This window comes from Chlorocebus sabaeus, chromosome 22, assembly GCF_047675955.1.
Source record: "Chlorocebus sabaeus isolate Y175 chromosome 22, mChlSab1.0.hap1, whole genome shotgun sequence".
NCBI classification, from domain to species: domain Eukaryota; kingdom Metazoa; phylum Chordata; class Mammalia; order Primates; family Cercopithecidae; genus Chlorocebus; species Chlorocebus sabaeus.
Genome location: NC_132925.1, coordinates 16,810,071 through 16,882,159, shown reverse-complemented (window position 1 = coordinate 16,882,159; position 72,089 = coordinate 16,810,071). Strand labels below are relative to the sequence as shown.

General features: G+C 36.6%; 2 pseudogenes; both read right to left on the bottom strand.

Moving 5' to 3' along the window:
• Positions 1-33,539: 33,539 nt before the first annotated feature.
• Positions 33,540-34,310, bottom strand: LOC119625672 (protein CDV3 homolog pseudogene; annotated as a pseudogene).
• Positions 34,311-57,089: 22,779 nt separating this feature from the next.
• Positions 57,090-67,817, bottom strand: LOC119625712 (protein RCC2 pseudogene; annotated as a pseudogene).
• Between the last annotated feature and the right edge of the window lie 4,272 nt (positions 67,818-72,089).

The window sequence follows — 72,089 nt, the reverse complement described above, 5'->3', positions numbered from 1 at the left end:
TCTTCACTCAGGGAAGAGTTAATGGTAAACTACTTTGCGTAACAATAATTTCTTTTATAAAGCTAACATTTTATTTAAAATATAGTCATGGTTATCTATGTAAGCTAGATGCAATTGCACTTAGAAATGTACTTCCTTTTTGATTTTCTAGCGGTGTTGATATATTTGCTGACATGTGACAGTTTCAAAATTATAAGCTACTCAATGAACCAGATGCAATATTCATGTAGATTTATCTGCACTTGTCTGAATCATACAAATACGCAGAAAAGCATTCATGTCTCATTTTTCAGAACTATATTGTTCAGAATTCTTTTGTATTCTCTCAGACTATTGTTCTTCATGATATATGTGGTCTGGATTCAGGTAAAAAATGATGAAATTTTTTATTAAATAAAGGATATATGACATTAAAAACTAGTGTGCTTATATTTATATAGAAAGAATAGTATTCATAGATATTATTTGCTTTATAAAATGATTAAAAGAGGAGAGACTTAACCTGCAATTACTTCCTTTGAGAAAGAAAGAAGGATTATAATGTTTAATACTCAGCATGTTTCAAGACTTGAGAAAGTCTTAAGTATATTATTCTGATAGAAGAGTAAATTAATCCATTCACAGCAGCAATTTGCATTCTCTAAGGTCAAGGTAGAAGAAACATAAATAAAAAGAATGTTGATCCTCAAATATGCCAAAATATCAGGTCTTAAAAGATTAGGTATGTACTTTGAAAAGAACAAATTGCATAAATCTTTTTGTTAATATAAAATGTAAAGACATACTGTAGGCAATAATACTATCATATTCCTACCATCAACTTTATAAGTTAGTTACAAGATTGTATTCTATGTGTTTCAGCATTGAAACAGCTAAAATAAAAATAAAATCCACAAAGTTAAATATAGTTAATTTGAGTCTCTTTGCTTTTAGCAATTATGAAATTAGGAGAAAACATACACATTGTTTACTTCAGAAATTTTGCTTTGGTGTTAGGAAGTAGAAAACACTTTTCTGAAAAAGAACATTCAAAGCAGTGAATTTTACTTTTTTCTTAGCCTATCATATCTTAAAAACCTTACAGAAAAAAAAATGCAACTTGAAGTTACATAAAATGTACTATAGTCGATTCTTCTGTGATAATTGAGTTTTTGTTCTTGCGTTACCTACAGCGAAAGAAGAATATATGCACATATGTCATATACATATCATATTACTTATGTGTGTGCGTGAAATTCAATAAAAACATTCTCTCTAGTACTTTTCTAATTCAGTAACCATTTGCCAAGCAAGATTTTCACATCCATTTGTTCTAAGCATCATAAAGAAAGTACAAAGATTACTTGGATTTAGATCTTACCTCTCAGAAGTTTATGTTATATTACAGTACAAAAACAAACAAATAAAAAAGCTATTCTAATTAAAGTCAATCTCTGTGTTCCTACAGTGGAGTTCCAAATTATTATAGTTATGTAAGAGGGGAAGAATCACACCATCACCACCTAAGGCACAGATTTCTTATAGTTACTACTTTTTCTTGAGTTAAATTCACTCTTAGTATGGATTGGTCTATCTTCTAAAGGATAGTACAGGAACTTTTATGAACATTTAAAACAATGTTGAAGTTTATGCACAATGATCTAATAATTTAACTAGATTCAAAACACTTGCAATGTAATGTAGTTGACTTAACAGTCTGTGTGGCATCAGGTATCCACAAAAGTAATTTTACTAAATTATGTAGAGACTTTTTAAACTTACAAATTTAAATTTATTTCAATTTTACAGTTGTCTATTAGTTTATCTTTCATTTCTCAAAATGACCAGCTGGGTCAAAACAACTGTTTTCATTGATTTATAATAAATACCATTAAAGAGCATGTTCTAAATATCAAGTAGGTAACAACTGATGATGGAAGTAAAACTGGCTCTAAAAAGCCCTATAAATATTGAAATATGTGTGATTATGTCCATCATAACAAATACCACAGGAATATTTCTATTAATTTTATTCAAATATTCAAAATAAAATCTAGTCCAAATATATTTTGTATTTTATCTTGAATTATTCCTTCATTATGACACTTTGTGTCCTGTTTCAGTAAAACAAGAAGACAGTTGGGCATGTCAAATACTTAAATGTTAAATTTACTAATATTATCCATATGAATAGCAATTATTCACTAAATATTTCCATTATTTTGATACCAACAATACAAAACATACTTTTTTTACTGCATTCAAACTGGGGTGAATTAAAAGTAGCAGGTGAAGATAAGTGATTCCTTAATGCATCTCTTAAGCTGGACTTTACGGGTGAAGTTTTTTCATGAAAGTGTTTTTTACATTATTTCAGTTGAGTTTGCAAACACGTACCACTTTAGCATTTTTGAACTTCCAGTTTTTGTGTTTTTAAGTTAAAAAAATTAAAGGACAAGTTTTGAGAGAATGACAACCCAATAAATACTTAATATGCCCAATGTTTACATTTTATGTAAGGAGTTCTATATCATTATACTCATAGTGTTTTGTGTTTTTTTTTTTTTTTTTGCTGTGCCTATTAAAATGTTTTCATGGAATATAAATATTTTTAATATCATCTTCTAATTTGATAATTATTAATAAATATATGAAACTCATACCAATCATTTGACAATAGCATATTGTTATTCATACACTTACCTAACTTTGATACACATATCTGATATTTTCGAGGACCCTGAAAAGTCTTCAAAGAATAGAGAATGTCTCCTTTACATCTCTACAAAAAGTATTTACTAAATAATTATGTATTTAATATTTATATTTAAATTTTTGGTCAAAATTTTCCATCTTCATTAATTTTTTTCATGAAGAATAATTTAATACCTAATCAACTGTGAAACATACCTAATTTCCCCTTTTGTTTAAGGTCATTAAATCTTTATATTGCTAATATTTGAGTCGATATAATTTTATAATTATATGTGAATCACATATATCATTACATGTATGTATGTTGCATGCATATTGAACCTATGCAGAGTTGTTATGAAGACGGTCTTTGGCTACATGGGAACTAAACCTGCTATAGAGTCCATGCGAAACTGTGGATATTTCAGTGTTAAATTCAATATATGCTCTATAGTGTTAGAAGTATACTGAAATTCATAGTACTTGGAATTGGATTGTGATATCTTTGCTATTTTTACGGGCTAAAAAAATTCTAAATTAATGAAAAAAGCAATAAAGCAAACACTAGGTTGACTTAGACTGGTATTAATTTATGATCAACCCTAGTGTACATTTAATTGCTCCTGAGTTATTTTGCATCATGACTTAAAATATGTAAGTAATGAGAAGTATACCCATGTTTATTTTTGAATTTTATCCAATGTGAAAAATAAGAAAGTTCCTTACTCATTGAAAAATATGTAGAATTTTAAAAAATGTTTCAAATTATTTATCTAAAATAAATGCTACTCATATATTAACTCTGTCTAATAGAACTTTTTGCAAGGTTAGACATAACCTGTATCTCTGCTGATATAGTAGCCACTAGCAGTATGTAACTTTTGAGGGTTTGAATGTTTCTAGCATAACTGAGAAACTGAATTTTGAGTGTGAGTTAATTTTAATAAATTTACATTTAAATAGCCACATTTGGCAGTGACTACTGCATTGGTGAGCACATATCACCACTTTTCTATACCTTCACATTGATAATATAGAAATTTTACGTTACACAGTCATGTTTAGCAGTCTTGTTTATCATCAACAAAAATGAAGCTCACCGTGGACAATAACTGTCTTACGACATGTGTTCACACTGTTTTCAAAACTAACCTGATTTGACATGCTTTTTGCATATTACCCTGAGCTTGTCAGAAGGCATTAAATAGGCATTGATAGAGAAACTCATATATCTTTAAGAATTAATTCAATTATCAATAGAATTATTTACCTAATGTGTCTAATTTTGGATGCTACTATTTAAAAAATGGTCTGGAGCCATTTGTCATCTTAGCTCTGCCCACTATGTCTGCTACACTGTCCTGGGTCTCACAAAATTATAGTGACATAAGGAGCTCAATAACAGTAGTGGAGGTTCCAAAATTAATACTGTTTCCTAGATACTCGACGAAGAGGCAGCAGGATTTTTCCATTTAGATGCCAGCATTTGCGTTTGTATTTTGTTCTGTTTCTTGTTTTGTTTCGTTTTTCCCCTTTTTGACTTTTTGATTTACATGTAAAAACATTGTCAGGAACCCTTTTTCATGTCCATAGATTTTTTTTTTTTTTTAATATAAGGATACACCTGAAAGCTAGAGAACCTATTCACCACTGTTCCGTTTATATTATCTTAAACTGTCACTTGATGGTATCCTTCTGTAGCTTTAGTTTATCACAGACACCAAAGTAAAAAACAAATCTAATAAATACATTATCTCCTACAGAAATGTTGAAATACGATTAAAGAAAAACTTAAATACGATTAAAGAAATACGATTAGAGAAAAACAATATTTATGCTACTTAGCAAACACTTACATGGTATTTACACCATCCCAAGTACAAATATTAACTTCAGCTAATAGTTACAAATACTAATTACAAATATGAATTCAATTAATCCTCAAAACAACACTCTAAAGTAGGTGCTATTATTATCCTCATTTTATAGATTAGAAAACTGAAGCACAGAACTTTCCTACCGTCTCCCAGCCAGTCAAGTGGTAAAATAGGGATGGATGGGAGCCCAGGCAGTCTGGCTCCAGAAGCTGTGCTTTTTATCACTATGCTGCTTCACTTGTATCCCTGAATGTTCACCCAAATATACACAAGCATGCACATTTATAGTTTGCATGTATCTGTGTATTCATTCATATAAATTTTATCTAATTCCTTAAAATTAAGCTCAAACACAAAATATTATCAGTGAATTTGCTTTCCAATTGTGATGAAGTTCCCAAATGACCACATTCTTTTTTTCTCATTGCCCAATATTTTGCACACTTCTGACTCTTGCAAGATCCTCTTTCTCTTTTCTTAAATATCTTTCTCTTAAATGACACCTGTCTCCAAAGCTACTGGCTCGTATTTATTCAGCTATTATGTTTTGTGCTCCATCTGGAGCGTCTTTGCAAGTCACTGAGTATAAAAGTGATAAATAAAACAGATAAAGGCTTGCTCACACAGGATCTACGTTCTAGGGTTAATATGCATTCAGTGCTTACCACGTGACTCACATTGTTCTATGTGCATTAAACGTCCTAGCACATTTAATGTTTACAGCCCTATAAGACAGATGCTGTTATTGTACCCATTTTATAAATAATGAAGCCAAAGTATATATAGTATATGCTAATTAGAGGAAAAGCAGTTATTCTTAGGTTTTAAAAAGTCTCTGTCTTCTCATTGTAATACAGGTAAATATAATCAGAGAGATTATCGGAATTTATTGGGATTCTGACTTTCTGTTCATCAGGGTAAAGACTGTTTCACAAATATACTATATGTGACAAAGAAGCTTTTAAGAAAAGAAAAACTCAAGGCTATAGCACCTATCCGTATTTTACTTCCTTGCCATTATGAAAATGATAACACGTTTATACCAAAAATCTAAAGAATGTTTTAGTAGGTTGATATCCTTTGTTGCAAATTGAGAATATATTTTTCTCTTTAAATTACTTGTTTACATTGTAAAAGTCATGTGACAATATGATAAACTATGTGGAAAATTGTAAAGAAAAATAACACCTTTTTATTGTACTACTCTAATACGATTACTCTTACTGTTTTAGTGTATTTTATTTCAGACATCATAATCTGTCCCTACCTAATATATAGTCAAGGTGGTTGAAACTATATCATGCATTCAAATATATATTGCATTTCTATTTCTCCACTAGCTACTTGATTTTAAAGCATTGTGGATTTATTTATATATAGATGCCCTTATGATATAAATTTGGTAAAGTGATATGAAAACAGCTAGTAAAGACAGGCATTGCTATGTGAGGATGATGATGCAAATTTGATAAATTAAGTAGGATTTTTATAATTCTTATAATTTTCAGAAAACTATTTGATACTATAAACATATATGATAGCATCAATTCAGAATTTCAAAGTGTTGAAATGAGTTTTGCTGTTGTTGCTATTTTTTTACAAAAAGTTTTTATAATATTATCTCGTGTGGGAAAAAGACAATGCAATGCTTTTCTTAAAGAAAGAGTCTTAACATGCAACTACAAGAATAAGAGGATGATTCCCTGAATTGTATATTCTATACAAAATTGCAAAATAATTTCAGCCAATGCCTTTCTTTTACTGTCTTTAAATATTTCCTTTGTGTACCATTCGTCCTTTTAGTTACACAATCTGATAATCCAATTTTATCTATGTTTTCCTTACCAAAAAAAGTAAAGGAATTATCGAATGATATATGAAATGAATGTAATTGAAGCCATGCCATTTTAGAGAGCACTGTTTCATCAATTGCTTACAATAGAATAACAATAGTAACAATATACATTTGAAAATGTGAAGCTTGAAGAATAAACTGCCGAAAATCAAATGGGCAGTAAATGTCTCAGCATTTGCTTATACTCTTTGCATTTAATCTGATTTTTAACTGACAACAAATACTTTCTAAGTAATTATATTTATCATTACCTATTCACATGGGTTTTTTTTTAAATTGCCTGTAATGTAGTGGCATAAAACCAGAATTTCATTATAATCAAGGTCTCTGTGGGGTAGAAATTCTGAGAGGGCACAGAAGAAAACAAAGCTTGTCTCTCATCTACAATATCTGCTTAGAAAACTCAAGGGCTGTGGAAAACTCAAGCATCTCCACTTAGGTGTTTGTAAATTGATACTGGCTATGACCTCAGCTAGGAATTCCAATCAGAATTTCCACACCAGATTTCTCCATGTCGTCTGGGTTTCCTTGGAGAACATATGACCCACATCTCAATGGGAGGAATATAAATATCATGTTGTAAGAAGAGTATATGTGATGGAAGCTCTTTTCACAGCAATTTTGGAAAATACAACCCATCATGTCGGAGAAAGCCTAAGTCTGTGAAATTAAGCTAGGTGTGTCTATAATGAAAGCAGCCAGAACCTCCATATGTTGGGCAAGAAATGAGGGAGACACATGAGAGAGAATATTCCATCAGGTCATCTTGAATTCAGTTTAACAGGGATACTCATGGGCTAAGGAATCCCAGCAATACAAAACAGGACAAAAACATCAGCCTGTAGGGAATGTGGAGCAAGTTATTAAGGTCCGATTGAAATGAAGATGTATCTTCTCAGCTCAAAGGAAATAACTGCATGAGAAAAACTGACGGTGATCAAAATCTCTGAAAAGTTACCATAAGAGTTTATGAGAAAGAAAAAGGTGATTGATAAACCCCAGAACCAGAAATAGAGAAACCAATATCCATGTAAAATTTTCTTTTCTTCAGGATTAACCATGAAAGTTGAGTTGGAGGAGGAAATAAAGTTTTAGGAACCCATACCTTTGAAATAATTAATGTTTAATTAATATTTGATGGGCATTCTTTATTCTAAATTGAGTCTGTGACTATTAGGTTAAGTGATTATCCATTGTCTAAAACAGTGTACTCATGTGATATGCACAATTTTTTTTTTTTTTTAAATTGAGTCTCGCTCTGTCACACAGTCTGGAGTGCAGTGATGCGATCTCGTCTCATTGCAATCTCCGCCTCCTGGATTCAAGTGATTCTCCTGCCTCAGCCTCCTGAGTAGCTGGGATTACAGGTGCACCACCATGCCTGGCTAATTTTTGTAGTTTTAGTAGAGATGGGGTTTCACCATGTTGGGTCAGGCTGGTCTCAAACTCCTGACCTCGTGATCTGCCTTCCTCGGGCTCCCAAAGTGCTGGGATTACAGGCATGAGTCGCTGTGCCCGGCAGGATATGTACAAATTTATACTTAGTGCTGGGGAAGATTTGCTTACTAAAGGGGTAGGAGGAAATCAAAATAGATTTTTTGTTTAGATGACGTTCCTTGAGTCATATGTTTAAGACACCAGTAATGTGTGGCTTAGTTTGTTCTGTTCTATAAATCCATCTTCCAGAAATCCATCCACATTCCTATCCAGCAAATGGCCTGACTCTGGTACTGCTGTTAAATTGCACACTTTTATGCTTTACTACTAGCAAGGAGAGAAAACAGGAATTTTCCATTGAATCTAAATCCCAGACAAAGGAAAATCTATAGTAAGTCTGGTATTGAATATTGAGCAACAGATTTGCCAACCATTTTTGTTTCAAGTTGTTATAATTTCTTTTTAAAAAATAAGATTTCTGTTGCCATCCTGCTGATTTTCTGTTGAAATTTTTCCTTGCCTATCTCCTTCCAAATAAGGTAATTTCTTTTACGACAAAAGTAACTCATTCTATGTGATAACTGGTTCACATGTATTTAAGACATCACTTCATACTAGAGTTGATTTAGGAAATATGGAATGAATTATGGGCTAAGGAACCCCAGCAATACAAAACAATAAGCTCTTGTCACTTCAACTGAGGCTATTTGACCTTTGCACTGCTGTTCAAATTACATGTTCACAGGTCTGACATTACCCTGAAGCACTGGAACAGTATTCATCAGGTAATAACTTGACAACAATAGAAGCATTAGAAGCATATACAAAGCAATCTAAAAGTTATCACTTTCTGGAGAGTCACTCAACTGGTTTGACAAATGAAACTTTCTAACTGCTGAAGTGAGCTGTTTAACATTGTGGGAATGCTTTGCATTTAATAGTAAAAAACAAAAACTCTATTAATATTATACCAACAAATTAATAAGATAAAATACTAACTTAATAATCCTATAAACAAGTTGTAATTGCAGTGCTAATTTGCATTTTAAGGGGAGATAAATTTGTTGATATTTAGCAAGAGAAATGATATTAGCATGAATAACAGAATATTTGTAGGTAAGGGACATAGTAAGCATGTTGAAAATATGCTTGAAAAGGAACTTTAATAGCATTGCTTATTTAAAAAAAATTTTCACATAGACTTTCACTATTCTTAATAATAACTGATAAGACCCTTGGACTGAAAGAATGTGAGCCATAAGTTATTGTGATTTTCTATCGGTGTTTGAAAGATAAAAACATTAATATGAACAGCAGATCTTCAAGATAACTAGGCAAAGGAAGTATTGATATGACTGAGGGTATTGCTGCATGCTGGGGCGCTGTATGAAATGTGATGGAGTTGTTCTTAAAATACTAATGGAACAAAAATTCTCTGAGATAAAGCAACATAAACTATTTTTCATGTTATTTTTAGCTTTCTACAAGAGAAAGCACTGCAATAAACTTATCAGAATATGGTGAATAAGAACCATATATGCAGAAAGGGATATTCAACTATGTTTTCAGTATCTATATGTATAGAATAAACGCTTAAAACATGTTTATTTAATGGAAATTTTATGTTAACTAATAATATCTTGATAATCTTGTTTTAATTGAAAGTAGTTGGTCAATGGTTAAAATAACAAGGTAGTTGAGAAAACCATGACAAAGAAAATCATAATGGGAATTGGGCCAAGATGGCCGATTAGAAACAGCTGCTGTCTGAGGCCCTCACAGAAATGAAAGGGGCGAGTGAATACACCACCTTCAACTGAAATATCCAGGCACTCGCACTGGGACTGATCAGGGAAACAACTGGACCCACAGAGAATGCAGAAAAGCACGGTGGGGTGGTGGCCCCCCTGGGAGAAACATGGAGCCAAGGGAACCCCCACTCCCAGCTAAGGGAAGCAGTGAGTGATTGTGTAACCCAGGGAAGCCACGCTTCTCCTTCTCCAATGGATCTTTGCAACCTGCAGATCGGGAAGTCCCCTCATGCCTCCACTTCCTAGAGCCTTGGGTGAAACACACAGAGCTGTGCATCATCTTGGCAGAGCAGCTGCTCAGGCAGGCACAGAGTCCCAGGAGTTTTACATACTCCGTCCCGGGATCCCCAGCAAGTGTGTCTGCAGCTTAGGCAAGGCAGGAGGTCTGTGCACACCCCCAGGAAGGGGACTGAATCCAGAGACCTGGGCAGCATCAATCTGTGGGGCTCACTTCCACCACACCTTACAAGATAAAGACCCACTTGCTTGGAATTTGGAGAGTCCAAATGGTTGGGACGAGGAAGGGGTTCCCCAGCACAGCACTGCTGCTTTGCCAGAATGTGACTAGACTGCTTCTTTAAGTGGGACTCCAATCCATTCCTGCTCACTGGGCAGGACCTCCCAGCCAAGGCCTCCAGCCACCCCTGCCCCTGTTGTACAGCCAGCAGAGTTCTAATTTCTCCCTGGAATGGAGTGTACACCTAGGAGGCGGGACAGGCTGCCCTCTTGGCTGTTCAGGTGTCTCAGCCAGCTCAATCTGAGCCTCGGAGAGCCCAAACCCTTAAAGGGCTGAAGAGATCTCCAAGAAGCACAGCTGCTCTGCCATAAAGCAGCCACAGTGCTTCTTAAAGCGGGTCCCTGGTCCCATTCTTCCCCAATGGGTGAGATCTGCAAATTGGTGTTTCCAACCACCTCCTACAGGTGCATTCAGGCCAGCAACAGGTCGGTATCCACCTAGAACGGAGCTTCCGGAGGATGGTCAAGGCTGCCATCTTTGCAGTTTTGCAGACTTCGCTGGTGATACCTCCAGGTATGGGAAAAACCAAGGCAACTAGGGTCTGGAGTGAACTCCCAGCAAAATGCAGTAGCCCTTCAGAAGAAAGGCCAGACTATTAAAAGAAAAAAAAAAAAAGAAAGAAAGAAAAAAAAAAAAAGAAAATAACAACAACAAAAGCCACAAGAAACACATCCAAATAGAAGCAACCTTAAACATTAAACGTAGATAAGCCCACAAAGATGAGAATGAATCAGTGCAAAAACGCTGAAAATTCAAAAAGCCAGGGTGCTCCTTTTCCTCCAAATGATTGCAACACCTCTCCAGCAAAGGAAATAATTCCCTATTTAATAAATGGTGCTGGGACAACTGACTAGGCATATGCAGAACAGTGAAACTGCACCACTTTCCTATACCATATACAAAAATCAACTCAATATGGATTAAAGATGTAAATGAAAACCCAAAACTATAAAAGCCCTAGAAGAAAACCTAGGCAATACCATTCAGGACATAGTCATGGGCAAAGATTTCATGATGAAGACATCAATAGAAATTGTACCAAAAGCAAAAATGGATAAATGGGATCCAATTAAACTAAAGAGCTTCTGCAAAGCAAAAGAAGCAATCAACAGAGTAAACAGACAACCTACAGAATGGTAGAAAAATTTTGCAATCTCTTCATCTCACAAAGGTCTAATATCCAGTATTTCTAAGGAACTTAAATAAGCTTCCAAAAATCAACAAACAATCCCATTAAAAAGTGGGGAAAGGACGTGAATGGATACTTCTCAAAAGAAAATATGCATGCAGTCAACAAGCGTATGATAAAATGCACTACATCATTGATTATTAGATAAATGCAAATTAAAACCACAAAGAGATACCATCTCACATCATTCAGAATAGCTATGACTAAAAAGTCAAAAAATAACAGATGTGGATGCGGTTGCAGAGAAAATAGAATGCTTAGACACTGCTGGTGGGAGTGAAAATTCATTCAACCATTGTGGAACATAGTGTGACAATTCCTCAAAGACTTATAAACAGAAATATCATTAGACCCAGCAATCCCATTACTGAGTATATGACTAAAGGAATATAAATCATTCTACTATAAAGACACCTGCACACATATGTTAATCGCAGCACTGTTCACAATGGTAAAAACTTGGAATCAACCTAAATGCCCATCAATGGAAGACTGGATAAAGAAAATATGCTACATATACACAGAATACTAGGCAGCCAAAAAACAGAGCCACATCAAGTCCTTTGCGGGGACATGGATGGAGCTGGAGGCCATTATCCTTAGGAAACTAATGCAGGAACAGAAAACCAAATACTACATTTTCTCATTTATAAGTGGGGAGTGAATGATGAGAACACAAAGACACATGGGGTAAAACAACACACACTGGGGCCTGTTGGAGGGTGGAAGGAGGAAGATCGTCAGGAAGAATAGCTACTGGGTGCTGGGCTGGGAGGTGGGATGATCTGTGCAGCAAACCACCGTGGCACATGTTTACCTGTGTAACAAACCTGCACATCCTGCATATGTACTCTTGAACTTAACATAAAAGTTGGAAATTTTTAAAAAATCATAATAATTGATTGATTTGTTTCAATTCTATAGTTAAATAAAAATAATATCAAGGTTCTTTAAAGTAAACAGATTGTAACAATTCATTTTCAAAATATAAAAGGTAAATGCATCGTTACTGTAGTCTATAGAAAGAAACTTATTAGTGGTGGTGAATCTAAGTTACAATTTTATTTGCAAACTTCAGCAGACCCAGAATTACTTATTTAAGAATGTGTTGGTTTGATGTGTCCCTCTTAGCCCATATCCATGAGTTGTGGGATTTGTTTTTATCTCTGTGAGAATATGGGTAGAACTTTTAGAACATAGTATCTACTAAGATATGCCATTAATTCCTCTTCCTGGAATACACATGCTTTTCCTCACATCACAAAGTGGAGTTTAATTCCTCATCCCCTTGAATCTAGACTGGCCTCAGCACTTGTTTGGACTATCAGAATTCTGTGGAAAGGATATTCCGGGACATCAAAACCTAAGGTGATAAGAAGTCTTTCAGGTTCTTCCTGGGTCTCTTGGACTGCTTAGGATTCTGCCTGTTGGAACATGGTCACCGTGCTATAAGAAGGTCAAGCCACATGGGGAGGCCATTGTAGGTATGCTGGTTGACAGCTCCAGGTGAGCTCCGAGCTGACAGCATCAACCAACAGCCATGTGAGTGAGCCATGTTAGTTGATCAGTCAGTTGATCTGATGCCAACCTCAGCCACATGAGAGGCCCTAGAACAAATTATCCAATAGAATCATAGGTAATAACAAACTGTTGTTTCAACAATTTGAAAGAATAATAAACTGTTGTTTAAAGTTTCTAATTTCTTAATGGTTTGCTGTGCAACATTAGAAAACTGCAACAATTCTCAATGAGCATAGTTGGGTATCCAACACATAGAATTTTTCCTCCAAACACTAACAGATATAACATTGAGATAGTCTATGTTGATCAAACAAATATGACATATGTAGTAGGTTTAACATTAGTTAATTTTAAGCTGATGATGCTGCTTCCCTAACTTTACAAATTATAGGCACAAAAATACAATAATATGTTTATAAGTTTATTCATATTTTAGGGAGGAATTAAAATTATATTTATTAATAAATTGTTTCTCCTCATAAATTAAGAACCTTCTGAGTTAGCTGTTAATAGGGCTACTAGTGTATAGGCCTCAGCTGTAAGGTTAGCATTTACATCTTCAAACATCAATCTAGTTTAGGAAATGATATGGTTTGGTTCTGTGTCCCCACCCAAATCTCACCTTGAATTGGAATCCCCATGATCCCCATGTGTCAAGGGTGGGACCAGGTGGAGACAACTGGATCAGGTGGGCAGCTTCCCACATGCTGTTCTTGTGGTAATGAGTGAGTCTCATGAGATCTGATGGTTTTATAAGCATCTGGCATTTCTCCTGCTTGCACTCATTCTCTCTCCTGCATCCCTGTGAGGAGGTGCCTTCTGCCGTGATGGTTAAGTTACCTGAAGCCTCTCCAGCCATGCAGCACTATAAGCCAAGTAAACCTCTTACCTTTATAGATTCCCCAATCTCAGGCAGTGTTTTATGACAGCATGAGAACAGACTATTACAGGAAACATAACAAAAGAGGCAAGAATTATTTTCATTATTTTTCAAGTGTCTGAACAAATAGACTTGTTCATGTTTACAACTTAAAACACAATTATTGCCAATGACCCTGAAGAAAGATGCATGTTCTGTTGCATTTAACATTTTATATGCATTTGGGGTTATGTTTATTTATTTCCCCAATTGCCAAGAGAATAGTATTTTCACTTTAAGGTGAGGATTTTACCATGGCATTCCTTAAAAATTTGTATCTAAGTTTTGGAAAAGTAAAATTTGGAACCTTTCCTAATTTTCTACCTTGTTTATTTCCCCTTCCTTTTGTTTCCTTTTTGCCTCCATTTCTTCATTTGTTTTTTTGATTTGTCACTCTTTCCATTTCATCTTTTAGTAAGGTGGGGTAAGTGAAGCACAGTATTGAGAGTCAGATGACTCGATTTCTAATCTAAATTCTGTAAGTAACTTGATCTTGGCCAGATCACTTACAATCTTGAGTCCTAAATTAATTCCTCTGAAACTTTAGAGGATTAAAGTAGATTATTTTTCTAGCACTTGCTGCTTTTAAATTATGCAATTTCAAAAACATGTGGAAAACAAGGCAGTTACAAGGTAAACACCAGAAACCAATTTGGAGGTGATATAACAATGGATCAGGCACTTATTATGAGCTACCCCAATGAACTAACATCAGAATGAAAAGACAAATTACTTTAGGCTACATAGTTCTTATAAAACAGTAAGAGAAAGCATAAAGTTTCTCTATGAAATAAATTTCTATTCAATGACTCCTAGGAGAAATAGACATAATTGCCATGTACTTATGAGGAATATCCGGTAACATAATTGAAAATGTTTTCAGTTATGGTATTAAAAGTAAACCTTCTTTGTACTTCCATAGTATCAGGGACAGACATTCCACAACTATGAATATACCAGAACATATATTTATATGTTTAAAAATGTATATGTCTCTTTATAGAGTATACTGAAGCTGTATAGGGGGAACTGACCTCGTCTTTTTCATTTTCTTATTCCTAGCACCTCTGCAGTGTATGGGCTATTCAACAGGCCCTCATCAACTGTTTCAGAATAAAGAGGCATAGCTGGCATGGTGGTTCACTCCTGTAATGCCAGCACTTTGGGAGGCCAAGGTGGGAGGATGGCTTGAGACCAGAAGTTATAGACAAGCTTAGGCAACACAGCGAGACTCTGTCTCTACAAGCAGTTGAAAAATTAGCCAGGCATAATGAGATGTGCCTGTAGTCTTAGTTATGCAGGAGGCGGAGGTAGAAGGATCAAGTTAGTCCAGGAGTTCAAGGCTGTAGCTAGCAGTTGTGATTGCATCACTGCACTCAAAGCCTGGATGACAGGGTGAGATCATGGTTGGAAAAAAAAAAAGCACAGAATCCATCTCCAAATGGGTATTTCTGATATAGTTACTTGAATGATAACAAAGACACAGAGTTACTTTATAATTTAGGAAAGATATGGCTGTCTAACTCCAATACAGTCAGCTAAGCAGCTTTGTGTTGCCTTGATTAAGTATACATATAAAAATTCTAACAAAATGCAAAAAAAAAGAAGAAAAAAAGACCCTTAAAGAACATTTTCCCAATAATAAATATCTCATTGGAGTGTATGACAAGTACCAGTTTTCAGTTTTCAGTAGATTCAATATTATAATTGACAGTAGTAACTGGAGTCCCATATTTTACATTGTTGACTATCACTATGATTTAAAATTAGATGGCAGAGTTAATATCTTCCATGGCAATTTGCAATTCTGACATATGTTATCTCTCAAGTGAAGGCTTGTCTTATTCTTTATCAGGGTGGATCAAAAGGATTCTTGAAGCAAGATTTTTTTCTCTCAGAAAATTGTTTAAAACTTTTCCAAGAATCATTCAAAGGGATGGGCTTCAACACGGCTGACTAGATGCATCTGTTATTTACCTCCTCCACTAAGAAGAACAAAAGTAATGAATAGATAAGTGCATCTTGAACAGCTCATCCAAGAGAGAACACTGGAATTTAAAAGAAAAGTGACAGCGAACATCTAAGGCAAGGAAGGACAGTGAAGTGAGGCAGCCTTTTGGATGGCAGCTGGGAGAAACTCCCAAGGGCATACAAAGAGTAAGGGAGAGATCCCCAGCCGTCCACATTCCGTCTGTGGACTCCTGAAATCCTAGTCATAGGAGAGCCCGTCAGCCCTCAGGGGCCCTGAGACTAACATCGGGAGTTACTAGGAAACCGTGTGATGGCACTGCTGGAAGGAAAGAGCTTGCATGTGGTCCAACACACTCCCTAAGACCTAAGCAGCTACAGAAAGGTACCATTTTAGAGCCCAGCCCCAAACAGATGCTCACCGTCATGGGGTCCAGCAGTGCCAGGGCTAAGACATCAGCAAAGTACGGGCTCATGCTGCTACATGGACTAAAGCACAAGTGAGGCACAGGCTACCCCTGCCGTGCTGAGGCACAAGTATGGCAAGCGTTCCCCACATGCTGGTCTATGCAGCCACCACTGAAGATGGGCCCACCCTCTCCTATGGCAGGGTTGTAGCAAGGTTGCTATAGCCCTTACCCAGACATTCCACTGCATGCCTGTGAATTGTCCTGCCCCTGCCTACCATGGCTGGCACCTGCGTGTTTTAGGGGATCCTGAGGACAAGCCTACCATCTCAGCTTTGTCCCTCACTGCTGTTGTGCCAGAGCATACAGTTTGGTGAACTGGGGACTGGCCAGTGCAGTCCATCACTGTTGACACCTAAGTACTTCTCTCAGAGGCCAGAGTTTGGGCCTACCCACTGCCACCACCACCATGGCTGGCGCCTACCTGCACATGCCACCTGCAAGCCTGGAAACTGGCCCACCCAGTCCATCACAGCCACTACCAATACCAGCACACACTTCTCAGGACACAGAGGGTTGTCCTGCTAATGCTATTGCCATTGCCTATACCATGTTGGCTGTACAGAGGATGGAGAACCTATCTACTTGCTAAGCCCAACTTTGCCACTACTGGCATTCAAGCAAGCTATGTAGAGGCCCAAGAATCAGCCTGCCAGGACCTGCTAACACTAGTGCTAGTGTATACCATGCTGGAGCCCAAGAATAGCCACACTCTACCCACTTCCACTGTCACTGAAGCCTTAAGACTGACTCATCCAGCATCCTAGTCCCCAGGAACACTTCACCACAGCATCCATTAATAACCAAACCCTAAGCCACCTAGGAAATCACAGACACCACGGACATTGTTTACAGCCAAAGAAATCACACAGACATTGTGCCATGTACTCAGATTCAAAGCCAAAGTGCCCTACCCAAACAATAACATAGATACATCTTCAGGAGAAAATCCTTCCTTATGAAAGCAAACTCAAAAAAAAAAAAAAAAAAGAAGAAGAAGTGACTATTACAGCAGATGTGCAGATATCAACATAAGTATAAGGGAAACATCAAAAAGCAAGAAAATATATGGCACCTACAAAGGAATGCATTAGTTCTCTAGCAACAGATCTCAATCAAAAACAAATTTGTAAGATCCCAGAAAAAGAATTCGAAATGCTCATTTTAAATAAACTCAGCAAAATACAAGAGAATACTGAAAAACAACACAAAGAAATCAGAAAAACAATTCAGCATATGAATGAGAAATTTGCCAAACAGCAATCACAACAAAGAACAAAACACACTTCAGGAAATTAATAATTTAAATGAAATTCAAAACACATTTGAAAGCTTCAACAATAGACTGGATCAAATAGAAGAATCTCTGTACTTGAAGACCTTTCTTTTGAAATAACTCAGTCAGACAAAAATAGAGAAAAATGAAAACAAAAAGTGACCAAAGTCTACATGATACATTGGATACCATAAAGTACCAAATATCAAATTGTCAGTATCCCAGAAGGCAAAGAGAAAATGAAACATTTAGAAAACCTATTCAACAAAATAATAAGTTAAAACTTCCCAAGTCTAGCAAGAGATTTAGAAATCTGTATACAGGAGCCTCAGTAATTCCCAAACAGATTCAATACAAAAAGGGCTCCCTATAGTACATTACACTTAAACTGCCAAAAGTAAGACACAAAAACATCAAGAGAAAAGCATGTAGTCACCTATGAAGGATCCCTCATCACACTAACAACAGACTTTTCAGCAGAAACCTTACAGGCCAGGAGAGAATAGAATAACACATTCAAAGTGATAAAAGATAAACAAAACCCTACTAACCAAGGGTACTATATCCAGCAAAATTATCATTCATAAATGAAAGAAAAATAAAGTCTTCCCTGGACAAGCAATAGCCAAGGGAAGTCATCATTCTAGATGAGCCATACTTAAGGGAGTGCCATACCTGAAAGTGAAAGAATGATATTTAGTACCATGAAAACAAAGGAAAATATAAAAACCACTGCTAGAGAAAACACACAACAAGAAAGAGTAAAGACACAAGAGTTACTATGACAGAAAACCACCAAACAATAATGATAAACAATAAGAGAGAAATGAAGGAACAAAGGACATATAAACTAATAAAAAATAACTTAATAAAATGACAGGAATAAACCTTCACATATCAATAATAACTTTGAATGTAAATGGATTAAACTTTGCACTTGAAAGATATATGCTGATTGAATGTATGAGAAAAATGACCCAACTATAGGATGCCTACAAGAATCTCATCTCACCTGTAAAGACACACATAGACTGAAAGTATAGGAATGGAACAAGAGAGTCCATGCAAAAAAAAAAACAAAACCCAAACGAGAGCTGAAGCAGCTATACTTATATCAGAAAACACTATGTAACTTCTATCAAAAACAGTTAAAAAAAAAAAGACAAAGAAGATCATTATGTGATGATAAAGGGATCAATTCAACAAGAGGATTTAACAATCCTAAACATATACGCATCCACCAACAGAGTACTGAGATATATAAAGCAAATGTTTTTAGATTTAAAGGGAGAGATAGGCTTCCATACAATAATAGCTGGGGACTTCAACACTCCAATCTCAGCACTAGATATATCATTGAGACCGAAAATTAACAAAGAGACATTGGATTCATATATTGAGACCAAAAGGACCTAACAGGCATTTATATAACGTTTCATCCAATAGCTACAGAATACACAATTTTTTCATTGGAACATGGGACATTCTCCAGGATAGACCATATGTCAGGACACATACATCTCAAAAAACTTTAAAAAATCAATATTATATCAAGTATCCTCTTGGGCCATGGTGAAATAAAACTAGAAATAAATAATAAGAGAAACTTTTAAAACTGTAGAAATACATGAAAATTGAACATGCTTCTAAGTGACCTTTGGGTCAAGGAAGATGCTAAGAAGGAAATCACAACATTTCTTGAAACAAATGAAAATCAAAACGTAACATACTGCTGTGAGCAGTGGCTCATGCCTGTAATCCCAGCACTTTGAGAGGCCAGCCAAGGTGGGCGGATCACATGAGGCCAGGAGTTTGAGACCAGCCTGGCCAACATGGCGAAACCCTGTCTCTACTAAAATTACAAAAATTAGCCAGGCATGGTGTTGCATGCCTGTAATCCCAACTACTAGGGTGGCAGAGGCACGAGAATCGCTTGAACCTGGGAGGCGGAGGTTGCAGTGAGCCGAGATCGCACCACTGCACTCTAGTCTGGGTGACAGAGTGAAATCCTGTCTTAAAAAAAAAAAAAAAAAAAAAAAAAAGACATAATGTACAAAATCTAACAATACATTAAGGGACTACACTATCAAGAAAAAAACAAACCAAAAATTAGCAGAAGGAAATGAATACTAAAGATCAGAGCAGAACTAAATGAAAGTGAGACTGAAAAAATACAAGAGAAAAGATAAAGATAAAAAAAAAGATAAAAAGTTGTATTTTTGGGAAAACAAACAAAACTGACAATCTTTGAGCTAGACTAAGAAAAAAATAGAAAAGAACCAAATAAATAAAATCAAAGACAAGAAATAAGACATTATAACTGATACCACAGATTTAAAAAAGATCACTAAAGACTATTGTGAGTAACTATGCATCAACTAATTGGAAAACCTAGAGGAAATAGATAAATTTCTGAACATTTATCTATTTCTATACAACCTACCTAGATTGAATCAGGAAGAAATAGAAAATCTGAAAAGACCAAGAACAAATAATGAGATGAAAGAAATTTTTAAACAGTTTCCTGACAGAGAAAAGAGGACTGGATGACTTTACTGCCAAATACTACCAAACTTTCAAAGAATAACTAGTATCAGTTTTCCTCAAATTTTTCTAAAAAAAAAATAGAGGCATTTCCTCAGATATTCTATGAGCCCAGTATTAGCCTAATATCAAAACCAGACTAGGATACAACACAAAAAGAAAACTACATACCTATATCTCTGATAAACCTAGACACATAAATTCACAAAAATTCTCAACAAAATAATAGCAAACCAAATCCAACAGCATATTTAAAAAATATACACCATGATTAAGTGGGATTAATCCCAGGGATACAAATACCGTTCAACATATGTAAATCAATAAACATGATATATCACGTGATGTATCACTGTGGTATATCACAGTACTAGGAGTCCTACCCAGAGCAATCAGGCAAGAGAAAGAAAGAAAAGGCATCCAAATTGGAAAACAGAAAGTCAAATTGTCTCTCTGCTGATTATACAATATTCTTTTAGAACCACCTAAGGACTCCACCAAAAAAAAAAAAAAAAAAAAAAAAAGTTAGATCTGATAAATTCAGTAGCATTTTTATATACCAACAATGAACTGATTGAGAAAGAAATCAAGAAGGCAATCACATTTACAACAGCCACCAAAAAAAAAAAAAAAAAAAAAAAAATGCCTAGGAATTAATTTAATCATGGACATAAAAGATTTCTGCAAAGAAAACTACGAATACTGTTGGAAGAAATTGAAGAGGACTGAAACAAATGGAAAGACATCCCATTCTGACATTCATTCTTTCAATCCATGAGCATGGGAAAGACATCTCATGCACATGAATCAAAATAATTAATATTGTTAAAATGACCATACTGCTCCAAGCAATATTCAGATTCAATTCAATCCCTATCAAAATACCAATGTCATTTTTCATGGAATTAGAAAAATAAATCCTCAAATTTAAATGGAACCAAAATGAGTCCAAATAGCCAAAGCAATTTTGAGCAAATAAAGTAAAACTGGAAATAACACACTATCTGACTCCAAAATATATTAAATGGCTATGGCAACCAAAAGAGCATGATATATATATATTTTTTTTTTCTTTTTTTTCTTTTTTGAGACAGAGTCTTGCTCTTGTCACTCAGTCTGAAGTGCAATGACATGATCTTGGCTCACTGCAACCTCCATCTCCCGAGTTCAAGTGATTCTCCTGTCTCAGCCTCCTGAGTAGCTGGAATTACAGTCACCCGCCACCACACCCGGCTAATTATTGTACTTTTAGTACAGATGGGGTTTCACCATGTTGGTCAAGCTGGTCTCGAACTCCTGACCTCGTGATTCACCTGCCTCGGACTCCCAAATTGCTGGGATTACAGGCGTGAGCCGTTGTGCCTGGCCAACAGCATGATATTAATATAAAAATAGATATATAGACCATTGAAAAAATATAGAGTCCAGAAATAAATTCATGTATTTACAGCAAACTGATTTTCACAAAGATGCCAAAAAAAATGCACTGCGGAAAAGACACAGTTTTAAATAAATCGTGCTGGAAAAATTAGATTCCCACATGCAGAAGAATGAAACGAGATCTCTGTCTCTCACCGTTTATAAACATCAATGTAAGATAGGTTAAAGACTTCAACATAAGACCTGTAAATATAAAACTACTGGAAGAAAACATAGGAAAAACAATCCAGGATATTGATTTGGACAAAGATTTCATGAATAAGACCTACATATGAGGCCTGCATCAAGCTAAAAAGGTTCTGCTTAGCAAAGGAAATAATCAACAGAGTGAAGAGATGACCTGTGAAATGGTAGTAAACATTTGCATACCATTCTTCCAACAAGGTACTAATATATATATAAAAAAACAACAAGAAACTTAATCAACTCAATGGTAAAAAAGTAAATAATCTCATTTAAAAGTAGGCGAAGGATATAAAAAGACATTTCTCCAAAAAAGTTGTATAAATGGGCAACAGCTATATGAAAAAATGCTCAATATTACTAATCATCAGAGAAACAAATCAAAATCATGAGGAAATATCATCTCACTGCAGTTAGAACGGCTATTATTAAAAAGACAAAAGGAACTGATGCTGGCGAGGGTGTGGAAAAAATGTCTCTCTTGTATTATGGGTGGGAACGTAAATTTGTCCAACCATTATGTAAACCACTATGGAGATTTCCCCAAAAATGTAAAATAGAGTTATCATACAGTCCAGCAATCCCACTACTGGAATTTGTCCAAAGGAAAATAAATCAGTGTATCAAAGGATAAATGCACTACCATGTTTATCATTGGTTTATCATTAGCAGCACTATTCACAATGGCAATGATGAAATCATGAATATGTCTATCAATGAATGAATGAATAAAGAAAATGTAGAATATATACACCATGGAATACTATTTGGCCATAACAAAGAATAAAATTATGTCATTTGTAGCAATATGGATAGAACTGGACATCATTACATTAAGTTAAACAAGCCAGACAAAAAAAGGCAAGAAAAATAAAATGCTGCATGTTCTCACTTTTAGTAGGAGATAAAGTACTTGATCTCGTGGAGATGGAGAATAGAATGATAGATATCAGAGGGTGGAAAGGTGGTGTGGATAAGAGGGGGATGAAGAGAGATTGTTTAATGAGTACAACATACAGTTAGATAGAAGAAATAAGTTCTAAAAATTGATGGCAGACTAGAGTGACTATAGTTGGTAACAATATATTGTATATTTCAAAGCAGGTAAAAGAGAAGACTTAAAATGTAACCAACATACTTAAATAATAAATATTCAGAGTGAGAGATACTCCAAATACCCTAACTTGATCATCACACATTCTATGCTTGTAACAAATACTCACACATAACCCATAAATATGTAAAATATTATGAATTAAAACAACAAAAACGTCTTCCAAAGCAGTCAAATAAATTACAGGTAAAGTTTGGATCAGAAGCAGAAAATTCAGGGTCGATGGCATCAATTGGCCATAGCCTGATAAACTATGGCTTCTACAGAAAACCTGATTATGATAAGGCCTACAAAGCTGTAATCTGCAAAATTTATTCTCTGCCTCTCACAGCTCTAGTCTCTAAAAGAGCTGATACACACATTTAAAATTTGATATATTAAGTTTAAGAATGTTGGCAAAATTTAAATATGTTTAACTATGATACTGATGATTCTATGTGAATATTTCAGGTAGTGCTTAACCAATATTTTAAGCTGATTTTTAGGGGGAAACATTGTGCAGCAATATGATCTTCCAATTCTAGGTTTCCTAAGGATGAAGCATTGGCAGAATTCTGACATTTAAGTTTCTAAAAATTATTTTCAACTAATGGCTTCTTGGATTATGGATATAAAGTTTAGCAGCTGCCAAATTGGTTCTAGACATCTGCTGACTTTCTGTGCTCATTAGTGGAATAAACAACTCTCTTATAGATAATGGTATAGAATATATAACCAGGAAGATTTTTCAGCAAGCTTCTTAATGCTTGAGAAATATATATCTTCATTATTTAAGGCAAATATTTTAGATTTTGACTTTTAATAATAACTAAAATTAGTATAATTACCTTTATGTTTGACCCTAATTTCTGAAAGGTGGGATATAAATAATATATTAACTCTTATACATAGAAAAGTTATTATTATAGCGAATTAGTTTTATAGATAGAGCTTGTGAAAGCATTAATGGAATTTTAGAAGCTTGGGTGATTTTTTACTCTGGGTTTACCATTGTTCTGAGTTCTAGGAAAGGCGCTTGACTTTTGATAAGTTTAGTAAAAAATAAATCCCTCAGAATCATAAAATACAATAGTTTCTCTTGATTCCTTAGGTTGCGTGATCTAACAGTGATTTCTTCTTAATATTGCTGGGTAGAGCAAGCTTAACTTATAAAGATAATGATTGAGATTAGTTGTTCCTCTAATAGAGATTAAAAAATGGAGCCTTTATATTACACTTGAAAAATTGTGTACCACCAGACTGGATGCCACAGAGATGAAGAAACTGATGATGATTCGTAAATGGTGACATTAGAAGCAGGTGAGGTGAGAATTAACAACAGACTGCATTAGGAGGTATTGGGATGCATGAGGGAGGTGTTAAGATAAACCTCACTGAGAGGAAAGCAACTGCTGTCAATGTTAGTTCTTTAATTTTCATAGAGAAAAGTAAACATTCATCATTGGGTAATCAAGTAAAAGTTGAACAGAATAGTCCTGCAAATTGTGAAGTCTTGAAGGTTAAATTGTCAGTAAATTTCAAAATGCTTTGGACTAAAGTTAAAATCTATCAAGTCACTCGCTATTTCTTTTTTCAAAATTTGTCCAGGTTGATACCAGTGCTATGCTGTTTATCCTTACAAAGCTATACAATATAGTCTTAACTATCGTGCTCAACTATATTTCATACTGCAAGTATTCCTTTGTTAGGAGGTAGAAATGTAAAATAAGCAGAGTGATTTCCAAGAGATTCTAGAATTCTTATCAGGGTGTGGTTATTGTTAAAGGTGACAATGATATTTGCTATTCAAAGTCAGTAAATATATATCTTTCATTCCACAAACTTAGGTGCAGGAAATATAATATATTTTTTAAAACTCAATTTTGATTTCAGGTTTCTGTTTTGCCAGAAATATTATCTTCTTTTGAATTTCAGCCATGCCCCCACTCTTCTCCAGGGTTACGGCTCTGCTTGTAATAAGATTTTGTTGGTGGTGGTGATGGTGGAGGTGATGTTAGGGATATTTAATCTCAGTGCTGTGGTCGGGGAGATCTGGTCTCAATGCTGTCTGTTAACACTAGCTTCAGCGGAGACATATTTCATCTTGACTTAATTGTCTATTCACTCTCATTACAACCAATCCATCCTTTACTCCTTATAAAGGTATGATGACTCTCTAAGCTTTGTCCCTATTACTCCTGGTTGCATGGAACTCATTCGTCTACTCCAAGTCCGCTCTGGGACATGAAAAACTTTATGAATGTCTAAGAAAAAGTATCTGTTGCATCTGTTGGGTGCTTTCAATTTGGCTAGGTCTCCAGTCAGACTACAGGTGAGATAGCTTCATAGTTTTGTGTAGCTTTTGCGTTATTCAAAAATGCCCAGTCAAGAGAGTGGATGGATGCTGAAATTCATCCTGAGCAGTCTACTTGGCAAGCCTTTATGGCACATGGGAAGATGCCCCTTTTACTTTTTAGAAAGGCATTGTGTTTACCCTAAGATAGCTGTCTTCATATTCCTAGAGAAAGCAGTTTTCTCATTCACATGAAGAAGACATGTGGTAGCAGTGGCCCTGCATTCAGATTTCCTTTGCCCTTGCAACTCAAACCATCTGGGAGACTCGATACTTCCCATCCTTTAACCCTATTACTAAGCCTCGGGGGCTATACACAAAACTGGGCTCTTTTCAGGATCCTATTTGCTTTTAGAAGCTTATCGTTTTCCCCGTGTTATTTTTGCCACATTCTAAGAGACTATTTTTCTAGAAAAGTAAGAAAAATAATAGATATAACATTTTATACTCTTACTATTTATTATATATGGGTATAAATCTCTAGAATCTGAGGACATTTTCTCCGTGAGGTTTGAAACACAAAACCAAAACCAGGCTCATTTTTATTTTTATGTCATATTAATTTCCAAAGCAGTAAGCAGAGAGAGGAGTTTGAATGTATGAGGGATGGAATTGATATACAAATAGTCAACAAAGAATGAAACAAAGGCATCAACAGTTTATACAAGTATTCCAACATACTTTCTCACTGTAAAAGTAAATATACTGTTACCTGGTTATTTTGGAGACTCAACGGGCTCTCCCTGGGTTGCTTTTTCTGTGTAAATGTTTCATGTATATGTGTGTGTGTGTGTGTATATATGGGAAATATATATATAGGAAATATATATAGAAAAAATATATATAGGAAATATATATATAGTCTCATAAATATGTATATATACGCATTATTTATTTTCTTATTAGAGATAAGGTCTCACTCTGTCTCCCAAACTGGAGGGCTGGACTGCAATGATATGATCACAGCTCTCTGCAGCCTTGGCTTTTCAAGTTCAGGTGTTCCTCCCATGTCAATCTCCCTAGTAGCAGAACTACAGGCATAAACGACAACACATGGCTACTTTTTGCATTTTTTGTAGAGACGGGGGTTTTATTTATCCTGTTGCCTGGGCTGTTCTTGAATTCCTGGGCTCAAGCAGCCACCTGCCTTGGTCTCCCTAAGTGCTGAGATTACAGGTCTGAGCCACCATGTCTGGCCTTTCTTGTATTTTATTTCAAAATTCAGAATGTATATTTTATGGTCTGTATTTTTTCTCTTAATATAACATGGGCACATATTTAGGTCAGGAAATACTGGGAAATAGCATTTTTAATGATTTCACATTATTCTAAGACACAGATATAAACTCATTTAATTAACCCTTTGCCTTTTGAAGAACATTTGTATAAGTTCTTAATTTTTATTTACCAATAATCTTATGGCAAACATTCATAGAAATTAGATCTTAGCAAACTTAACCTTTCATAAGAAAAGAACTTGAGTTGTACACTTCCTAAGACCTTCCTTATTGAGAATGTATGTATGTTGTTGAACAAGAAGACCAACAGGCATATAAAAATGTTCCACATCATTAATCATCAAGGAAATGCAAATGAAAAACACATTAAGATATCATCTCATTACAATTAAAATGGCTATTATCAAAAAGACTGAAAATAACAAATGTTGGCAAAGATGCAGAGAAAGGGGAATGCTTGTATCCCAAATCGATTGGTGGGAATGAAAAATAGTAAAGCCATTATGGAAAAAAATACGGAGGGTCCTCAAAAAACTAAAAATAGAACTACCATATGATCCAGCAATCCCACTCCTGGGTATATATCCAAAAGAAAAGAAATTAGTATTTGTATATCTACATGTTTATTGCAGCACTATTCACTATAGTTGATTCATAAAATCAACCTAAGTATCCATTAATGAATGAGTGATTTTAAAATGTGGTATAGATACATAATAAAATATAATTCCTTCATAAAAGAATGAAATTTTATCATTTCCAGCAATGTGGAAGGAACAGGAAATCATTATGTTAAATGAAATAAGACAGGTACAGAAAGACAAATGTCACATATTCTCACTAATGTGTGGAAGCTAGAAATATGGAACTTATGGCAGTAGAAAGTAGAATTACCAAGGGCTGGGAAGGAAAGGGAGGAGAGGGGATGAAAAGAAGTCGGTAAATGGGTACAAAAATATAGTTAAAACGAGTAAGTTCTAGTATTCCAATGGTACAGTAGGAAAATTATAGTTAACAGTAGTTTATTGTATATTTCAAAATAGCTAGAAGAATTTTAACGTTCCCAACACTAATAATAGATCAATGTTTGAATCAACAGATATCCCAATTACACTGGTTTGATCATTATACACTGTATACATACATCGAAATGTCACATGTACCCCCAAAATATGTACAGGTATTTTATATAAATAAACAAAATTTAAGAAAATGTTTTAAAATTGATTGTGGTAATGGTTATAGAGCTCTGAGAATATATGGAAAACTACTGAATTGCATAATATAAGTGGATACATTGTATGATGTGTTTTATTTCAATAAAACTGTAATATAAAAATAAAAAATGTATATATGTAAAAAATTATATGATGATGAAACAAAAAAATGAGTTTGCATTGCATGAGAAGAATTTATTTAACATTGGTTACATTTATGCCATGAAAATACAATTTTTTATAATTTTTCACTTTTAAAATTGTACTATATACAGTCAGACACAGTGTCTCACACCTGTAATCCCAGCACTTTGGGTGGCGGATTACATTTTGGGAGCACTTTGAGTGGGTGGATCACCTGAGGTCAGGAGTTTGAGACTAACCTGGCCAACATGGCAGAAGCCCATCTCTACTGCAAATACAAAAATAAGGTGGGTGCAGTGGCGCATGCCTGTAATCCTAGCTGCTTGGGAGGCTGAGGCAGGAGAATTGCTTGAGCCCAGGAGACGGAGGTTGCAGTGAGCCGAGATTGCACCACTGCACTCCAGCCTAGGTGACAGAGTGAGACTCCATCTCTCTCTCTCTCTCCCCTCTCTCTCTCTCTCTCTTTCTATATATATATATGTACACACACACACATATACACACACACACATATATACACACACAAATATAGACGTCTTAATTGTGACTGAAATAGGATGTAAATTTTGTCATACTTGAAAAAGTAAAATAACTTTACAGATAAAAGAGAATGTAAGGTTGAAAAGGCAGAGATAAAATGTGAAAGAAAATGTCAAGGATCAAGATATATTTTCTAGTTGATGGAATTACAAATAGTAATCTTATATTATTTAAATATATCATAGAGAATTATGCATCAAAGGAAATAAAATATTAATCTGATTAAGTTTAAAATATGAAAAATGAAACATGGGTGGGAGAAGAGGGTAAGAAATGCATAGTTTAAATGAAAGAAGATATACCACCAAAAATCAGAAGTTCATGATAAAAAATAGCATTATAAGCATATGTTTCAGAGATGTGGAAATAAACAATAGAAGAACCAAGAAGAGAAACAGTTTAAAATGTCTGATAAAAGACAAAGGACAGGAAAAAGTGAAACATACTGCTTTTTTATTATAAGCTCCTAATATAGTATTTTAAATTCTGTAAGCAAGGGACATTTATTGCAAATGGAAAAAAAAAGATCACAAAGAAAATTCCTCCAGCTCATCACTTTCTTTAAAATAGTACTAAAGAACTAGCATTATTGAGTTCTAAAGGTGAAATTATATATATCATCAAGAATTTTGAGTTCAACTATATTATGTCTTTGTGGAAAACACTATCGTCTTCTTTTGAGGAGTACCTATTTAAGGCTTTTGCTCATTTGTGAATTTTTTTTTCCTTTTTTGCTACTGAGTTGTTTGACTTTCTTACGTATTCTGGTTATTGATTCTTTGTTGGATGAATACTTTGAAATATTTTCGCTCATTCTGCAGGTCATTTCCTCACTTTGTTGATCATTTCTTTGGCTTTACAGAAGCGTTTTAGCTTGATGTAATGCAGTTTTTCTAGTTTTGCTTTTATTGTCTGTGCTTTTGAGGTATCATTCAAAGTATATTTGCCCAGACCAATGTCGTCAAGCATTTCCTCAGTGTTTTCTTCTAGGATTTTCATAGTTTCTGGTCTTATATTTAAATCAGTAATCAATTTTGATTTCATTTTATTATATGGTGGGAGATAGGGGTAACTCCTATCTCCCACCATATAAAATGGATAAGGATATCGATTCTGCATATAGACATCCAGGTTTTCTTTATGGAAGAGACAGTCCTTTTCCCAATGTATGTTATTTGTACCTTTTTCAAAATGAGTTGAGTTGGCTATAAATGTGTGGATTTATGTCTGGCATTGGTATATCTGTTTTTTTGTTTTGTTTTGTTTTTACCAGTATCATGTTGTCTTGGTTACTACAGCTTTGTCACAAAATACTTTTATCTTGACTTCTTTTTCAGATGATTCACTGTTCATGTGTAGAAATACTACTGATATTTATATGTTAAATTTGTATTTTACAACGTACTGAATTCATTTATCAGTTCTAACAGTTTTTTTGTTAGTCTAGGTTTTTCTTAGAAAAAGATCATGATATCTGTAATTGAGGCTAATCTGACTTCTTCCTTTCTAATTTGGATGCCTTTTATTTCTTTCTCTTACTTAATTGCTCTGGCCAGGACTTACAGTGTTATGTTGGATAAAAATGGTGAAAGTGGGGCATCGTTGTCTTATTTCAGATATTAGAGGAAAAGCTTTCAAATTTTCCCTGTTCAGTATAGTGCTTTCTATGGGTTTGTCTTATATGGTCTTTATGATGTTGAGGTATGTTTCTTCTATGCCCAGTTTGCTGAGGCTTTTTCTCATAAGGCAATGTTGACTTTTATCAAATGCTTTTTCAGCATCTCTCAAAAGAATGTTGTTTTGTTTTGTTTTGTTTCTGAGACAGATTCTTGCCCACGCCAGAGTGCAGTGGCACGATCTTGGCTCATGGCAACTTCCGCCTCCTGGGTTCAAGCAACTCTCTTGCCTCAGCCTCCCAAGTAGCTGGGATTACAGGTGCCTGCCACCATGCCTAGCTAATTTTTGTATTTTCAGTAGAGGCGGGGTTTCACCATGTTGGGCAGGCTGGTCTTGAACTCCTGAACTCATGATCTGCCCACCTCGGCCTCCCAAAGTGCTAGGATTACAGGCATAAGCCACCGCATCCGGCCGATCATATGGTTTTTGTTCTTGGTTCTTGTATTAGTCCGTTTTCATGCTGCTAATAAAAATACACCTGAGACTGGGCAATTTACAGAAGAAAGAGATTTAATGGACTTACAGTTCGATGTGGCTGGGGAGGGTTTGCAATCACGGCGGAAGGTGAAAGGTGTGTCTCACATGATGACAGACAAGAGAAGAGATATTTTGCAGGGAAATCCCTGTTTTTAAAACCGTCAGATTTCATAAGACTTATTCACTGTCACTAGAACAGCACAGGAAAGACCCACCCCCATGATTCAATCACCTCTCACCAGGTTCTTCCCAGGACACATGGGAACTGTGGGAGTCAAAATTAAAAATGAGATTTGGATGGTGACACAGCCAAACCAATCTTTTTGCCCATGGCCCCTTCCAAATGTCATGTCCTCAGATTTCAAAACCAACCATGCCTTCCCAACAGTCCCCCAAAGTCTTAACTCATTTCAGCCTTAAGTCAAAAGTCCACAATCCAAAGTCTCATCTCAGACAAAGCAAGTCCCTTCCACCTATGAGCCTGTAAAATCAAAAACAAATTAGTTACTTCCAAGATGCAATGTGGCTACAGGCATTGGGTAAATACCATCCATTCTAAATGAGAGAAATTGGCCAAAACAAACGGGCTACAAGCCCCATGCAAGTCTGAAATCCAGTGGGGCAGTCTAATCTTAAAGCTTCAAAATGATCTCCATTGACTCCATGTCTCACATTTAGGTCACGTTGATGCAAGAGGTGGGTTCCCATGGTCTTGGGCCACTCTGCCCTGTGGCTTTGCAGCTGGCTGCTTTCAAGGGCTGTCATTGAGTGTTGCGACTTTTCCAGGCACGTGGTGCAAGCTGTCAGTGGATCTGCAGTTCGGGGGTTTGGAGGACAGTGGCTCTCTTCTCACAGTTCCACTAGGTGGCGCCCCAGTAGGGACTCCGTGTAGAGGCTCCAATCCCACATTTCCCTTCTGCACTGCCCTAGCAGAGGTTCTCCACCAGAGCCCCCCAACCCGCAGTAAACTTCTGGCTGGACATCCAGGTGTTTCCATACATCCTCTGAAATCTAGGTGGAGGTTCCCAAACCTCAATTCTTGATGTCTGTGCATACACAGGCTCAACACCATGTGGAAGCTGCCATGGCTCTGAAGTCACAGCCCAAACTCTATGTTGACCCCTTTCAGCCATGACTGGAGCAGCTGGGAAACAGGGCATCAAATCCCTAGGCGGCACAGAGCATGGAGACCTGGGCCCAGCCACCTTTTTCCCCTAGGCCTCCAGGCCTGCGATGGGAGGGGCTGCCATGAAGACCTCTGACATGCCCTGGAGACATTTTCCCCATTGTTTCAGGGATTAACATTCAACTCCTCATTAGTTATGCAAATTTATGCAGCTGGCTTGAATTTCTCCTCAGAAAATGGGATTTTCCTTTCTGTCACATTCTCAGGCTGCAAATGCTCTGAACTGTTATGCTCTGCTTCCCTTATAAAACTGAAAGCTTTTAACAGCATCCATGTCCCCTCTTGAATACTACTGCTTAGAAATTTCTGCCAGATACCTTCAATCATCTCTCTCAGGTTCAAAGTTCCACAAATGTCTAGGGCAGGGGCAAAATGCTGCCAGTCTCTTTGCTAAAACATAACAAGAGCCACCTTTGCTCCAGTTCCCAACAAATTTCTCATTTCCATCTGACACCACTTCAGACTGGACTTTGTTGTCCATATTGCTACCAGCATTTCGGGCAAAGCCATCAATAAGTCTCTAGGAAGTTCCAAACTTTCCAACATTTTCCTGTCTTCTTCTGAGGTCTCCAAACTGTTGCAACCCCTGCCTGTTACCCAGTTCCAAAGTCACTTCCACATTTTTGGGTATTTACAGCAGCATCCCATTCAGCGGGTACCAATTTACTGTATTAGTCCATTTTCATGCTGCTGATAAAGACAAACCTGTAACCTGGCAATTTGCAGAATAAAGACATTTAATGGACTTACAGTTTCACATGGCTGGGGAGGCCTCAAAATCATGGCGGAATGTGAAAGGCACGTCTTGCATGGTGGTAGACAAAAGAAGAGAGCTTGTGCAGGGGTCTCCATAAGACCATCAGATCTCATAAGACTTACTATCATAAGAATAGTACAGGAAAGACTTACCCCCAAGATTCAATCACCACCCACCAGGTTCCTCCCATGACCCACAGGAATTGTGGGAGTTACATTTCAAGATGAGATTTTGGTAACATGTTAAATTTCCACATGTTGTGGGAGGGACCCAGTGGGAGGCAATTGAATCATGGGGGCAAATCTTTCCCATGCTGTTCTCATGATGGTGGGTGAGTTTCACAAGATCTGATGATTTTAAAAAGCAGAGTTCCAGAAACAAAACAAAAAAGCACTATTCAAACAAAAAATTAACAAAAATACCCCAAAACTAAACAAGATTACTCTCTCCCTCACCCCTTCCCCCACTTGGTGGACCCCAGTTTATGGTTGAATTTGTTTTGTGGTTACTTCAGAATACAAATAAAAGTTTAAATTACAAATCACAGTCCTCCACAGGTGATCTGAACACATCAGTTCTTTTCAGCAGTGTGTTCCAGGAAGTCAAATATAGCCACAGCCTACTACAGAGAGTATTCCTTAAGGGTAGGGTACAGGACAGGTTAATTAAGGTCACTTAAATCTTCATCTTTTATAGCAGATCAGAAGCTACATGGCTGAATTTTTATGCAGGATTTCTGATAAGAATCCAGAAGAGCTGGTTTCAAGGTTCACATCGACACTTAATAATTGTAACCTTCTTAACAAGAAGTTGTGATCTACATGAAGTCCACAATGAGTGCAAATCTGAGGTGGTCAACCCTTATGAAGGCTAGTATCTGCACATAAAATGATTTTGAAATGACCATTGGCTGCAGGTTTGGTTTTGTATTTGCAGAGTAAATATGAAGGAACACTGTTGAAACTAGTTCACATATTTATATAACAATGAAAATTCTCCTAAATCCAATATGCATAAAGCAGCCATGACACTTTAACTTCCACAGTGAAATAGGGCCAGTCATGAAATCGACTGATCTGCATCTGTGTATGAAGATCCAGCAGAGATCAGATGATGAATGGCTGTTCGTGGTGGTTAGGTGTATTCTAGTTATCTCAGAAGGGTCAGCAAAGGCCATTCCTTAATTGTATTGTGAGTGGCTCCTTTTCTGGTTTTTAGGCACAGCATAGTGGCCGTCTAGCTGAAGTTTAAGGACCTGGTTTTTTGAAACCTCATCCCTACCTCTATTTTTGTGTCTTATTACTTCAAATCTCTTCTCCATTTCTTTATCCTTCCGGCTGGCTTTCTACATGTTTGGCTGTTGACTGCAGGGATGGGAACTGTGTATCACTGTAGATTTCTGGTGGTCCTTGTGGTGTTTTCCCTGTTGTGGTTACCCTGGCCCCAGGGGGCCTACACACACCAGTAGTCATTGCCAGTTCTGGGGTTTCTGTAACAATTACTGGAGCAGGAGGTGATTGTACTGGAGCTGTTTTATTCCAGGGACCTGAAGATTTTTCTATACCACCACCATCTCCACTTTCTTTCCAGTTATCACCTGGATCTTGTCTCTTCATTATCTTCTTCGTTTTTACTTATTTGCATTGCCTGAACCCTGAGGCCGCTGTAATCAACCTCTTTTTGCTCCAATCCTTTCCATTCATCTTCGTCCTTCTTCACAGCCTTGGTGGCGGTCCCTGGGTTCGCAGCCCCCGCGGTCGCTGTGCTGCCTTGGCTGTGCCAGGTCCAGCTCGCTCCCCACCAGCCGCTGCACCCCCGGCGGCTCCACTGCTCCCGCCGCCCTGCCGGCTGCGCCCTCGGAACTTGCCGCCTGGTTGCTCCGCTCCTTCTTCTTCTCCTTGTCCCAGTTGGCAAAGAAGTTTTGCAGGCTCCGCTCCTCTATCGGGGCCATGGCCTCGGCCTCCTAGACCCGGATGGGTGGAGCCGGTGGCGGGCGCGGCCCGCGGGGCTCCTAGCTGGGGGTGGAGGCCGGCTCTGCGCTCACTCTGCCGGCAGCCGCGAAGCCTCAGCCCCGGCCCCGCGGGGTCTCCGCGGAGTGCGCGGCGGGGCGGGCGGCTCCCTCTGTGTGCTGGCTAGCGATTTTTGTTCTACATTAAGGCCTTTTTGCTTTAACCTTAAATAAGTTCTTTGACAGAGCATATTGCCTGGTTAAGTAAGTAACCTGAAGTATGCCTTAGGATTGTGAAATCTCGTGAGTTTGCCAGTCCTCAGGGTGGAACCAAAAAGCCTTTGATGTAAAAGGTAGTGCATGCTGGAGGCTCTACATCAGGTGCTGCTAATGCCTCATCTAATTAGGTCTAATTGTATAGTAAACTGCAGTGGGAAGAATATGCTTTCTGGTGAGGCTAAGGGGTTCGCTGATCTATCCTTACAATTTCAGAGCAACATGAGCAAAACCTCAGCTAAAACTCATTTAAGTGTCATGGATTGTGGATGATGTTTAAGAATTCCTTATACACTTGTGCCCAGATTTTCAAAGTATTGGCTGTTCTATAGATGCAGTGATTGTCCCAGCAAGCTTGGCTTTGTTTTCAACCTTTTGGCGTGTCTTTATGTTCATTGGAGAGTCAGGGCGAAAGACAGGTGATGTAGCACTTCTGTTTTTAGTGATTACAGCCTAAAATACCTATTAACAGTAGTTTTTGGTCCTTTAAAGGGACTCGAGGAAGCTACCCAGGATTACAGAAGAGTGTCCACCCTAATGAGATAGTCTGGCAGTTTCCTAGTTTTGTATCTTCCGTTTAATAGAAATATCTGAAAGTGGTAATGTGACAACTTGATGCAGAGTTTGGGTTTCTCTATAATAAATCCCTTTGCCAAATGCATGAGTTGCAGACTTGCTACTGGCAAGAGTGAAGCAAGTGGATGAGTAAAACTATTTTGATGTGGGAGCATTTTCAGATAGGAGTTTAGTCTTGATGAAAGTGTCCGTGCGGGAATTGGACTCCAAGGAGGGTTACAGTATGTCCTGATGGGACTTGCCACCCACATCTAGGAAATAATATTCATATTTGAAGTGGCAGGCATGATGCCTGCCTTCTAGTGTGTTTGGGTGAGCCAACCAAGGGGAGGTTGAATGATTAAATCAGAAATGGAATTCTTGGTAACCTGAACACTTTATTTGGGAACTAAAACCTTACAAAATAGTCTCTTCATTGTTGAACTGCGTATTTTCCATGAAAAGTATGCATTTTTTCCCAGCAAAATTTTGTTGGGGGTTATGTTACTGAAGAATGAACAGAGATGAATAAGTTGAGGTCTTATGTAAAGGCAATACTGTACTCAAAATCTGAAGACTTGCAGCAGATTTAAACTCCAACTCTTGTCATAACTTTTTAAAATATTGTGAAAATATAAAAATGTACATGAATCGAGTTTTAATATCCTGTATGATAGGTGGATGAGACTGTCCATTGTACCATTTGTTTGTATTCTTAGGCATGGTTTGGCAGTGCAAGAACTCTCTAACATTAACAAATTTGATAAAAAGTAAATATATGGAAAAAACAAAAGAAGAGAGGAGTTCCTCTGAACAAGTTCTCTCTCTTTGCCTGCTGCCATCTATATAAGATGTGATTTGCTCCTCCTTACCTTCCGCCATGATTGTGAGGCTTCCCCAGCCACATGGAACTGTAAGTTCAATTAAACCTCTTTCTTTTGTAAATTTCCCAGCCGGCAGTATGTCTTTATGAAAATGGACTCATACAGGTGGGGACACAGCCAAACCATATCAGTTCTGTTAATGCAATGTATGTGTGTTGGTATGCACATATTCAACTATCATTGCATTCCTGGGATGAATCCCACTTGTTCATGGTGAATTATTTTTTTAATGTATCAGTGAATTCAATTTGCTAGTATTTTGCTGAGAATTTTTTGCACCTATGTTCATCAGGCTTTAGGACCTGTAGTTTTCTTTTGTTGTCATTGTTGTTGTTTACTTGTCTGCTTTTGATATCACAGTCATGCTGGTCTTGCAGAATGAGTTTGGAAGTATTAACTCCTCTTCAATTTTTGGAAGAGTTTGAGTAGAATAGATACTATCTCTTCTGTAAGTTTTTAGTATCATCCAGCAGTAAAGCCATCAGGTCCTGGGATTTGCTGTGATTGGAGGCCTTTTATTCTTGTTTCAGGCTTTCATTTTTATTATTGTTATTATTGCTTTCATTTTTTTGACAGGATCTTGCTCTGCTTCCTGTGCTGGAGTACATGGCATAATCATAGTTCACTGCAGCCTTGAACTCCTGGGATTATAAAGTCTTCTTTCCTCAGCCTTCTGAGTCACTGGGATTACAGGCATGTGCCACCATGCACAGCTAATTTTTTATTTTTTGTAGAGACAGGGCTTTGCTATGTTGCCCATGCTGGTCTTAAACTGTTGGCCTCAAGCCATCTTCCTGCCTTGGCCTTCCAAGTGTCAGGATTACAGGCATAAGCCACCACACCAGACCCCTATTTCAGGCTTATTACTCATTTATGATTTGTTCAGATTTTCTGTTTCTTCATGGTTAAATTTTGGTAGTTTCTATGTGTCCAGAAATTTATGTTCTAGGTTTTCCTATTTGTTGGGGTATAGTCCTGCGCATTAGCCTCTAATGATCATTCGTATTTCATTTTTAATGTCCCCTTTCTCGTCTTTGATTTTATTTAGTTGGTTCTTCTCTCTTTTTATGTAAAGCTCGAGAATTGTCATTTTGTTAGCTTTTTAAAAAACTAAATCTTTGGTTTTTTATTTTGTGTCATTATTTAAGTCTCAATTTCATCTAGTCCTGCTCTTATTTTTACTACTTCTTTCCTTATGCTAATTTAGGCTTAGTTGGTTTTTGCTTTTCTAGTTCCTTGAGGTGTATGGATAGGAAGTCTTTCTACTTTTTGATGTAGGCATTTATTGCTATACATTTCCCTCTTAGAACTGTTTTTACTGTATCCCATAGGTTTGGTATATTGCAATTTCCTTTTTGTTTGTCTCAATGTATTTTTTAATTCCCTGTGTAATTTCTTCATTGATCCATTTACTGTTCAGGAACATGTTGCTTAATTTTCATAAATTTGTACAGTTTCCAACATTCATTTTGTTATTGATTTCTAGTTTATTCTGTTGTGGTCAGAAAAGATGCTAGACATGATTTAGTCTTTTAAAAAAATTGTTGACTTGTTTTGTAGCATAACATATGGCCTGTTTTGGAGAATATTCCATGTGCTGATGAGAAAATGTGTATTCTGGAGCTGTTGGATGAAATGCTCTATAAATTTCGGTTATGTTCATTTGGTCTAACATGCAGTTTAACTCCAAAATTTGTTGATTTTCTGCTTAGGTGATCTGTTCATTGCTGAAAGTGGGATGTTGAAGTCCCCTAATGTTATTATATTGTAGCCAGTCTGTCTCCTTAGGTCTATTAGTATTTGTTTTATATATTTGGATGCTCCAGTGTTAGATGCAAATTTATTTACAGTTGTTATGCCCCTCTTACACCATTGTTTCCTTTTTCATTCTATAATGGCCTCTTTGTTCTAATTACCATTCTTTATTGAAGTCTATTTTATCTGATATAAGTGGAGCTACTCCTGTTGCTTTTAAAATTTCTATTTGCATGAATTATCTTTTAAAATTTATCCTGTTTTAGTCCGTGCATATCTTTATAGATGAAATGGGTTTCTTGTTGACTGCATATAGTTCTTTTTTTTTTAAATCAATTCCACCACTCTGTGTCATTAAATGAGAAAATTTAATATATTTACATTTAAGGTAATTATTGATAGGTGATTGTTTACTACGGCCATTTTTTACATGTTTTTTGGTTATTTTGCAGATCCTTTCTTTTTGTCTTACTATTTTCCTTTGTGATTAAGTAATTTTCTCTGGTGGTATGATTTGATTTTGCACTATTTATTTTTCATGTATCTGTTTTAGATTTTTGCTTTGTGGGTATCATGAGGTTTACATTATCATCTCATTGTTTTAACAACTTAAACAGATCAGAACTCAACTTTAATTGCAAAGAAAAAAAGTAAAATACACAAACTATATACATTGACACCACCTCCCCACTTTGACTTTTTGATGTTTTCATCTTTATCTTTTTATTTTGCCTAACTCTTCTTATTCAATTTTTGTAATGATTTTTGTTTCAATAGTTTTGTATTTTACTCTTCATATTTAAGATGTAAGTGGTTTACTTACCCTATTTACATTATTAAAATATTATAAATTTGTATATTTTCTTTCTTTTACCAGTAAATTTAATATCTCTAGATTTTGTCTTTGTTGTTACATGTTAGCATTCTTTTTTTGTGAGGGGGTTGAAGAATTACCTTTGGCATTTTTTATGATGCAGGTTTGATGTTGATGTTGTGAAAGGAAAATATCTTGGGGCCCAAAATCACTGAGAAAAACTCAAGTTGGAAACTGCTTAAGGCAAATCTGCCTTCCGTTTCATTCAAATTTATCCCTCTACTCACTGGGATAGATGCATGTCTGATTGCCTCCTTGGAAAGGCTAACAAGAAACTCAAAAGAATGCAACTGTTTGTGTCTTACCTATCTGTGACCTGGAAGCTCCCTCCCACTTGGAGTCTTCCTGCTTTTGCTTCAAGTTGTCCCAGCTTTCCAGACCCAATCAATGTACTTTTTACATATATTGATTAATGTCTCATGCCTCCCTAAAATATACAAAACCAAGCTGTGCCCTGACCACCTTTGACACATGTCATCAGGGCTTCCTGAGGCTATGTCACAGGTGTGTCCTCAACCTTAGTTAAACAAACTTTCTACATTAACTGAGATCTGTCTCAGATTTTCTGGGTACATGATGTATTCCCTCAGTTTTAAAAAGATTTTGGGCTGGGCGCGGTGGCTCATGCCTCTAATCCCAGTACATTGGGAGGCCAAGACAGGCGGACCACGAGGTCAGGAGATGGAGACCATCCTGGCTAACATGGTGAAACCCCATCTCTACTAAAAATACAAAAAAATTGCTGGGCGTGGTGGCGGGCATCTGTAGTCCCAGCTACTCAGGAGGCTGAGGCAGGAGAATGGCGTGAACCCGGGAGGCAGAGCTTGCAGTGAGCCGAGATCGCGCCACTGCACTCCAGCCTGGGCGACAGAGCGAGACTCCGTCTCAGAAAAAAAAAAAGGAAAAAATAAATTTTTGAACAAGTCTTCATCTCTCCTGTTTGAAAGAAAACTTTGCTAGATACAGTATTATTGGTGGACAGCTTTTTTTTCCTTCAGCATTTTGAACGTAACATCCTAACGTGCAGTGTTTCTGCTGAGAAATCAGCTGAAAGCCATCTCGAGGCTCTTTTGAATGTGATGTATTTCTTCCTTTCTCTGCTTCAAGTATTCTTTTTTTGTCTTTGATTTTTGCTAATTGAATTATGATATGCTTTAGGAAATCCCTCTTTGAGTTGAATTTGATAGGTGATCTCTGAGCTTCCTATATCTGGATGCTGTTGTCTTTCCCCAGTTTTTAGAAATTATCCAATATAATTTTTTAAAAATATGCTTTCTAGGCCTTTTACTCTCTTGTTGGTTCCTTTGGGAATCTCTGTTGTGCTGAGGTTAGTTTGCTTGATGGTGTCCCATAATTCTCACAGCTCTTTTTCATCCTTTTAAATTCTTTTTCCTTTTTGATCCTCTGGTTGGTTAATTTCATTTGTTCTGTTTTGAAACTGGCTATTTCTTTTCTCTGTTTGATTATGCCTGCTGTCAAAGTTTTCTCATGAGTTTTGTTCAGTTTGGTAATTGTATTGTTTATTAATGTGATTTCTGTTTTTAAAAAATTCAATTTCTTCATCAAATTTGTCATTTTGTTCCTGGGTTGTTCTCCAAATTTTTAGATTTTTATTCGTATTTTCTTATGTTTCTCTGAATTTTTAAAAGAGAATTACTCTGCACTCTGTCAGAAATTGTGTGGGTCCTCAACTCTTCTGGGCCTATTGCTGGAGTTTTATTAATTCCTATTGGTGGTGTCATATTTTCAAGTTTTCACAATCCTTGTGTTTTTACATTTATGCCACTACATTTGAGAAGACAGCCACATTTTTCAGGTTTTGTAGGCATGTGGGGTCATCCTAGAACTTTGCTACTTAGTGCTGCAAGTTAAATGCTAGCCTGTTGTCATAGTCATTCGGGGGTGAAGTGGGGGCCACTTACAACGAATTCTGGAGGTAAAACCCTGCATTAGAGCTAACTAATTGTCATGCCATTGTTTCCCCATCTGCCTTGCCATTGTTTCCCATCACTTACAGTGAATATTGGAACTTCAACACTGCTCTGGAGCTACATCACTGCCCTGCCATTTTTTTTTTTTCATCAGTGTCAGAAAGACTTATAGTGAGCACTAGAAAATAAATGCTGCATTAAAACTCAGTTGCTGCCCTTCCATTGTTTTCTGGTCTGGGGAACACTCAAGTGGGCACTGGAACTTAATCCTAACTATTTAGTTTTCCACAGACCAAAGGAACACTCCACACAAACCCCTGGGTTTTGTGGAAAATTTGGCCAGGGATTTGAGCTTTCCTGTGGTCTCTTGCACATGGTGTCCCTGCTGATTGAAGTGCAGAGCAGCTGCCAAGACCCACATGCCAGTCACTGTGTTCCCAATATACTCCAGGTAGTTCAGCCCTTCCATCCCTTCCAGTGGTTCCCATGGGATGCAACTAGTGTGGTATTCCTGTGAAAATTCTCATCCTAGTAGAAAGGTAAACCTCCACCTTCAATTCTCTCCTCTCACCTCAGAACACTGGATCTAGCAAAATTCTGTTAATGGCATATGCCAGCTTGAGGGAGGAAGTAACACAGGCTGAAAGTACAGTTTCTCTGAAGGATCATTTTTTCTCTTGATTTTGTGAGCCCAGAAGATTTCTCCATGACTCTCGTGAGTCCATCTGAATTCAGAGTAGTGTTCCTGTCTTTGAATCATTTCTAGTTGTGTTTTTGTGGGGAAAGCCATGCCAGAGAATCTTCTATTCCAAAATCTTGATGATGTCATTTCAGAAACATTATTAATTCTTCTTTAAATGTTTGGTAGAGTTCACCAGCAAAATCATCTGTTCTTGGGCTTCTCTTCCTGGGAAGTTTTAAAGTCATTTATTTTATCTCTTCTTTTTTTATACCCTATTAAGTTACTTATTTTATCCCTTCTTTTATTATAGCCTATTCAGATTGTTTATTTCCTTTTGTGTCAGTTTATGTAGTTTGTGTCTTTCTGGTAACTTGCCCATTTCATCCATGATAATTAAATTGTTGGCATACAGTAGTTTATATTATTTCCTTATTATGCATTACATTTCCATAAGCTTGCTCCCAATGTTCATCCCTGCCTTAAAAAATGTGAATATTATTTCTTTTTTCTTGCCCAATCTAGATAAAAGTTTGTTAATTATGTTGATCTTTGAAAATGATGAACTTTTGTTTTTATACTTTTTATATCTGATTTTCTATTCTCGATTTCATTAATATCTGCTCTAATTTTTATAATTTCCTTCTATCTTCTTGTTTCAGGTTTAGTTTGCTCTTATTTTTTCAGTGTGTTTAATGGGAAATTTTTTGTTGTTCTTATTTAATAGGAGGGCTTCAGCTACAATTTTCTCTCTAAGCATTGTGCTATCCATGTCTCATAAATTTTGATGTGTTGTATAAATTATTATTCATCTCAGGACATTTTCGTTTTTCTTTTTTTTTTTTTTTTTTGAGACATAGTCTTGCTGTGTCACCCAGGCTGGAGTGCAGTGGTGTGATCTTGGCTCACTGCAACCTCTGCCTCCCGGGTTCAAGTGATTATCCTGCCTCAGCCTCCTGAGTAGCTGGGATTACAGGCACCTACCACCATACCTGGCTAATTTTTGTATTTTTAGTAGAGACAGGGTTTTGCCACGTTTGTCAGACTGGTCTCAAGCTCTTGATCTCAGGTGATCTGCCCACCTTGGCCTCCCAAAGTACTGGGATTACAGGCATAAGCCACTGTCCCCGGCCATCATATCAGTGCATTTTCTAAAGACCCTTTTGAATTCATCTTGGACACATTGGTTATTTTTGGAGTGTGTTTAATTTTGAGATATTTAGAAATTCCCCAATATTTTTCTGTTACTGATTTTTTTTACTTAGTCATATTGTGGTTAGACAGCATATTTTATGTGTGTTCAGTTCTTTTACACTTATTAAGGCATATTTTATGGCCCAGAATACTGTCCAGCCTGCAAAATGTTCTTTTTACTTGAGAATAATGTATAGTCAGCTTTGGTGTTATTATATGTCTGTTAGGTCTAGTTAGTTTATAGGGATTTTCAAATTAGATTCTATTTTCTTCTTAACCAGATGCAGTTTTACTATTCATTATTTAAAGTGGGGCACTGGAGTCTCCAAGAGTTATTGTTGGATTGTCTATATCCTCCTACATTACTGTCAGTTTTTGACTCTTGCTTCATGTATTTTGGGACTCTGTTATTAGGTACATATCTGTTTATCATTGTTATGGATTCCTGATAGAATGATACTGTTGACATTGTGAGATGTCATTTTTTTTTTTTTTATTTCTAGTGGCACTTTTTCACTTAAAGTCTATCTTGCACGATATTAGTATAACCACTTTGGCTTTGTTGTGATTATTGTTTGCATGATACATCTTTCCTAACTTTTTACTTACAACTGTTTTTAGCTTTAAATCTAAAATGCCTCTCTTCTAGACAGCATTAGTTGAATCTTTCTTTTTTAAATCCAGTTTGACAATCTCTAAATTTTATCGGATTGTTTAATTCCTTCACATTTAATATTATTGGTATTGTTGGCTTTACATCAAACATTTTACTTAATGTTTTCTATATATCTTATATCTTTTCTTTTTGTTCCTCTGTTGCTCTTTTACTGCCTTCTTTGGCATGAATTGAATGTATTCTGGTGTAACATTTTTATTTCCTTAATAGTTTTTTGAAATGTTTCAAAGTTTTTTTTAGTTGTTACTATAGGGCTCACAATATATGTATTAACTTACTAGAATCTACTAGATTTATAACTTAATTCAATTAGATACAGAATCATTATTGTCATATATACTATTTTTATACTTTTTATGCTATTATTTTATGAATATTATGCCTATGTATGTTAAAAATCCACAATATATTGCTATAGCCATTACATGGTATCATTTTAAAAAATAGCTGATGATAATAGGAGAAAAATACTTATTTATAGAATTTGTTGATTTAGTAGTCTCAGTAATCTTTTCTGGATCTCTTCATTTGTTCCTGTATATTCAAATTATAATCTGGTATCATTTCATCACCCTGTTATAGCTTTGCTTGCACCTGCCTCCTTTGTGTTATTATTGTCAAATTTATCACATTTCTATGTGTTATAGTTCCAATAGTGCTCAAGTGCTCATAATGATTTATATAATTGCACTTTAAATCAATTGAGTGAAGAAAGGAGAATAAATATACATTAGTATCACCTACATAATTACTAATTACTTTTAGAGGTGTTCTTTGTTATTTGGTGTGTGGATTCAAATTCTGTCTGTTATCACTCACTTTGTGAAGAATTTTCTTTAATATTTCTTTTTTTTCTTTCTTTTTTTTTTTTTTTTTTTGACAGAGTCTTGCTCTGTCTCCCAGACTGGAGTGCAGTGGCATGATCTCGGCTCACTGCAAGCTCTGCCTCCTGGGTTTACCCCATTCTCCTGCCTCAGCCTCCTGAGTAGCTGGGACTACAGGCACCCGCCACCACGCCCGGCTAATTTTTTGTATTTTTTTTAGTAGAGATGGGGTTTCACCATGTTGGCCAGGATGGTCTTGATCTCCTGACCTCGTGATCTGCCCGCCTTGGCCTTCCAAAGTGCTGGGATTACAGGCATGAGCCACCGCACCCGGCCAATATTTCTTGAAAAGAATGTTTTCTAGTAATAAAAAGCCTAAGCTTTTATTAATCTAAATGTCTTTATTTTACCTCCATTTTTTGAAAAATAGTTTTACTACATGTAATAATTTTAGTTGACTGTTTTACTTTTAGCATTTTCATGTCATCCTACTGCCTCTGGTCACCACTATTTGTGATCAGAAGTCAACTGTTGATCTCATTGTGATTCTCTTGTTTGTATTGAATTGTTTTTCTATTGGCACTTTCAAGGTTTTTCTCTTTGTCTTCCAACATTTCTACTACAATGTTTCTGGATGTGGCTCTGTTTGTAGTTCTGGGTGTTGATTCTACTTGGAGTTCATTGTGTTTCCTGGATATATAGATTAATGATTTTCGTAAAACTTAAGATATATTGGTCATTATTTCTTTGAATTTTTTTTTAGCTCTTTTCTGCTCATTTTTCTCTCTTCTCTCCTCTGATGCTTTCATTGGGGTATGTTGGCACACTTAATGGTTTTCTACACATCTTTATGGCTCTCTTCATTTTTCTTCATTCTTTTTTTTCTGTTCTTAATCTCTGTCAATCTGTTTGAGTAAGCAGATAACCAGATGTGAGCAGGAGAAAGAAGCCTGTGAAAAAAGAAAAGTCTGTGAAGGCTCACACCCAAGGGACCACCAAAAATTTGCATATTACTAGCATCTCTAATGCTGGAGTGGGTGGGCACTCAGTCAAATGTGGGTAGAAAGGAGAGGAGGTACCTATGCAGAAAGAAATAACCCAAAACACCTTATTCACTCTGCAATTAAAATGTCAGAATCTTGTCAGCTACATGCTTTTGCTGATAAGAAGGACAAAAGGGACCTTCCTAAGAAAAACCTGGCACCATAAGTACAGATTAAGTCAGAGAAGGAAATTCTGAAGAAATCTGCGTGTGCAATAGGTAGAGATTTAACCACTGTACGACTTTCCTGGGGTGGCGATAATGAGCCGGGTCACCATCAGGCAGAATTCATCTTGATCACTGGCCCTTGCATGTGCATTAACCAACAGTAAAGGAGGGTCCCACAAGCCTAGGTGGGGGAAAAGGTAGGGACTTAAGACAGGAGCTGGAAAAACTAGACAAAGAAATAAGTTAGGGACTTGAGATGAGGCAGGAATTTGAAGAAGTCCAACATGATAAAACTCTGTGCAGACACTGTTGGGGCAGTTTTCCTGTAAGATCAGCTGGATCCTCCCTTGAGGCATACCTATTTTTACAATAAGCTCTTTACACTGTATTTCCTTTCAATAAAGTTCTCTCTGCTATCTTTGTTCTGTCTCTTGGTTGAAATCTTTCTTCCAAGTCAAGACAGGAACTGGGACACCTGCTGTCTCTGGTAACAAATCTATTTGCACATCAGTGATTCTTTTCTTAGAATTCAAATCTATTGTTGACTGTTCTAGTGAATTTTATTTAAATTGTTTTACTTTTCAACAGTGGAATTTTACTTTGGTTCCTTTTTAAAATTTCTGTCTTCATATGTTTATTCTCTATTTAATGAGATGGTGTCATCATATCCTTTATTCTGTAAGCATGGTTTTCTTTAATTTTTTACCATAATTTTATTAGCTTGCTTTGAAGTTGTTTTCACCTAACTTTATCTTTCTCCCTTTCTCAGGCAGTTTCTTTTGCCTATGTTTTTCCTGTATATGAGTCACATGCTTGTCTATGTCTTTTCTTATTTTATAACATATTTGCTAAAACATGAACATTTTAGATAATATATTTTAGCAGCTCCAGTTACTGATTCCCCTACTTCATGGCATTTTTTTCTAGTAACTTGGCTGCAATATTCATTGAAGTCTTTTTTTGTTCAGTGTGAAACATCTGGTATTACCTCTCATAGGGTCCCATCCTTGAGTATGTAGCAAGACACACTGAGATGACAGTGGTTTTAGTAGCGCTCTCTTTGTTCCTTTCTCTGATCTCTCTCTATAGCTCTCTGCCTCGGTTGGTATTCACTCTTGCTGTTAGGTTACATTAATTGGTTTTGATTGATTTATCATTTCAACAATGTTCTGGTACATAGAATTTTCTGAAGTGTGATCCAATTAAATATGGGACACGTTGTGGGGGGTAGTTCTGAAAGCAAGATTTTGGGGTTTGTTTTGACACCAGGAGAAATTTTCTTAGTTGTCTCTTTCTCTGAGTCTTTCTTACAAAGTAGCTGGCCTACAGTATAGCTTGTTGCTCTTATGGAGCTAGTAGCCTCTTCTTTATTGCTTACTACCACAATATCCTTTGATTTCTACAGTGCCCTCAGGCTTGAATTTCCCTCACAGCTTGTTCCAAATAAAGCCAGTTCCCTTGGGGAGACATTTAAGCTCCATTATTGTGGTACATCTTTCTCACTATGCAAAATTTCCATGCTACTGCTCTGGAGCTTCGGGCAGGGGCAGTGGCTCCCTTCTTAAAGAGTGATTTTTAAGACATACCATAAGCCAAAAGAGTGGAATATTGACATATATAGACAAAGATCAATGGAGCAAAATATAGAGACAGGAAATAGACTCATAACCATATGGTCAATTGAATTTTGACAAACGTATCAAGGTAAATTAATGAGAAAAGATAGTTTTGTTCTTTTCAAAAATAGTAGTGCTGAACAATGGGAGAATACTTATATGAAAATAAATAAACCTTGTGCTTTACTTTATATATAAAAATTAACTCAAAAGATTATAGTTGTAAAAATAAAATCTAAACCTATAAAACTTCTAGATATCATAAAGATTAGATGTCTGGGGACACCATAATGATTTTAAAAGTTAAATATTTTTATTGAGAGCACAACAAGCAATAGTATAAAAGACAATAAGACTGATAAGTTGGATATCATTACAAAACTCACTTATGAAGTGATGTCCCTGAACATAAATTTGAAATGAAAATTAGAAACAAGTTGATGATGATCATTGTATTAGTTTGTTCTCATACTGATAATAAAGACACATCTGCGAATGGGTAATTTATAAAGAAAATAAGTTTAATTGACTCACAGTTCTGCATGGCTGGGGAAGCCTCAGGAAACTTACAATCATGGCAGAAGGGGAAGCAAACACATCCTTCTTCACATGGTGGCTGTAAGGAGAAGTGCTGAGCAAAGGGGAGAAAGCTTCTTATAAAACCATCAGATCTCATGAGAATGAATTCACTATCAAAAGAATAGTATGGGGATAAACATAACATGATTCAGTTACCTCCCACTGGGTCCCTCCCATGACATGTGGGGATTATGGAAACTACAATTCCAGATGAGATTTGTGGGGGACATAGTCAAACCATATCATTCTAACTCCGGACCCTCTCAAATCTCATGTCCTCACATTTGAAAACACAATCATGCTTTTCCAATGGTCCCTCAAAATCCTAGCTCATTCCAGCATTAACCCAAAAGTCTTAAGTACAAAGTTTCATCTGAGACAAGGCAAGTCCCTTCCATCTATGAGTCTAAAATCAACAGCAAGTTAGTTACTTTCTAGATACAATGGGGGTACAGGCATTGGGTAAATACAGCCATTCCAAATGGGAGAAATTGGCCAAAACAAAGGGGCTATAGGCCCCATGCTAGTCTGAAATCCAGTAGGGTAGTCATTAAAACTTAAAGTTCCAAAATGATCTCCTTTGGCTCCACGTCTCACTTCCAAGTAATGCTGATGTGAGAGGTAGGCTCCCATGGCCTTGAGCAGCTCCAATCCTGTGGCTTTGCAGGGTACAGCCCCCCTCCCACTGCTTTCATTGGCCCACGTTGAGTGTCTGCAGCTTTCCAAGGCTCATGCCGCAAGCTGTTGATGGATCTACGATTCTGGGGTCTGGAGGATGGTGGCCCTCTTCTCACAACTACACTAGTAGTGCCCTAGTGGGGAGTCTGTGTGGGGATTCCAACCCCACATTTCCCTTCTACACTCCTCTAGCAGCAGTTCTTCATGAGATCTCAACCCCTGTAGCAAACTTCGCCTGGACATTCAGGCATTTCCATACTCCTCTGAAACGTACGTGGAGTTTTTCAAACCTCAATTCTTGACTTCTGTGTACCCACAGGCTCAACACCAAGTGGAAGATGCCAAGGCTTGAGGCTTCCACCCTCTGAAGCTATGGCCTGAGCTGTACCTTGGCCCCTTTTAACTATTGCTAGAGATAAAGCAATTGGGACTCAGGCCACCAGGTCCTGAGGTTGCACAGAACAGGAGGGCCTGGGGCATGTTTCAGGAAACCATTTTTCCTGGCCTGGGGTAGGAAGAGCTGCCATGAAGTTCTCTGACATATCCTAGAGACATTTTCCCCATTGTCTTGGTGATTAACATTTGGCTCCTCATTACTTATGCAAATTTCTACAGCCAGCTTGATTTTCTTCCCAGAAAATGTGTTTTTCTTTTTTACTGCATCTTCAGGCTGTGAATTTGCCAAACTTTTTATGCTCTGTCACCTCTTGAATGCTTTACTACTTAGAAATTTCTTCCATCAGATACCCTAAATTATCGCTCTCAAGGTCAGAGTTCCATAGATCTCTAAGGCGGGGGCAAAATGCCACCAGTCTCTTTGCTAAAGCATAGCAAGAGTCACCTTTGCTCCAGTTTCCAAGAAGTTCCTCTTCTCCATCTGAGACCACCTCAGCCTGGACTTTATTGTCTAGATCACTATCAGCATTTTGGTCAAAGCCATTCAACAAGTTTCTGGGAAGTTCCAAACTTTCCTACATTTTCCTGTCTTTTGAACCCTACAAACTGTTCCGACCTCTGCCTGTTACTCAGTTCCAAAGTCACTTTCACATTTTCACGTATCCTTATGCTAGTGCCCCTTTCCCTTGGTACCAATTTACTGTATCAGTCCATTCTCATGCTGCTAATAAAGACGTTTCTGAGACTGGGTAATTTGTAAAGAAAAGAGGTTTAATTGACTCACAGTTTAGCATGGCTGGAGAGGCCTCAGGAAACTTACAATCATGGTGGGAGGGGAAGCAAACACATCCTTCTTCACATGGCATCAAGAAAGAGAAGTGCTGAGAAAAGGGGGAAAAGCTCTTTATAAAACCATCAGATCTCATTAGAACTCACTCACTATCATGAGACTAGCCTAGAGGTAACTGCCTCCATGATTCAATTACTTCCCAAAGGATCCCCTCCCACAACACATGGAAATTATGGGAATTACAATTCAAGATGAGATTTGGGTTGGGATAGAGTCAAATCATATCAATCATAAACTGTATCTTCCCAGGGGAAAAATTCCCTCAGTGAAAAAAAATCAAATGAAAGGGAGAATAAGAGTAGGATGTCAGAGAATAAAGAAAAGGAAGAAGAAAACAATATAAATAAAGGAAGCCTAATGGTAAAACAAACAAACAAACAAAAAAACTAACTTCAAAGAACCCACTGTTCTTTGAAATCCATCCTCAAGAAATAACAAGGTAAATGAAAAAGTGAGATAAAATATTTGCAATCATATTTGAAATCATGTATATGACAAAGGAACTGCATTCATAATATATGAAGAACTTAGTAATAAGAAGACAATACAATAATAAAATGTGAAAAAACATTTGAACAGATGTTTCTGAGAAGATATGTGTGTGAATGATAAGCTCTGAATGATTTTCAAAATCTTTGAAATTTATCTAATGTTCTTTTTTTCCCCTAGCTTGAGCTGAGGTTAGAGAGAGAGAGTTTTTACTTATTCAGTTTCTACAGTCCCTAGCCATTACCAACAAATACAAGTAAGGGCTTTTAACACATGCAGTTTGGGGAGTAAAAGGAGAAAAGAGTAAGGGTTTTCATTTTGCATTCTGTTGAATGTATTCTTTCTCTCTCTTTCAAGCAAATTAGAATTGGCTTCAAAAATGAAGAAATTTGATGATCTTATTGGAAACAATACCTTGGTGTCTTTAGGCTGGGAAGTTTACTGAAGCATCCAGAGTCATTACAGTCCAGGCTGAGATTGAAAAATTTCTGTACTCTTAGCGGCTAACTATGAGTATTTTCTGTAGATCAAATGTGGGTTAAGGAGACAAAAACAACTGGATTTTGTCTTAGATTTTATTTAAAATGACCACCTGGATGGTCTGAGAAATGACTGCTGAAACAAGTTGGAGTTATCATGCTCAAAGTCCAAAGGGATTGTTTGCAAACGGCCAGTGAAGATGTATACCAGATCAAGAACACCTCACATGTAGTACTCATGTAAATAAAAGGAAAATGGTCAGCTTTAAACATCTGCCACATCCAGGGACAATGTACCCCAGACCTATTCCCATCAACTGAGAATGTTTTTGTGACTGGCAGCTAACTCCAGATCTTATTTGTGATGTAAACCAAAAAGTATCTGAGACAAGTCTCAATCAATTTGGAATTGTGTTTTGCCAAGGTTATGAATCATGACCCGTGGCGTAGCCTCAGGAGGTTCTGAGAACATGTGCCCAATGTAGTTGGATTATAGCTTATTTTTATATGTTTTAGGGAAACATAAAACATCAGTCAATACATGTGAAGTATACATTGGTTTGGTCCAGAAAGGCAGGACAACTCCAAATAGAGGCTTATAGGTCTTAAGTGGATTCAAAGCTTTTGTGATTGGCAATTGGATGAAAAAGTTAAGTTATGACCTAAAGACCTGGAATCAATAGAAAGGAGTGTCTGGGTTAAGATAAGGGGTTGTGGAGACCAAAGTTCTTGTTATTTTGATGAAGTCTCATAGATGGTCACTCCCAGAGGCAATAGATAGCAAATGTTTCCTACTAAGACTTTAAAATGTGCTAGACTCTCAGCCAATCTTTTTCAGGATCAGAAAGAGACCTGGAAAGGGAAGGGATTATGTAGAATGTAAACTTCCCCCACAAGAGTCAGCTTTGCAGAATCATTTTTAAATATGTCAAAGAAACATATTTTCTGGTAAAATATTTTTTATATCCTTAAGGACCCTGCTGTCTGTCACGTGATGCTATACTATAGCCACGTTGGAATTTAGTATCTTATTGCTACAAAGAGTCTGTTCTACCAGTCATGGGATCTCTGTTTTAAAGTTAATGCTGGTTAATTATGTGCCTGAACTCCCAAAGGGAAGAGAGTTTATGAGCATGTCTCATCCCTCCTTCACCTTATGGCCAGAACTGCTTTCTCAGGTTTAGTTGGGCTCTGTTGGCTGATAAGAGGGTCCATTTAGTGAATTGGGGGTATAGAATTTTATTTTTGCTTTACAGAGATTTTACCTCTCAGCACAGAGAAAGATCTGGCATCACAAGGATAGTTTTAAAGTAAGTGATACTATGAAAATATTAAAAATAAACAACACTATGAAAATATTGTTTTTTCATTGCTTCAAGGACTGTCAGTTTTGGAGCATATTGTTAATGAACTTGGCAATGAACAAATATTAAATCTACTTTTAAAAGAACATGATACTAAAATATTACTCAGACCTAGTAATGTGAATAAAAAATAATAATTCAGAGGTTATACCTTAAATAAAATATAAATAAAGTAGAATTGTAAATAATTTGATATTTTATAGTTCTTTCTAGGAAAATTGGGGAAAATTTTTCAGAATTGGTGTTTCACATCTCCCATGCAGCGATACTTCTTTTTGTTGGCTTCTTAAACTAAAAATCAAGATTATGATAAGAAATGCCCTGTTCAACAAATTTTGTATATTGTATTTGCATCTGGACATGGAGTGATATTGCTTACCATGAAGTATCACTTATATCATTCCAACTGAAATCAGAGTGTGAATAATGTAAGTACAGTAAACTAGCTGATCAAATTCAGAATTTTATTTAAAAATGAAACAAAATACTTACCCATTTACCTTTCAGTAAGATATAGTTTGGTTAAGAAGAAAAATGTGTGAGAGAGTGAGAGATAGCTAATTTAGTTACATCAAAATTCCTGAGATTTCAAAACCTCTTTTTGACCCATTCACCTTCTTACAGCTTAGTATTGCCCTTCTACTTGTCGGTTTAGAATTAGCTGTCAAATTGTTCTGGTTATATGCCAGTCTTTATTTTCATTTTTAAACAGTTACATGTTAAGTGAAATGTGGAGTAAAAAATGGCTCAGACAAATCTGCACGTGAGTTCTTTACTCTGTCACTAATTAGACAGATGACATAGATTTTTATTATTTTCTGAGTTTTATTTTCTTTAAAGTGGAAATGACAAAATCTGCTCTATAACCTGGTTGTTGATCAAATTTAATGAATTAATGGATAAAGCACATAGCACACACTAGGTGCTCAACAAATACATTTCCCTCTACCAAACTGTCCCTTTTAAGTAAGAAAATGTAATATTCTTATTTATCAATTTTAAAATTAATTTAACACAAAAATGTAATATTCTCATTTATCAATTTTAAAATTAATTTAACACAATAAATATATGTTACACAGCAGAGTGAATAAATATTACAACAAATTAATGACTGATGGTACTCTCATTTCTAAATTTAATAAATTTTAAAATGTCTTGATGTGTTTTCTAAGCACTAAAAAACCACTTTTTATCTGTATTACAATGTTCATATCAGATGCCACTAGAGGGACTTGTATTATCAGAAGTGTCTTTCAGAAGCATCAGTTGAAAATGTAGAGGAAAATTTATTAAAGTGGAAATGCCAGATAGTGATTTCTATATTTAAGATTTCAACATGTTATGAAAAATGAAACTATTGTTCTGCATTAATTTATTTCACTTTTAAATACTTTATTTCACAGTAAATAGTATTATTGAGTAAAATATTTTTCACTTAATTTTAAGCCATTGAAATAATGCTTTTTTGGACATAACACCAAAAACACAAGCAACAAGAGTAAAAATAAACCAATGAGAATATATCTACCCAATAAAAGAAACAACCCAATATATTCTACCCAATAAAGGAAACAACTAACAAAATGAAAAGGCAGTCCATGGAATGGGAGAAAATATTTTCAAATAATTTATCTCATAAAGGTTCACTAACATATGTAGGAAACTCATACAACTCAACAGCAAGTAACTAAAAAATTCCAATTAAATAATGTGCAAATGACCTGAAAAGGAATTTTTCTATGAAAACATACAGAGGACCAGTAGGCATATGAAAAGCTACTCAACATCACTAATTATCATTGAAGTGCAAATTTAAACCACAATGAGATATCAGCTTACACCTGTAAGGATGACTATTATCAGTAGAATGAAAAATAAGTGTTGGTGAGGATGGAGAGAAAAGGTAACACTCATCCATGTTGGTGGGAATGTAAATTAATACAGCCATTATAGAAAGCATTATGGAGATCCCTCAAAAAACTAAAAATAGAAACACCATATATATGATCTAGCAATCCCACTATGGGGTATATATCAAAAGGATATGAAATCAGTATGTTAAGAGATAATTTCACTCCCATGTTCATTGCACATTTACAGTGGCCAAGGTGTGGAATCAATCTAAGTGTCCATCAATGGATAAGTGGATAAAGAAAAAATGGTATATACACACAACGGAATATTCTGCAGCCTTCAAAAAGAAGAAAATCCTACCATTTGAGATGATATGAATGAAGCTGGAAGATGTTGTGCTAAGTGAAAAAAAGTCAGACACAGAAAGACAAATACGGCCTGATCTCACTTACATGTGGAGTCTAAAAAAGTTCTCTTAATAGAAACAGAGAGTAGAAGGGTGAATCTAAGGGGCTGGGAGTTTTGGGTTGGAGGTGGGGGTGGTGGAATGAGAAGATGTTATTCAAATGAACAAACTTTTGGTCATAAAATAAGTTCTGGAGACCTAATATACAGCATGGTGCCTTTAGTTAATAATGCATACTTGGAATATTCAAAGAGAATAGATCTCAAGTATTCTCATCACCCACACATGGAGTTAACAATGAGAAGTGAAGGATGTATTAATTGGCTTTCTGGTAGTAATCATTTCATAATGTATATACAGATCAAAACATCACATTTTACACCTTAAATATATATAATTTTTATTTGTTAATTATGCCTCTAAAAAGCTGGAAAAGATAATGTATGAAGAAATAATATTTCAATAGTTTGTGTTTGTGTTGTTACAAAAGGAACTCTTTAAAGTGTCTCAGGTAGCTTTGCCTTATTTTGTCAGTTTTGTGGCATTGCATTGTCAAAATAAACTCTTCACATGTTTGCACAGTTGCTTAAATGAAGACTAAATCAGCAGCTCTCTTAAAATTACATTTAATGCATGGCATTCCCAGTAATACTTTGATCTCAAGTTGTTATCCAATGCAATTGATTACATATTTATTAAGCATCTACTACATTGAAGGGACTCTGCTCTAGATACAAAGATGAGGAGAGGCACAAGATATGGTCTGTGTTATTATAAAAATGACAATTTCCTACATAAGCATATCACTTGGGACACAAGAAGGAGATGACACACTCAAATTAGGATAAACTAATGTTTAATTCACAAAGCTGCTTATTAGAAAGTAGTGGGCTAATACAGGGGAATCTCCGAGTGAGTAACTCAAGATTACAGTGAGGAATAAAGGAAGCAACTGCAGAAAGTTTTGGTAGAGGCTTATGGAGAGGACTGTCTGGAGAGCAGCAGTGACCTCAGGTCAGAGAAGACAGCTGACCTGAGATGACCTCACATGGCAGAAACTAGGAGGATAAATACCTTACTTTGCTTTCTTTTCCTTCCTTATCTGCCAGCACTCCCCATGAGGGAGCTCACTGATGGAAAGTTTCAGTACAGAGGTCGGTGAAACCACAGGGACAAAGAGAAAGTGTTAGGCAAGGAAATAAAGACCAAACTGCTGTACAAAACAATATTTTTAATTCTAAGCATAGGTGTAAGTAACTTTATGTGAGAGTTTAGATTTTTAAGAAAATCAATTATGTATTTCGAAGAGCTAAGAAAACTTGAAGAAATGGCATGGCATGTGAGACAGCTGAGTGGTAAGGTATAAATTGTTTAGAACAAACAGAAGTGATGTAAAAATTATAGTTTTGTTTGTTGGGAAAATATTTTGGAGTGAGAAAACAGCTGGGCTTATTACATGTTTTCTACAAAAATGTGTGTGTGTATGTGTTTTACTTTTTCAATGTAATTAAAAAGGGAAAATCTAAAATAATCTTACTATCATGAACTTAATTTTTTTGATAATTTCTTTTTCAGTTTGTGTTTTTGTGTAGTAACACACACAAAAAGAGAAAGGACATTAAAATAAGACATAGGGCCCACATGAAGAGTGTTTGATTTTCCTTTTAAACTATTTTTGTTTTTAAAAATAATGTTTATTCAAAAGTTTACTCCAAGAAAAAAATGTATGAAAATTACACCGTTAAACCCGGCACCTTAGACCAAATCACAACCCTGTCTTCAATTCCCCTTCACTCCAAGCCTCTTTCCAATTCTCTTTCCTGACTAGAAGATCAGTCAAATGCTCATGGGGTCAGCACCATGCCATATTCCCAGCAGAGCCACTGTATACCTTTCTTTAAGAGTTGCATGCCACCCCTTCCCCCACCCCCACCCCCAACTCCTTGTTCTAAAGGATTTAACACATTAGGAAGTTCATTTGGAAATATCAGCCAAAAGGAGTGGGATGGGGGCAAGCCACCCTTCACTTGAAATATCCTTTTCCTGCCCAGTCCTGGGCAAGGGTTACAGAAAAGGCTAGCTGCCAGCTTTCCATGAGTCCACTGGAAGCTCTAAGCCCAGCCCCACCCAGGGGCAGCTCCTGCAAAGGCTGGGTGCTTGGTGCTGCCTCCTCAACTTTCTTGGTGACCACACAATAATGGAGACCTCCGGGGTACAAGAAACACAGATCCCTGAGCTACGTGGCAGGAAAGAGAGATGTTCAGGGAAACCAGTTAGGCCTTCACATGGAAGTTTGAGTCAGAGATGGTGGTTTTGCGGTGATTCAGACAAATTAGGTTAGTTTAGCAAAGCTCTGAAGTTGCAGAAGCTTCTCCCATGGACTCCTGATTGAACTCAGGACAATAGAGATGAGTACAAAGTCAGATTAAGTCTTGGAGAGATGCAGGCTGGTCTCCTGCCACAAGGCCTTGGGACTGGCCCAGACAGATACTGCTAAGTACCCCGCAAGGGAAGAAGTCACCATAAGCAGTGACTGGGTGGAAAATAGGGAAAAAAGCAACCACCAAGTCGTTTTTGGCATTTTAACATGAAGACAATGACAAGTGGTAACAAAAAAGCAATAAATAACTTGAAAAGACCAATATTTAACTTGCCCATCCACCCAAGTCTCACACTTAATTTCTATTCCCATCTCCCCGAAAAGCACCACTGAACTAATTAATTATTGTAAAGCACCCAAACGAGTCCAAATCCTCTTGAAACAAGGACCCTCCAGCCAGAGCTGTTGCCTTTCTTGAGCTCAAGTGAGTGGAGGGTTCCGGAAAGGGCACCTTGTAACTAATGCTGCACAGCACACACTGTGCCAAGCTCCAGCACAGGGCACTTGACTGGGACACAGGTAGTGGTCACAGCATCAGTGCTGACACGCGAGGAAGGGGACTCTTCAATAATCCCAACTATGTGGTACCACAGCCAAGCAAAGGAGACTAAAGACAGCTGAGTGAAGAGCACTACTCCCAGTCTCAGAAAGAGGCTGGCCAGTACTAGTGTCTGGGTCGGGGGAGAGAAAGAAAGACTGAAGCTTAAAGGCAATAAAGGCTGTTAGATAAAGGGCTGATCTTTCTTGTAAGGACCAGAGAATGCACTTGACCGCTGGCTGATCAATGTCTAACTGGCAACTGCTGTGACAGGCTCTGGCTGGACAGGGGACTATAAAGACTTTGGTTTCTGGTCCCGGTAGGCCAATTGCCCGAATGTTGGCAACAAAGCCCCAGCTGCTGATGCTGTTATGCAATGATGCTGCTCTTCTGACAAGCCAGCTCCAGATTCTCCAGACACAGAGGTTCCGCCCTGCTTTTGGGTACATGGTAGACTCACAAGAGGTGTTGGCCCCTCAGAAAAACAGACCACCCACTTCACTGTCAGCAAAGGAGCAGGTGTAGCCATCATAACCAGCATAGATCTGGGGCACCGCACGCCCAGGGAAGTCAAACAGCTTCACCTGGTGAGGGGGAACAGTCTCAACTTTCTGCTCTACATGGCCCAGCCAGCCATAGCCAATGAAGCCCTGAGAAGGCTTGCTTCTGGGAGTCCAGAACCAGCGTGTGGTTAGTGCCACAGGCTGTGTCTCATTCAACTGTTTGGTACAGACAGAATCTGCCCATCTTTTGTTTTCTGGATGAAGACAGCCAATCACAGGGGCACCAGTTTGCAGTCATACTCTAATGGCTACATCAGGGTGATGAACTTCCCATCCAATTGTGTCCCAGCTGACCACATTTAGGGCACCCAAAGGAACAGAGGTTTCCTTTGCAGTCCATTATCACACTGAATTCAGTTCCACAGGCCATTTTGGTAACGGGGCTGGCCTTTGTACCTTGTCTGTGCCGAGCTGTGGACAGCATAGGTCTGGTTGCCAAGGCCCAGCTAAGCCATCTTGTTCTCCCCAAATGTGAACAAGGAGCTGGTTTCTGTCAAGGTCAGTGTGTGGTTCTGCCCACATGCTGCTGGCAGGATCACTTCGTGACTGAAACCTTTGATGAGTCTGGGGGCTTCCACTCTCTTGGTGTTGTCATGTCCCAGATGCCCCTTCCCTTGTCCACGGCAGCTCCACGGCTTCTCTTGCATGGTAATGAGGAGGCTGTGAGCAGCACACTGATCAGAAACCACTGTCCACACCTGGACCCTACCAGGTACCCATATGTCTGAGGCCCCTCACAAATTCTGACTTAGATTGCCGTAAGCAACTTTTGCTGTTTAGGAACTTCCTTTCAACCAATCAAGTCCCAGTTGGCTGCCCTCCAAATCAAAAGTTGCCCGTTGTACTTCGACCCTTCAAGTTTGACGTGTTTCTTGGTGTACTTAGGCTGAGTAATGACCATGGTCACGCTGCCCCGCCTTGCCCGCCACTGCTGGTCTTGCTGCATGCCTGATCCCGTCCCCACCGGGGGCCCAGTGGAGCTCCAGACTGTCCTTAAGGTCTTTGCTGCTGTCCTTGCAGCCGCTGCTGTCCTTGCAGTCGCTGCTGTTGCAGTGCTTCCGCCGCTTGCGCCTCCTGCTGGAGGGGCCCGCTTTATTTCCTGGGCCCAGCGCAGGCAGAGCTGTTGCCCGAGGGAGGCTCCTGCCAGGCTGCAGCCCTGGCCTTCTTCCTGGATACGGTCATGACTGGAGGGAGAAATCTAAACTATTTTGTATTAATTTTCTCAAAAGAATATATGTAATTTAAAATGTCAAACAACATTAAAGGCTAACAATGAAAATAACAGTAAAAACAAACAACAATGATGTGATCATGCTCTCCTATCATGTTCCATCCCAAAGGCACATAGTCATCACTTAGGGAGCTGCTCACAATATTTACCTCCATATATTTATGCTTTGAAGAAACCTACATATACAATGCTTGCAAATTACATGAAAGGAATTATATACATGCTGCTTTACGTATTGATGTCATCTTTCTTTTATTTTTGTATTTTCTGTATCTCTGTTTCTTTTTTTCCCTTAAAAATTTTTGTCTTACCTCCCCTAAAATCTTCCACCTACTCCAATAAAAACCCCTGTCCTTCCCTCCTTAGCTTCTCTCCAGCCCATGACCAAGCTCTAACCCATGCTAAAGAACCAAGGTTTGTTCCTTCCTTTTCTTCTTTTGAGTTATGTAACTCTCTACACGTTTGTATGTATTTATATGGTATACATATATATGGAATATTTTGGTCATATTTTGATTTTTGTTTAAAACATGAAGATATTTCACACTGTACCCTGCATCTTTCTATTTTCACTCAATAACACCTGATGGAATTACTACAAATCATTTGGAATAATCATTCATTTAAATAGCTTAATACTGTTGCATTTTTGAAATATGTCATTGTTTATTTAACTATTCTCTCATTGAAGGACATTCACTTTGCAAATTTTTGTCAGTATGAAAAATTCTACTCTCTATGTCTTTACATATATATCCAGATGTACTGCTGGTTTTACAGCAATATAGTAGTTTCCATTTATATGATATATAGAGAGTTTGAACAGGATTGTCATTAACCTTTTGGTGAAAAAGTCTACTGCTATCTTGCTTAGGTGTTTACTACACATATTTTCAGCATAATCAACTGTCATTTTGGTATTGTCAGTGTAATCATATGTGTTTTCTCTTAATTTGTTGATAAAATAACTCTATTGATAAATTCCCTACCATTTTAAGATGTTTGAATTGCTGTTATAAACAGCTCATCTCAGTCACAATTCTTCCTTGCAAATAGCAGATCCACTTTTGAAAAGTTTAAGCAGAAAGAAAATAAACTTATTGTATTGTATTAGCAATTCAGTAAGTTTCCAGTGGAGTTCAGAGCCTTTCAGACTGAAAAATGCACCAATTTCATCAACATTCTGCTTGCAGGTGTGAGTCCAATGAAGCTGGGCACAGATATGGAAGGAAATAAACAATATTCTGATGACACTGAACAAAGAGACTTTCTTTCAGGAGTTTAGCCACTTTAGGTTTTACAACTTAAAGTCTCTTTCTCCTTCTCCCACAACAAAGTGAAATTTGTATGCTTACGCCTTCTCTTATGAATCAAAGATTCCTAAAGGTGGAAGCCAGGGAGGCTGGTAGAAAAGCTCTGTATTCTAAGTGGAGATTTGAGCTATTGACTGTGTGAAGTTACCAGAATAGAAGACAAGTGTGCCAAAGGAGTTGGCTGCTACTGCTATGACAATTGTCTGTGAGAGTTTTAGAATGATATTATTTTCATAAATTACTATATTCAGTTTACTAATATTTTACTTGATATTTGGCTAACTGATGAGATTAGTAGTTTTATTTTTATACCATTATAATTTAGTTTTGTAATTGGAGTCATACTACTTTGGAATTAAAATAATATTGGCTTGTTAAAGTGATATTGTTCTCATGCATGTAATCCCAGCACTTTGGGAGGCTGAGGTGGGTGGATCACCTGAGGTCAGGAGTTCGAGACCAGCCTTGCCAACATAGTGAAGCCCCGTCTCTACTAAAAATACAAAAATTAGCTGGGCATGGTGGTGGGCACCTGTAATCCCAGTTACTTGGAAGGCTGAGGCAGGAGAATCACCTGAACCTAGGACGCAGAGATTGCAGTGAGCCAAGATCACACCATTGCTCTCCAGCCTCCTGGGTGACAGAGTGAGACTCCATCTTTAAAAAGAAAGAAAGAAAGAAAGAAAGAAAGAAAGAAAGAAAGAAAGAAAGAAAGAAAGAAAGAAAGAAAGAAAGAAAGAAAGAAAGAAAGAAAGAAAGAAAGAAAGAAAGAAAGAAAGAAAGAAAGAAAGAAAGAGCTATTATCACGTAATCTTTGGGGTGTCACTTTTCTGGCCACAAACCTCTGTGGCCAGTGGCACCTCTGCCCAGATTCTTGTCCTGCATCCAGGAAAAATGAGATATGCAGACAAGTGGAGGGTGAGCAAGATAAGGAGAAGATTTGTTGAGTGTTAGAAGAGCTAAGAGGAGACCCACAGTAGTTAGCTCTTCTCTGTAGGCAGGTCATCTTGACATCTGCAGCTCTCAGCAGAGAGGAGGCCTGGAGAGGGTGGCTCCTTTCTGCAGTCAGGTTGTCCAGATGTTTGCAGGTCTCAACAGAGAGGAAGCTCTGGAGAGGGTGGCTCCTCTCTGCTGCTGATCATTCCAATGCCTTCCCAGCTTCTAGCAGAGAGGAGGCCCTGGAGTGGGTTGCTCTTCTCTGTAGCTAGTAGTCCTGACATCTCTGCAGGTCTCTGAAGCTCTCAGCAGGGAGGGTAGCTCCTCTCTGTAGCTGGTCCTGTCATCTGCTGAGCTCTGGCTGAGCCTAGGGCTTTTATGGGCCTCTGATGGGAGGAAGTGCATGCCGATTGGTCCATGGAAGGCAATGGACTGGTGGCAAAGGCACCACAAGTTCCCACTCTGGTTGTGGGACTAGCAGCCTGCCCCCAGCCTTCAGACCCTCCTTGGCCTGAAAGTAGGGTCTCACTGGGGACCCTCCCCCTTCTGCCTAGGAATCTCCTTCCTGCTGCCTTTATGGTGCCAAGGTACACCAGACTTTGCTCCTAGATTAGAGCATGCCCTTGAGCAAGCACTTCTGAGCCTGCAAAAGCAGGGGTGAGGGGGGCAGCCCTGGCTCCTGTCTGCTCTGTGGAGTAGGAAGTTCAAGTCTGCAGCCATGGTTTGCATGGCTGCAGCTGCCCAATGAGGGCAGGGTTCTGCCTGCTCTTGGTCTCCCAGTAGCACTGGGAGGTTTGGATCTGCAGCCATAACTTGGGTGGCTGTAGCCCTGCTCAGAAGGGTGGGGCTTCTGCCTGCTCTGTGGATTGTGAAGCCTGGATGTGCAGCCAGGGTTTGGGTGGCTGTGGCAGCACCTAGCACCCGGGGAGCTGCTTCTACCCCAGCTTGGAAGAGGTGGGGCTCCTGCTTGTCCCCAGCTCCTGCTGGTTCCATGGAGCATGCAGCCCTGGCCTCCCTGCTGCACTTACTGTGATGGCAGCAGCAGGCCATCTGGAGCCACCACTGCCATCAGTATTTAAAATAATATAGAGATATTTGTTACAGAAGTTTAGAGAGATATCAACAATTAAAACTTTCTTTTTTAAAAAGAAGTTTGAATTTCTGTCTGTGTGTTTTGTACTTTAATCTTCTTAAAAATTACTGTTAAATTTTTGTTCAAGTGTCTCTATCTTTTCAACAGTTTTATTTTATTGTCATTATATTTGATATGATCCTAATGGATTTTTTTTTTTCCTCTAGATGTTGGACCTTCTTGGGTGTGATGCTGTTTCACAGTAATTTCTGATTTTATTTTTCTATCAAACTTTAAGCTAAAATTTTCAGTGTACTATCTTAATTAAGGGGAAAAATTTAGGCAGTTTTGAGTACTTCCTCGATTCTTTCAGCCATTAGAGAATTTTTTTTATTAAATACCGTCATATTTCATTAGAAAGTTCCATATAAAACTACTTTTAACAGATTTGTGGTTTTCTATTGATGCACATATTTGCAAAAATAATTTCATGGTGAATTTTTATGCCACTCATTTAAATTTAAGCCCTCTTTCTGATATCTGCTCTGCAGAACAAACTCAATGAAAGGGTATATTCTTGATTGGCCTTTAAAAAAATGTATGTTTTCATTCCTCGGTTTTCACCACTAAGAACTGCAACAGATTCAATAGGATGTTATTATATGTTTAGTCATATTAAGATTCCAATACAAGTACCACTGCATTGTAAGAGAATGTTGTATCTATACTCATGGATAATTTAGAAATAAATTCTAGTTTAGTTCTTTGCCAGAGACAGTAAAAGTTATAAGAAAAAATTATTTGCATGCACAATATCTGAGCTAACTTGCATTTAATAGTAAGAAGATCAATTAATTCTCAGTGACACAAGTGTTTGTGTGAAGAATGCTGTAGTACAAAACAAATTTGAGATTTAATAGGTTCGATCTTCAAAGACAAGATCAATATAGATCTGAGTCCACCAGTCCTCCTAAGAATACTAATGTATCTCTACTACTATAAACTCTAATATTCCAAAGGAAAGACTAATTTAAGGAATACATTAAAAAAAAAACTACTGGAAAATCAGTCAAAAATATTAAATACGAACTGTTATAGCCAAGAGGAACCTGAAGAGAAAAGACAACTCAATGTAGTGAAGGCATCCTGGATGGGATCCTGGAATAGAAAAAAGACAGTAGGTAAAAACTAAGAATACCTGAATAATGTATAGACTTTAATAATAATGTAACAAAGCTGGTTTCTTAATTGTAATAAATGTACTACACTAATATAAGTTGTTTATAATAGGGAAAACTGTTACAATTTTTTTTACAATCTAAAACTGTTCTAATATTTAAAAATATGAAAAACAAATTGACCAGCTTTGAAACTTCAATAATACAACTTTTTCTTCCAATGCTTACTGTGATATTAAGTTAAAAACTTTTGGAAATTGGGTTTAGTCTTTTAAGATTTAGAGTTCTAAAAGATAAGTTACAATTTCATTGTATTGAATTGTCCAGAATCTGAGAAAATTAGTAGAGAATCATTTTACCATTGCGTTACTAGAAGAAAGTCAATGCCAATCATTAAAATTATGCAGACATTATACTTTTGGAAGACATTCTTATGAGAGGACTAACGTAACAGATTTATGGAAATATACTTGAATTTAAAGAGATTCCCTTAGAAAATAAATTCAAATATATGAATCCCTCTTTCATACTTGAACTGTTAACAACCTAAGTGTAAATGAATTTTCCGTATATACTTTCCTGTCTTACAGAGTTCATTATACAATTTTACTATAGGGAAATTAGAAATTGTTCATTAAAAGGCTGAATTAGAATAATAAAGCAAAATAAACACTTGACTATAAATTTTAAGAGGAGTTATAATTCATCAATGAATGCTGAGTTCCTGATACTATTTCTATGTTTGATAGGGCATCTCTAAGATTCACAAGAAATGTAACAGTGTATTAAACAAAGTACAACTCTATCCATCAAACATCTAGCTATGCGTTTAAAATATGCTTATTCCCTGTTTACATTGGTTATGTTTTTCGCTTCATTACACTGACTAATGAGATTTCAAATATCTAATACCTTAGAAAATGTACAGCTAAATCCATTTTAGACATTAAATATGGAAATAGCTAAATAATAAATTTCTGTCATATAGGAAGTGTTTACTTGGTGTTAGACATGATGCTAAGTGCCTTATATGCAAGACATAGTTAATCCTTAAAAATCCTATGAAATAGTGAATATTAACCCTCTTTTAGAGGTAAAGGAAGTTGCAGTTTTGGGGATCACAGTAATCAGGAATCATTGATTAACGGTAGGAATATGTGAGAGGTCCATAAGGCAAGACAGTATAGATTCACTTCTCAGATCGTAAGGATGTTTATAAGAATTACAGTTACATGTGCATTTACCTCAGGGGCAGACTTTTGACCAATACATTTCAGCGTGTGCATTCTGCCATTGACAGAGATATGTTGCTACATCATTGTTCACTCATCTTATTGTGCGTTATATCTGTAGAATAAGAGTTGTCAACAGTACATAATGTACTGAATTATAAATGAACAAATAATTTCTATTATTAAGCATAGTATTGCTATTTGATATTACACAACAAAATGAAGTAAATTAGTTACTTCCCTAATATAATTCTGTAAACTACTTTCCTCACATAATAATATATCATGGATATTATGGATAATAATTTTCTAAATACATGGTGTTATCAAGACAAATGAAACATTTAACTTAATATTGATGTCTTACACATTGAACCATTTTGGGGCTATATATGTTGCTTAAATGTTTTGTCATGTATAATTACTTTTCTGTGAAATTAAAATAGCTTTTGTATAATATTACTTAGCATATAAATAGACTATTTTTGAAGTGAAAGATGGTAAAATAACCTTGCCACTTAAACATTTTAAAGGATATCTTAACTATTATATAAGAGTAAAACCTCTTGAAAGATAAGGCAGAATAAAGTAATTCTTTAATCAAATCCCTCAGAAACATAGTAACACTAATGTGTTAAAATGAGTTTTCATAATATGTTCAAAAAATGTCTGCATCATGTAAGTCTTATCTCATCAATAGAGAGAAATCTGTCATTTTGTTCCATAGTTGAATAATACTTTATATCATGAATGCTCTACAGTTCATCCAACCATTTTTTTGTAAATGGATATATAGGACATTATTTTTTGAAAGCTACTAAAATTCCTAATAAAACTCAGTTGTAAAACAATACATTGATTTTATCTTTAAACTTTTAATTATCTGTATTTTTATGGTATATTCAAGATTTTTATTCCTTAGCTAGTTTTAATAATTTGTACTTTCCCCATACATGATAAATATCACCTGGATTTTCTCTGTTTTTAAATTGAGAATCTAGTTATTAGTCTTTCATTATTTTTAAAAGCTCCTTTATGAGGTTTCTAGCAATATTTCCTTTCTCTTTCTACACACACATACATACGTAAGTAAATGAGTTTGCATTCTTATGCCTGTATATCTATATCTATATCTATATCTATATCTATATCTATAATCTATATCTATCTATTTGTGTGTGTGTGCGTTTCTGTGTGTGTGTGTGCGTGTGACAGAGTCTCACTCTGTCGCCCAGGCTGGAGTGCAGTGGCGCGATCTCAGCTCACTGGAACCTCTGCCTCCCGGGTTCAAGCAACTCTCTGCCTCAGCCTCCAGAGTAGCTGGGATTACAAGTGCCCGCCCCCATGTCCGGCAAAGTTTTTTGTATTTTTAGAGATGGAGTTTCACCATCTTGGCCAGGCTGGTCTTGAACGCTTGACCTCGTGATCCACCTGCCTTGATCTCCCAAAGTGCTGGGATTACAAGAGTGAGCCACCGCGCCCAGGCGTGTGCCTGTATATTTTTAATTTGACTATCTTTTTATCCTCTAATCAATCTACACTTGGTTATTTATTATATTGGTAATATTAAAATATGTATTTAGTTTCTCTTTCTAGATATTTTCATTTAGTTAATTCCATCATTATTAATTTCCTTTTCTTATTTTTGGTTTAACTTCTTTCTTTTTCATTTATTTTAGTGCGTTGACTTCCTGCCGTTAAATTTTCATTCCAGGCATCAGCAAGGAGAAAGGGAGAAGGCAAAATAGGCACACCTACCAGCTTGGTCAAGAAACCATTTTAGTAGCCTTCCAGTCATCAGATAGAAAACTTCCATATATATGGATTGCCTAGCATGTGATCACACAGCTCTTCTCTCTGCAAGACATAACAGAGAATGTCACTTTTGTTTGAATGCATTGCTGGTATGAATAAAATTGGATTTCTACTACTGAGGAAAAGAAATAATGTGAGTATTGGGTAATTACACTTTCTGCTGCATCCCCTTCTCCTAGATGTGAAAGCTAAAATGCTTTTACTCCTTTTCCATTCCTCATAGTTTCAAGACCCTGGATTTCACTAAAACCTGTTTTTAAGCTTTTCCTGAGTTTGTCTAACTTTTTTTTTTTTTTTTTTTTGAGACGGAGTCTGGCTCTGTCACCCAGGCTGGAGTGCAGTGGCGGGATCTCTGCTCACCGCAAGCTCCGCCTCCCGGGTTTACGCCATTCTCCTGCCTCAGCCTCCCGAGTAGCTGGGACTACAGGCGCCCGCCACCTCGCCCGGCTAGTTTTTTGTACTTTTTAGTAGAGACGGGGTTTCACCGTGTTAGCCAGGATGGTCTCGATCTCCTGACCTCGTGATCCGCCCGTCTCGGCCTCCCAAAGTGCTGGGATTACAGGCTTGAGCCACCGCGCCCGGCCAAGTTTGTCTAACTTTTAAAGAAACTTTATTTTAAAGCACTGTTACAATTTCCCAATCATAATAGCATTATCCATTTCGAGTCAATTATATAAATTGCAGAGACACTACCACCATTTCTCCACTATGATTTTTATCTTTTACAATATCTCAGTTCTGATTTAATTGTTGTTTGGTTATTGTATTTTCATGATTATTCTCCTCAGAACGCATTGCTGATATAGTTTCTGAATCCGTGTATTTCTGAAAATGTCATTCCTTTACTCTGATGGGTGAATAGTGACTTGAATCTGTCTCCTTTTGTCTCAGTAGATAATATTTCATTAACTGGCTAAGTTTTAATATTGTAAGTAAGACAGATATGAGCCAGATTCACTTTCCTTTGAAAATTACTTCCTTATAGAAGCTTATAAGACTTTCTATTTACTGTTGGAATTCAAAATATTCACCAGGATATGTCTAAATAAATGACCTTTTTTATTAATCCTCTCAGGGACTCAGGGAACCTTTTCAATCTTCAGGCATACATCTTTCTTCAAACAAAGAAATTTTCTTTATTTGTTTAAATATTACCTCTCTCTATCACTTTTTTATTTTATTTCAGGATTTCCTTTTATACACATTAAAATTCTCCTATCTTTGCTTTCCATAGCTCATCTTTTCACTGGTGATTGCCGTCATTTATGCTGTTTCTACATGTTTTGGAATTCTTTCAATAGATCTTCCTGGTCAACTTAACTTTCAATCATAACTATTATTTTTAGTTTAACTATGGAAACATTTAAGTTGAAAAGTTTTTTTCTTGTTTTTGTTCCACAAATTGTTTTATTCCTGATATACTTGACAGATCATATTTCTTTATTTATCTCATCTGACATTTCCATAAGTTCTACTTCTTGTGAAATTGTTCTTCTTTTTTTACTTCTCTGTTTTTGCATCTTCTGGCTTCCTTCGATTGCTCATGCTTTCAAACACAATATCACATGCAATAATAATTCCTGCTAGGACACGTTGGACACTACAGGAACTGGGAGCAACTGAGCCCACCATGGCAGATAACACTGATGACTCGCCAGGATTTTTAAGCATCTCACTCATGGTAGCAAGTCAGTTGGAAACTTCCCTTGTGACACTCAAAATTCCCAATTAGTTTAATAATATAAGAAAAGTGCAGGCCCTAAAGGTCAAATCAAACCTATTCTAGATTGCTTGAGAGATATCTTGACCTGCGATACATAGCATTCATCCTATTTCTGATAAGAACCCATGTTCTTTTGCTTGTTTGCTGTCTCTCTCTCTCTCTCTTTTTTAATAGAAAATATTCTTTCCACTTCTGAGTCTATGTAGTCTGGAAGAAAATGACCCCACACCAACTTTCATGCGAGGGTGTTTGACTGAATCCATAGTCATCAGCACATTCTCTTCTAGGTGGCTCTGTTGATTGACTCAAATAATGGTCACCAAGCTGAGTATAGTCTGTTGAGGAAGAAGACATTTACAGAAGGAGAAATTTACTCTCTTTTGAATTTATATTTGAGAGGAAAGATCTGCAATGCCTGGAAGTCCTCTTTGCACTACACATAGCTTTGTAAATCAGCACAGAGGAGAAAAGAGCTGAAACACAGGCAGAGTTTATGTTCCTGAGAAGCAGGTTGCCTGAAGCCTTGTATGTAATCTGAATTTTTCAGTTATGTGAAAAAATAAATGTATCTCTTTGCTAAGAAGTTTAAAAACTAATTTTTGAAATATCATAAGTAATGAATTTTTATAATCTGAATAAACTTGCATAACTCAAATGTATACCAAAAAAAAGAGAACATTACCATCACCTCAGAAGCTCCTTTCATGCTCCCTTCCAGTCAATCAGTGACATTCAAGGGAAACTACTGTCCTGTTGTTTAACACTATACATTAGTTTTGCCATTTTTGAATTATATATGAATAGAATATGTGAGCTTTTCGTTCTGAATTCTTTAGTTCAATATCTTGTTTTTGCAATGCATTAATGTTGTCATGTGTAGTTACAGCTTATTTATTCTTATTGATATAATGGATTCCATTTGTAAGTGTAACACAGTTTATTCATTTTTCTGCTGATAAGCTTTTTTTTAGTGAACATATGTATGCATTGCTGTTGGTGTATACCTGATCATGTAACTACCAGGTCAAAGGGTAGGCACATTTTCAGCTTTAGAGTATGCTGACAATTTTCCATAACATTTATGAGAATTCACGCTCTTACCAGCAATATACGAGAGTTCTATTTCTTCCACATATTTGCCGACACTGGTATTTTCGTTACAGACTTTTAAAATGTTCAGTTTTCTGTCACTTGTAATCTTTTTTTTTTTATTAAAAGCCTTCCTGTTTTATTAGTTTTCCTGCCCTGGCTGTTATTTTATGTTACAGAGGAAATTGAGAGGAAAGATAGCTCATTCATGTTAAACTCAAACCTCTATCTTTTTGGGAAATTTCAAGCACTCTATTCTTTTCAATATAAGCATAGAGAATACATATACATATATGTATATACACACACATACACGTATATACATATATATTTTAAAAATATACACATATATACATATATGTGTATCTATACGCATACATATACACTGTATCAAATACACACATATAAACACTCATTCAAATACACACACACATACATACACACATATTCACTGTATCTGATACTGTCCTCTCATTCCAAAGTTAAAGTAAATATACAAAGTTATGTTCCTATTTTTATTTTAGTTCTTAACCCGAAGCAATTAATCAAGTTGCGGAGTTCCATGGTCAATTGATGAAGTGAGGTTGTTTCATCAGTCATACATTGATCCTGTCCTATCTTTCTTTAGAAATAAATTTAGACTATATACTAATTCTTATATTTAAATAAGAAACTAAAAAGAAAAAAATTGTGTCATAACTGTTTCAGAAGCATGTGATACTAAAAATATTTTTTCTTCAGGTGTTGAAAATCAATGATATTATTCTAGTGTAATTTTTATTTCTTAAATTAAAGTGGCATTAATGATGTTGTAACTATTATAAAGTAACATGTATAGCATTATTGTTAAACATGTAAATGGGAAAGTAAATTTTAAATGTGTTGCCTACAACTGAGGTTAAAGGAATCTTTTTGGTAACTCTGTCCTCAAATCACTTTGGGACTTGGAAAACTTTTTAAAAGATATTCTGAATAAACAATGAACATAACATTGAAAAGGAAGCTTCTTGAGTCTTTAGTCTTCTTGTCTACTGCTGCAGAACAATTACGGGGGAACTGTACTCAGAAGAAATACTTCCTCAATCATGGTTGTTGCTAAGTGCATATCTGAGATCAACAGATAGAATAGTTACTAATTATCCCTTAAGAACTTAGATGCCGAGGAGATGTCAAGGACTTTTTCTCCTGGCCTTTTCAAGTACTGCTTATTCCTGTATCTCAGTTATAATACATACCAATCATCCTTACCATATCTTGGACTTAACTGATTTAATTTGTGGTGTTGATCACTTCCTAGAGATTTTCTAATAAAAGATAAAATTTTATCACATATTATAAGCTTTAAGATCTTGAAGAAAACGTGTTTGTGCAAGAAATAGGAGAATTGAGAGACTATAAAGCAATTTTAAAAATGTAATCCAAAAGCTTTCAAGGGGGAAGAAATAATAGCAAATTTCTAAATAATCGTGATTACCATCTAGATAGCTAAGCTCAGACCTCCTTCATGGCAAATTATGATATTTTCAGATAAACTATTATTTATTCATATTTATTTTAATCATGTTTGATATATAATTTTTAAGCTATAAGCTTTTTATTTTAACATATAATGTTGGATTTTCATTTGAGATTACAAACAATTGCCTTTACATTTTTAAAATTATGATGGCTGCTTTATATAGTTTGGATGCCTGTCCCCTCCAAATCTCATGTTGAAATGTAATCCCCAATGTTGGAGGTGGGGCCTAGCGGGAGGTGTTTGGGTCATGAGGGCAGATCCCTCATGAGGGCCTTAGTGCTGTCCTTGTGATAGGAAGTGAATTTTCATGAGATCTGGTTGTTTAAAAGTATGTGGCACCTCCCCTCTCTCTCTTGCTCTCACTCTTGCCACATAAAGCAGATGGCACATCCCCTTGCTTTCCCCCATGATTATAAGATTCCTGAAGCCCTCACTGACGCAGATGCTGGAGCTATGCTGGGAGAGCCTGCAGAACCACGAGCCACTTAAACCTCTTTTCTTTATAAATTACCCAGCCTCAGGTATTTCTTTATAGCAATACAAGAATGGCCTAACACAGTGTTACTACTGCTTGAAACCAGCCCATTATCCTTCCTTTCCCTGGCATGTTGGGAGCCTGTATTTCCACAGTACCTTGCTATTAGATAAGATCGTGTGCCTAATTATGGGCAACAGAATAAAAGCAGAAGTGACACTTCTCCAATTTTTCTCTTTCCTCACTTTAATTAGTGTGCCGGTCTCATGTTGAAATGCTGCAGCTATTAAATAAAAACAAACTAAGTCTTGGAGTCGTAGAGTACAATCAACCCAGAGAGTTATCTGGACTAGTAAAAACTTGTTGAAAACTCAAGAATTTAATTTTTGGTCATTTTAACTAATGAGATTTTGAGATTGTTTCAAGCTGCAATATACCTCACCCTGCCCTAATATGTAAGTCAATGCAAGTGCAGAATAACTAATACCTTTTTAAGAGTTCATTTTTTCCCTTCTATTGAGACTGTTATGTGAAGTACAGCACTTCTTCTAATTATTAGTAATATATCATTGTATTATTGATGATACGGTAGTCAAACTAACGAAAACTTTACTGTATTACGTTTCTTTAGTGGTTCACTAACTTTTATTATAGTTGAAATTTTGGAATAATTGAATTGACATCTATTTTAGCATTTTTTAATTGGATGAATAAAAGAAGTATCTTATGCTCCTGATGTGTAGAGGTACAAATAAAATATTCTAATATATATTTGATGTCAAAATTTTATTTCTAATTAATCAAAAACAATAAAAATCGTAATAGCTAACATTTGTTGAGTATGCTATATGCCGGGCCCTATTAACACTTTACACATACCATCTCATTTAACTCTACCCTATGAGGTAGGTACCATTACCCTGATCATATACATGGGGAAGCCAAGGCACACACATATTACTTTATTTAGTGAAGGTCAACCACTAAATGCCAAAAGCAGAATTTATACCCAGATTCCAGAGACTGAGATCTTATGTGCTATATTAAGTCTCTAAAGATAACTACTAAAAGCTTAATTATGTGAGAAATATCTAAGTAACTTCTTACTTGTATTTTTAAAATCAGTGTGCTTTATAGGTCAAGGCA